This window comes from Rhincodon typus, chromosome 36 (assembly GCF_021869965.1).
Source record: "Rhincodon typus isolate 14 chromosome 36, sRhiTyp1.1, whole genome shotgun sequence".
NCBI classification, from domain to species: domain Eukaryota; kingdom Metazoa; phylum Chordata; class Chondrichthyes; order Orectolobiformes; family Rhincodontidae; genus Rhincodon; species Rhincodon typus.
Window position 1 is genome coordinate 2170368 of NC_063367.1, and position 72089 is coordinate 2242456.

Below are 72089 nucleotides of genomic sequence, written 5' to 3' on the forward strand. Positions count from 1 at the left end.
AGCATCGAAATGGTGATTCGCAAAGGTATTATCCCCAGGGTAGGGGATTTCATAGCTAGATGGCATAATTTTAAGGTGAGAGGAATAAGATTTAAAAGGGACTTGAGGGACAGCATTTTCACGCAGAGGGTGGTTCATATGGGGAAAGAACTGCCAGAGGAAATGGTGGATGCAGTTACAGTTCCAACATTTAAAAGGCATTTGGACAGGTACATGCATAGGAAAGGGTAAGAGGGACATGGGACAAATGCAGAAATTGGGGCAAGTTTAATTTGGGTAACCGGGTCAGCATAGAATATTAGGGCTGAAGGGTCTGTTTTGGTGCTGTAGAACTCTATGGCTCTATAACATGTCTTGATAAAGCTATGTGTTTTATTTTGTAATTCACATTTCAGATTGTGTTCGTAAGAATACATTTCACTGGCAGTGATGGGGTTAATAGAGGACAGTTATGGAAGGTTCATGATATTATTTAGAAACCTGGGTTTTAAGGTGAACAGAACCACAATTGATTTATTTTGTAATTTGATTGCTGTAGTGTTCCGTCACTTTTCACAACGGCAGCAGATATGTGGCAGCATCACCACTTGGAAGTTCCCCCACCAATTGACACACACCACCCTGAGTTGGAAATATGTCACCATTCCTTCAATGTCACTGGGTCAAAATCCTGGAGCTCCATCTCTAACGTCATTGTGGATCTACATACAGCACACTTACTGGAGCAGTTTGTGAAGACAGCTCACCATCACCTTCTCAAGGGCAACTAGGGATGGGCAATAATTACTGGGCCAGTCAGTGACACCACATCCTGTGAATTAACAAAATGAGCTGGCAATGCACTTTTAACAAAAGGAAAATACACATTATATTGTACAAGAATTAGTTGGTAAACTTATTATCACTATAAGAATAATTCCATCCTCATAGTCTCACCAACACCTTATGGATAATCAAATCTCAGTGAAGGGTCACCCTGTTCCACTTTAAAGTTCCTTGTTCAGGTGGCATAGCTGTGTTTGATCTCTTTCTGGCGAGTGTCTGCATTCCCTCGATCCTAACTTTAGCTAATTGCTGCAGACATCAGATCAGTCTTCCTGAGAGTCAACCCAATGAAAGCGATGGGCTTGGACTATGTCCCTGGTCGAGCACTCAGATCCTGTGCAGACCATCTGGCGGAGGTATTCACCAACATCTTCAACCTCTCCCTCCTATAAGCTGAAATCCTCACCTGCTTCAAGAAGACCACCATCATCCCAGTAACTAAGAAAGCACATGCAACGTGTCTTAATGACTACTGTTCCAAGGCTCTGACCTCAATAATCCTGAAGTGCTTCGAGAGGCTGGTCATGGCCCACATCAACTCCAGTCTCCCATCCTGCCTCGCTCCCCTACAGCTTGCCTACCGACATGACAGGTCCACAGAGGATGCCATATCCCTCGCCCTGCACTCATCTCTGGAACATCTGGACAATAAAGACACCAATGTCAGAATCCTGCTCATTGACTACAGCTCCACCTTCAACACTATTGTCCCTTCCAGACTGATGTCAAAACTTGGTGACCTTAGTCTCAGGTCTGCCTTTGCAACATGGTTCCTCACCATTCTGACCCATAGGCTGCAATCAGTGAGGATAGGGACATGCACCTCCTCCACAACAACCCTTAAAAAACTGGAAGCCCCCACCTACGTCCCCCCCAAGGATGCGTCCTCAGCCCCCTACTACCTGTACACCTATGACCGTGTTGCTGAATTCCAAACGAATGCCATCTACAAATTCGCTGATGACACCATCGTAGTAGGACAGATATCTAACAGCAACGAATCAACATACAGAAGGGAGATAGAGGGCTTGGTGACATGATGCAATGAAATCAATCTGTCTCCCAATGTCGGCAAAACTAAAGAACTGATTATAGACTTCAGAAAGAAAAGAGGAGAACACCCCCCCATCTACATCAATGGAACTGAGGTTGAGAAGGTGGAGAGCATCAAGTTCCTCTTAGAGACAATAAACAACAACCTGTCCTGGAATGCCCATGTAGATATGACAGTTAAGAAGACACAACAACACCTCTTCTTCCTCAGGCAGCTCAGTCAGGAAATTTGCCATGTCCATAAGGTCCCGCACCAACTTCTACAGATGCACCATTGAAAGCATACTGTCTGGGTACATAACGGCCTGGTATGGCAACTGCTCTACCCAGGACCGTAAGAAACTACAGAAGGTTGTGTGCACAGCCCAGACCATCACGGAAGCCAATCTTCCATCCATGGACTCCATTTACATGGTTCACTGCTGCGGTAAGGTAGCCAACATCATCAAAGACCCATCGCTCCCCGGTAATGATCTACAACGTCTTCCATCAGGCAGGAGATACAGAAGCCTGAACACTCGCACGGGCAGTTTCAGGAACAGCTTCTTCCTGGTTGTTATCAGATTGATGAATGGACTCTCTAGCTTCAAATAACGCTGATCTTGCTAACGTAGACCTCACCTAGTACACTCCCTGTGCAATGTAACTTGTGTGCCTCTGTCTAAGGCATTTTGATCTGGACATCCTTTGCTTGCTGTGATCTGCCTGTCCTGCTCATAAACAAAGCTTTTCACTGTACTTCAGTACACGTGACAATAAATCAATCAATTGATTAAATTGTCAACACAGCTCACTTATTTCTTAACTTTCTTTAAAATCCCCTTCCACAGCCTTCAGCTTTTGATGCTTTCTCTTTTCTCTTGCCCTGTCTTCTGGACAGTGCTAAACTGCACTTTTTGCTGCACTACTACACAGTTGCTCTTACAGGCTTTTCTGTCTGAACAGACTGCCACCAGAAAGAACCTGCACTCTAACTGAACTTTCAAATGGTTCCCTTCCTAAAGCGATACCTACTCTCTCGGTCTTCCGGTTTGTAATGAATTTACTGCCATACATCTAGACTGAACAGGCTGCAGGGAATGCAGAAAACTCATATCTCACCATGACCCGCACCAAGCAATCTCTACCACAAGGTGGCATCCTTGGTCTGTGTTCGGAACAGACACCAGGAGGAGGGAACGGCTGCAAAACAGAATTCAGGACTTAAGGAAGGAAAGGAAGATAAGAAGGGAGGCCAGGGTGGGGATGGTAGTGCCTTGAGGGTAATTAGCAAAGAGGCAATATCTGGAGGCAAGTTGGGGGTGGGTAGGGGGAGGGTAATATTGTCAGTCAGAGTCAGGAGACGGTGCTGGGGGAGGGGTGGTGAAGGTCTTTGTTATTTTCAGGAATAAAAGTTCTGGTCTCCAGCTCATCTAAGGTCATTCAGAGGCCCCCAACATGGAGTGACACAACAGTATGAAACTGAAAATGATCTGTTTCGAAGAAACAGTAAACGGATGAAAGTCCACAAATTTTTATCATTTGGAAACTTTGGCTCAAAGTGGACAAGACCATATCTCACCCGAAGTTTGGTTTGTGTTTCGACATTGTGTGTTAAAGGAAAGGCATAGTTTTAGTTTCACATTAGATTGGTTCTGAGACTGTTGCCCAGTTTGAAGTCTGTTGATATATATATTTTCAGTCATAATTTACAGCCTTGGAAAAGAGCTTGCCGTTAACGGTTTGGGAACATTGATCATTTGAAAACATGGGAAGAAGAGAGCAATAACTGATCTTACCTAGTGACAAGAGTCCAGTTAGCAAGGTTCACTGGACTTTATCAAATAAAAACAAATTCAATCATCTGAGTTATAAAGTGATGGAAGGTGGTGGTGTAGTGTTAACTATAAAAGTCCAGAAGTTTAGTCTAATATTCTGAGAGCAAGAGTTGAAATCCCACCTTGGCAGATGGTGAAATTCCAATTCAATCAAATCTGGAATTTAAAATGGTTGGTCTAATTGTGACCAGGTAACCACTGTTAATTGTTGTAAAAACCCATCTAGTTGACTAATGTGCTTTAGTGAACTTAAGTGGTCTGGCCTACATGTGACTCCAGGCCCAGAACAATATGGTTGACACTTAACATCTTCCTCCATCTTCACCCACGGCAGCCTCGGATACAGCTCATCCAGACCTCGGGATCTGTCCACTTTTAATACCTCCTCGCTTCTTATATCAATCTGCTCAATAACTTTGCGGCCCACTTTCTCAAATTCTGTTCTTGCATCCTCTTCCTCATGAGTAAAGATAGATAACACCTTCCCAATGTCATCCAGTGGAATTAGAGCACTCGGAACATTGAGTTTGCTCTGCATTCGATCAGAGCTGATATGTTTCTCAACTCCATTCATCTGCCCTCTCCCCTAACCCTTGATCTCCTTACAATCAGGAATCTACCTATCTCTGTCTTAAACACACCCAATGACACGGCCTCCCCTGCCCTCTACAGAAATGGGTTCCACAGATTAACCACCTTCTGGCTGAAGAAATTTCTCCTCATTTCAGTTCTAAAAGGGTCGCCCCTTCACTCTGAGGCTATGTCCTTGAGTCCTGGTCTGTCCTACTAATGGAAACATCTTCACAACCTCTAACCAATCCAGGCATCTCATTGTTCTGTAAATTTCAATCAGATCCTCCCTCATCCTTCTAAACTCTATTGAGTACAGATCCAGAGTCCTCAAATGACAATCCCTTCATCTGTGCAATCCTGCCTGGAAACCACCTCTGGACCCCCTCCAATGCCAGCGCATCCTTCCTTAGATACAGGACCCAAAATTGCTCAAAATATTCCAAGTGCAGTTCATTGGCATCCTCTCATGAGTACGTTCAGTAACCGATTAGCAAAAATAAATCTTACAGTTTATCAAGCTAGGTTTCACTCTAGGATGTGACTTGTCTGGTATTACCAACAGATGGGATCGTAACACAAGTCCTGAAAATAAAAATTTTCAGAAGTGGAACAGTCTTAAATGGTTGACTTTAAATGAGGACTGTCTTAGCTGTTAGCACTTAGTGAATGGCTGCAGCCTCTGTCTATTGTACAAAAGTGCTGTCGGGCAACAAGGAATGGCAGAGAAGGTCCACCAATACTGTTTAATGTGGATAATTGAGCTTATCGTCAATAACAAGCAGGCAGACTGTTGAAGCTGTTCTACCTCCTCCACCACTAACTTTCTCCATTTCTCTTTGCACTTCTGTGTTTAGTCTATCGAATAGGGCCCAGTTATAGTTGCCTAAGGCCAGAGCAAGATCTACTTTACAGGACCAAAGAGCAGGTGAAATGCAGCTTTGAACAAGATTGGAGGAAGCAGATGTTTGCAAGGATTCATTGGTGTTCCTTGTGGAATGTACATTTTGGATATTGTCAGGGGCCCCCATGATAGGCATGTGAGAAGTTGGCAATGCTAGCGAAATGTACCAGGTCTCAATCAGGAGAGCTTTTCTGGGAATTTATTCACTGTGAATGGTATCAGGTTGTGTAGTACATTGTGTATTTCATTTGTTTGTTCATCACTTTCAGTTACCTGACTTTACAATGACAGTTTAATTTGGCTGCGAGGTTGTCAAGAGAGAAATGACAACAAATTCTAAGAAAACAGGAACCACTTTTAATTTTTACAAGACTCAATGGGACTTGTGCTTCTTGAAAGAAAGTTCTGAGTGAGACTTTCACACAGTGTCAACATCATCATCTCTTTTCTGGCTTTGTTTGCTGACGAGGTTTTCCTCTAGTTGCAGTTACTTCATGCTTTTTGTTTGTAGTCATTTCAGGATGTCTCAAGCAGCATTGCACAATTTATTTATCACAGAACAAAATCTGTGGTTTGGCCTGTGAAACTGAGTACAAACTTTGATACCAATCTCTAAAATCGAAAGCTCAAAACTTGTTAAACTTTTCTGCTTCTGATGAGGTCATCAAACTGAAACTTTAACCCTTTTACCACAGTTGCTGCTGGATCTGTGCACATCTCCTAATAGTGTCATCACCAAACATAAATACGGAACTCAGTATCCCTTCACGCAACAGTGAACAATGGAGACGCTGATATGGGGTCCTTACAGGAGATGGTGGTACAGTGGTAACACAGTTGGACCACTAATTCAAAGAGCCAGCTGATGCTTTAGGAACAGGAGTTTACATTGCATCTCATCTCCGTTTTAAATAGGAGTGACTTGATTCTGAAGCTACACTTTATCATCACACATTACTACACAAAGCTAGGTTTCACTCTGTTAAAAAATTATTTGCAGAATGCTGAGTGTTTATTGGATGACAAGATTCATCCAGGGCCCTTAAACTGAGATTAAGTAGCAAAAGCCAATGACATGGATGTGTAACTAGGCAGGCGAATTACACTACCTGAGGGCTTGTTGTATGGTCTGAGGTAGGCGATGTTGTCATGATTATGTCGCTGGATATTCAGGGGCCCAGGGTCATGCTTTTGAGACACAGTTTAAAATCTCACACTGGCAACCAGTGGAATTTAATGAATAAACCTGGAATATGAAGCCAGTCGCAACAATGATGACCATGAAACTATCATCGTTTTAAATCCCAATCCAGTTGACTCATGTCCTTGAGGGAAGGAAATCTGCCATCCTTATTGGATTTGGCCCACACTAGTGTTGCTGACACTTAACTTCCCTCAGTAATGGTTTCACAAACCACTCAGGTCAAGGGCAGTTAGGAGTGAGCCACAAATAACAGCCTTATTGGTGACACCCTGTCCCATTAAACAAATCTGCTGAATCTCTGGGAAAATCCCACAACATGTTCTGACAGTGATGGTGTGTTCCCTCCATCCCCACTTCCTGTTTGTTACCTGTCAGCCAATCACTGTGACATGTCACCACATTCCCACCAATTCCCTGTGCTTTATTTTTACTAAAAGCATGTGTTTTGCAGAACCTCATCAAGTGCCTTCTGAAAATTCATGTCGACACAAACTCAGAGAGGGGTAGGCCATTGAGCCCATCAAGCCTGCTCGTCCATTCAATATGGCCACGGCTGATCTTCTCGTCATCAGACTTCTACGCTCTCCTTTGCTCCTTGACAACTTTGGCCTTGAAAAATCTGCTAATTTCTTATATGTTCAGTGACCTGGCCTCCAACACCTTATATGTTAGGAAATTCCAAAGGATCACCAGTCTCTAAATGAAGACATTTTTCCTCAATTCTGTCCAAACAGGCCAATGGTGCATCCTGAAATCCATAACTTATTGATCTGGACAAACCCACTCCCACTCCTGGGCAGGGGAAACAACCTCCCTACATCCAGCCTGTCCAGTCCTGTTAGAATTTAAAACATTTCAACGACACCCTCTCTAATTCTTCTAAACAGTAAGGGATACAGGGCCTAGTCAATGCAGTCTCTCTTCATCTGACAGTCCTGCCATCCCAAGAATCAACCTGGTGAAACTTTGCTGCACTCCCTCTGTGCCAAGTACATCTTTTCTTCGGTACAAAGACAAAATCTGTTGACAATACTCCAGGTGTGGTCTCACCAAGGCGCTGTGCAGCTTTAGCAGGACTTCCTTGCTCCTGTGCTCAAACCCTCTGCAGTTTGTGCATTTCTATAACCTGAAGTAGTAACTCCTATAACCTGAAATATTAATGCTGCCAGACCTTTGAGTGTTTCCAGCAATCTCTGTTTCCAGCAATCTCTCTTTCAGCAATCTCTGTTTCAATTCCAGGTCCGGTATCTTAGCAATCTCAAATATACATAACTGGATGAGTCATTCTTGATTTAGCTCCACAATAGCAACCACACTTCCCCTTTCTTTTTATTCGTTCACAGGATGTGGGCTTCGCTGGCCAGGCAGCATTTATTGCCCATCCCTAATTATCCAGAGAGCAGTTATGAGTCAACCACATTGCTGTGGGTCTGGAGTCACATGTAGGCCAGACCAGGTAAGGATGGCAGTTTACTTCCCTGCAGGACATTAATGAACCGATGGGTTTTTCCAACAATCGACCACAGATTCATGGTCATTAGACTCTTAATTCCAAATATCTATTGAATTCAAATTCCACCATCTGCCGGGCAGGATTCAAACCCAGGTCCCTAGAACATTACCTGGGCCTCTGGTTTAACAATCCATTGATAATGCCATGAGGTCATTGCCTCCCCTTTTCAGTACCTTGATTGCTCATCACCACTGGGTGTGAATTCTGTTTAATTTGTTAGTGACCTGAATTACATTGGGGTTTGATGTATCGTTGAGGGGTTTGCAAACGGCAAGTGAATGTATCTGATTCATGTGGATCATGTGGATCCTGGCCTGGCCAGTGACGAGCACACAATGTGGCAGGCAGAATATGGAGAGACTGAGAGGGATTTCTCATTCTGCCAGAGCCTGTTTTCTGCCAGGCTGGGCTGGGTCAGAATCGGGCATCATCAACTTCAGCTTCAACCAGCTGGCTGCTAAGAATTTCCCGGGTTTTCTTCATCTTCATTATTCTTGCATCATTAATCATTACCTGTATTATAACCCAGACATCTCCCTCAGACCTATTGTTTCCCTACCATACACACCTTCACACAAACTGGCCAAGGACCTACAACAGAGATTGAAACACTTGGTCGACGGATCACCCCATTCCATCCATTCAATCCAAGAATACCCTCAAGAACATAAAAATTAGCGATGACAAGATAATGGTATCCTTTGACATCACAGCTTTATTCATGTCAATTGACATCCCACCAGCCAAAGAAACAGTGGCCACATTACTAGAGGAAGCAGCAATGCAGACCAGCAGCCCCATCAGCAAGGACAATATACTCAAACTACTAGACCTGTGCTTCACCACACACAACGTCTTACAAACAGATCAATGGCACACCCATGGGGTCACCCATTTCAGGACTCAGCACAGAGGCAGTCAAGCAAAGACTAGAACACAACACCTTCTCCCGCAGTCAAGCTAAATAGTGGATCCAGTACGTAGACAACACATTTGTCATTATTAAATGCAACAAATTAGAAAAGACCCCCCACCTCATCAACAATGTATTCACAGTGATTAAATTCGTAAGAGAAGAAGAAATCAACAATCAGCTTCTGTTTCTGGATGTCGGAATTGAACGTACGAGCAACGTAGGGTTCCAAACCTCAGTATACTGGAGAGCAACCCACACTGACCAATTCCTCAACTTTCACAGCAACCACCCCAACATCCAGAAACAAAGCTGTATTAGGACACTATTTAAAAGGGCCACCACTCACTGCAACACTCCAGAACTATGCAGGAAAGAGAAAGAGCACTTATACAAAATATTTGCTATGAATGGATATCCCCGCATGTGCCTACTAAATATACAACAACAAGACGACACAGTACACCCTAACACACTGGTCACACTGCCCTACATCAAGAACATATCAGAACTGATAACAAGACTCCTAAAACCACCAGGAATCATGGTGGCCCACAAGCTCACAGCCACTCTACGACAAACACTCACAAGGATTAAAGACCCCATTCCCACAACATACAGAACAAATGTGGTTTACAAAATACCATGCAATGACTGCCACAAACATTACATTGGACAGACAGGAAAGAAACTAGCTATCAGAATACATGAACATCAGCTAGCAGCAAAACACACAACAAACTCTCCTTAATATCTGTACACTCGGATAATGAAGGCCATCAGTTTAACTGGGACAAGGTAACTATAGTAGCCCAAGCCAAACATAGATACACACGGGAATTCCTAGAGGCATGATCCTCCACCCGTAATGCAATCAACAAACACATAGAATTATATCCCATATACAAACCCATACAGAACAAAACCAGAAATGACACTACTCACCATTATGGAACAGACAGTATAAATTCCAAGCAGAGTAGAACAACGTCACTTCATCAGAGGCCTCACTGATGATGTTACGTAGCATGGTGATGAAATGTCCCAACGAAAACAAGCCAGCTTGATGAACAAGTCAACAACCTCACTTACAACCCAAGCCAGAATTCTTTGCTAAAACTTTAATTAAAGGGAGTACTGATAGTCATGTAAATGATTCACCTGTACACAGCACTACTGTCTACACACATTGCCTCCTGACAGCGATTAGAAGTGTCCTGAACACTTCTGGAGCTGGTTTATCTTAGTAACAGCTCACTCATCCACTGGCTGTTCAACACTTCTTTGGACCAGCGCCAGTCCTTCCTGTGGACCATCATCTCACACTCCCCACCCCTTTGGAAGTGGATGGCGACGTCTATGAGTGAACAGTCAAATATCAGACGAGGCTAAGCCAGGCATTCACAATGTTGACCAAGAGACTCAGAGAGAAACACTGAGAAGAAAAACATTGAAGCAACAAATGCTGCCATTCATCCAACACCTGTTACCCTGACTGACCTTGTCTCTGGTCTGGGTGATCCAGTAGAGAGCCTGGAACCTTGAAAATACCAATACAGATATGAGGCATATATATAGTCTTTATATTGTGTGTTGGTAGCCATGTCACTTCAGCACAGTCTGTGAGCCAAGGAGCTGTTGCCAGGGGTTTAACTTAATCAGCAGAGTAGTTGAGAAGATTTATTTGCAGGAAGCCATGTAGTTCAAGCATTCTCCTTCTTAAAAGCTGTGAAAGGACATTGGAGTTTGAGGATATTGGCTGTACCCTCATATTCATGGTCCCTGTGTTCTCTGCCTGGGTAGTAAGATAGGAGAACACACTTAATGGGCTCTACTTCTTCTGGATACAGTCATAAATTGGGACTGTTTTGATACATGATGTAAAGATCAAACAGCCTAGTGTTGGCTCAGGCGATTAAACTGAAAAATTCAATCTACTTACTTTTCACTTCTTGAATTTCATGAGTCTCCTTCACTGAGAATAAGGAAAAGACAAACTGGCAATCATTTCATAATGTAAGATTTGAAGAAAGTAAAACTATTATATGTGGGATATGGTAGTATTGTCAAGATTTTCCAAAATTCTCTGGATTTCAGAATAGTCAGAATTGGAAAGTGATTTCAAACGGGACTCCTAAGTGGACGAAATATTTAAAAGATCAAATGGATGACTTCATATGGTTTATCTTCTCAAACATTCTAAGATATCTCAAGATGACCTCTTTAATAGTTACATAAGACCCGCTGTTGTATTTGCGGCTGGACTTATCAAAAAGCATGTGTACAAACTGAAGCATTGAAACTGATCCTAACTTATCTGTACAGAGTTATTCTGATTCTGTGCTCCTTTGCTTTTACTGGAAAAAATCTCTCTCTGGATCTGACGGGAAAGCTCTTCAATCCCACCTCCCGTTGTCGCTGACTAGCCACAGCTGTACAATTGTAAATGCATAAGGAATTAAGGAGAAAAACACACTAGTCCATAAGGAAGAAATGAAACAAGCAGGATATTTCAAGAAGCTATTGCTTTGACTAAATCGATTGTCACCTTGAATTGAAACATTATTTAAGGAGGGTTAGAGAAACTAGAATATTATACAACTGTTTGTGTGGAAGTCTAAAGACATGCTTTGCTCCTAATGTGGAGTATTTGGAAATTGAGAAATTGAGAATCTAAGTGCCCTGTATGAACAGAGAGCTGTAAGGATTCATGTACAGAATTACTAAAGGTTGGTGGACAGGTACAAAACATAATTAAAAAGGTGAATAGAATTTTAAACTGTCATGATAGTGATGAAATGTAGACAATGAATTTTTCAGCTTTCACCATCTGTGATTTAATAGTTGGGACCTTCATGCAGAAAACTGTATTTTAAAAAGGAAGAAAAAAATGGTCAAAATGGCTTCTGCAATCAACTGATCATGAAATAATCAATGAACAAGACACAGTCTGAGCTGAAATTTACCTAATTGCCAAAAGGCATTGAAATTCAAATCTGTACCTTTGCGGACAGGGGTTTACATATTTTTATGAAAGATTTAATTGCAAATTATCCAGTTTGGAAAACAGTGAAGCCTTTATATTCGATATTTTGATTTATTTTTCTCTGTTTTAAGATGGCACCAGAGAGTAGCGACACTATACAAAATTTTCCACTGTATTTCGTAACAAAATACATGTGACAATAAATAATAAAGTAAAATATTTGGGACTGCAATGTTTCTTTGCAAAAATGCTATCTGTGAACTTTTCCTTCAACTTAAGGATTCTCACCAGGAATCAGTTTATCATAAAGGCTTTAGAGGGATACAAGTTAGCCAGGAAGGAGCTGAAGAAAGAGCTTAGGAGAGCTATAAGGGGGCATGAGAAAACCTTGGTAGATAGGATCAAGGAAAACTCCAAGGCTTTTTACACGTACGTGAGGAATAAGAGAATGACCAGAGAAAGGGTAGGGCCGACCAAGGATTGTAAAGGGAATTTGTGCACAGAGCCTAAAGAGATAGGAGAGGTCCTCAATGAATACTTTTCTTCAGTGTTCACAACTGAGAGGGACCTAGTTGTAAAGGAGGACAGTGTGAAACAGGCTGGTAGGATTTATGATCACTTGGAAAGGCACAGTTTGATTCGTGATAGTCAGCATGGATTTGTGAGGGGTAGATCATGCCTCACAAACCTTATTGAATTCTTTGAAGTGATGACCAAACACGTGGATGAAGGTAGAGCAGTGGATATGGTATACATGGATTTAAGTAAGGCGTTTGATAAGGTTCCCCATGGTAGGCTCATGCAGAAGGTAAGGAGGCATAGGATGGGGGAAATGTGGCAGATTGGATTCAGAATTGGCTGACGCTTAGAAGACAAAGGGTGGTAGTGGACAGAAAATTTTCAACATGGTGCTCAGTTACGAGTGGTGTACCACAAGGATCAGTTCTGGGTCCTCTTCTGTTTGTGATTTTTGTAAATGATTTGGATGAAGGAGTGGAAGGGTGGATTAGTAAGTTCACGGATGATACGAAGGTGGGTTGAGTTGTGGACAGTGCGGATGGCTGAGGTTACAAAGGGACATTGATAGGATGCAGAGCAGGGCTGAGAAGTGGCAGATGGAGTTTAAACCTGAAAAGTGTGAGGTGATTCATTTTGGAAGGACAAACTTGAAAGCAGAATACAGGGTTAACGGAAAGATTCTTGGCAGTCTGGAGGTGCAGTGGGATCTTGGAGTTCATGTCCACAGTTCCCTGAAAGCTGCCACCCAGGTGGATAGAGTTGTTAAGAAGGCGTATAGTGTGTTAGCTTTCATTAATAGAGGGATTGAGTTCAAGACCCGTGAAATTATGCTCCAGCTGTACAAAACCCTGGTTCAGCCACATCTGGAGTATTGTGTCCAGTTCTGGTTGCCTCATTACAAGAAAGATGTGGAAGCATTGGAAAAGGTGCAGAGGAGATTTAGCAGGATGTTGCCTGGAATGGAGGGAAGGTCTTACGAGGAAAGGTTGAGAGAGCTAGGTCTTTTCTCTTTAGAATGATGAAGGATGAGAGGTGACTTGATAGAGGTGTACGAAATGATCAGATGTATAGATAGAGTGGACAGCCAGAGATTTTTTCCTAGGGTGGAGGTAGCTATTACGAGGGGGCATAGTTTTAAAGTGAGTGGACGTAGATATAGGGGAGACATCAGAGGTAGGTTCTTTACTCAGAGAGTGGTTGGGGCGTGGAATGCATTGCCAGAGAGGGTAGTGGAGTCGGCCTCATTAGGGGCACTTAAGTGGCTATTAGATAGGCATATGGATCATAGTATAAGGTAGGGCTGGAGGTTAGATAGACCTTAGGATTAGGGTAAAAGTTCGGCACAACATCGTGGGCCGAAGAGCCTGTACTGTGCTGTACTGTTCTATGTTCTATGTTCTATAAAATTACAAACCAATTATTTCCTATTATTATGATGGAGGGAAGGTCATTGATGAAACAGCTGTGGATGGTTGGGCCTAGGACACTACTCTGAGGAATTCTTGCAGAGATGTCCTAGGAATGAGGTGATTGTCCTCCAACAGCTACAACATCCACCTTTGCATTTTAAAATCTACTCCTCTGATCAAATTTTTTCCTACCTCTCCTATCCGCACCTTTTTTTCAAACAGTTGCTAATTCTTACTTACTAAAGATGGACATGCTCAGAACAATTCAGCTTTTGTACTAGTTCCTCATTGCAAGCTTTGAACTTCAGATAACAAATGAAAAAGGGGAAGTCCGATGAATTTGTAAATACAAATTTAACTCATGGTAAATGGCTCATTTTCCTACAAAGCAAATTCCTCACTGGCCTAGAAATATCTGAGGTCTGGTACTGCTCATTGCACAGTCTGCATGGGTCACATCATTAATTATCAGGAAAATCAGAGACTGAAGATGATATGTTGGTTTGGGACCTCTGTGGCAAATGTTATATACTCATCCACCAAGGCAGCAACTGTAAGTAGCTGTTGCACTTGCTTTACTGCCAGTCACAGGAACATTTCACAATTGCCACAAAACTTCCTGCCACTCTATACAGAGGAAGCTTTAACGCTGAAGTAAAAATGATCAGCAAAGATCCAAAGTCATATTTTCTCTCACTCTCCACAAAAACTGCTCCACTGGCTGAGATTTCTCCATACTTTTTGATTTTATTTCAGAATGCAGTCTCTTCTCATTTATTATAAGAGTTAGTACAGCATTCATTTATTGCAAGAATTAGTACAGCATTCATTTGGATTCATTTCACTCCAGTCCTTGTTCTGCACTATTCACATTGCAATCGGCAGAAGTTGGTTCACAACTGAACTCCAAAGAACACGTTGGAACTAGCTAGAAAGAATGGAGTGTTCTTTAAAATGACTTTTGTGTCAGGAGTACCAGGGAAGAAGACCTAGATTTCAATTTAGATTTTATTGTCACGTGCACTTGAGTACAGGAATACAGGAGTACAGTGAAAAGTGCACAAAACTGCTATTCTCTGGCATCATCTTAGTATACAAAAGACAGGATTAAAAACAGAAGCAAAAATGAAAGAAATAGGCAAAGCAAACATTTTGATTACTCCCCACCTCCGCCACTCCTCGCCACCAGGAAAGCAAAGTTCGCAAAGTCCATCCCTCAGTCTGCAAACACTCAGGCGCCCCAGGGTCTCCACACGCCACCGCATCGAGAACACCCCCACCTCTTCCATCAGGTACTCTGGCCCAGCCATGGTCTGGGGCCGTACTGTCTCTGCTGGAACCGTGTTACCATTCCAGATTGCAGGAAGGCTTTTGACAAGGCCTCACATGGTAGACTGGTTCATTCACAAGCTAAGAGCCCATGGGATTCTGGGTAATTTGGCAAATTGGATCCAAATTTGGCTAAATGACAGGGGTTGATGGCCAAAGGCTGTTTTTGTGACTGGAAGCCTGTGTCCAGTGGTGTAACATCGGGTTTGGTCCTTTGCTGCTTTAGTGTTCACTTGTGATCTACACATGAATCAAGGGGTATGATCAGTAAATTCACAGATAGCATGAAAATTGGTGGTGTGATACATAGTGAGGAGGCTAAGCTTTAGACTACAGGATGATATAGACACTTGCCTGATGGGTGGGACAGTGGAAATTTGTATTTAATCCTGAAAAGTTTGATGTAATGCATTTTAGGAAATTAAGAAGTATGGAGGATCAGTGCGATTAAAGTGAATGAAGGAGAAGTGACAACAGGAGCAGTGTCATATCTATGGAGAGGGAAGACTTGGACAGTGGTCAGTGTTGGGAGAGCTGGTTGGACTTGACCTTCTCAAATCCCAAAGATACTAAGTCTGATTGTTATGATGTCATGGGCATTGGTTAACTTATTCAAGCAGTTTGTCATAAAATCACTGCTCGAGTAATTACTCTGATCACCATTTAGAGTTTTTTTAAGCAATTTTTATTGAATGACTTATTGCGCAAGTTATATTTGTGTGTCACACAGCAGCATGCATTGTTCCAGAGTCCCAGGTGGAAATGAAATTGGTCTTTGTCAGTTGTGTGAATCTCACAGTGTATCAGTGGCCAGTGTCATGCTGTGCCAAATTTCCATTCCAATCAAAGTCCATTTGGTAAAGACCAATATCAGCCCCAAATGTATAACTGATACATTGTCTGTCTGTGGGATCCCACAGCTCTGCCCTGTATTGGTGAGAGTTGAGATGGTTGATCTCTTCAAACAGATTCCATGTTGCGAGTGGTGAAAACACATTTGTCCCCGCAGGAGTCTGTTTTCACTTGAATTCTGTTTGTTGTCCCTTCCCTGAAAATGGATAGCTGAATAGAAAGACAGCTTGTATTCATATAGTGTCTTTCACAACCATGGGACATCTCAGTGTGTATTACAGTGAATGAAGAAACTTTGAAACATGGAAAACAGCAGCCAATTTGCACACACCAAGCTTCTACAAACAGTAATGCGATAATGATCAGTAAAATATTGACTGTTGAAATAATGCCAAAGGACCCATAGAGGCTAACTAACAGGTCAAAGGGATCCTCACTTTAAAGTTACATCCAAAGGCAGCACCTTTGACACTGCAGAACTCCCTCAGTAACTCTCTGACAACCTTATGCGTTCAAGGATGTGGATTGTGGTTCAAATTTCCTGATACACATTTTCAGCCTGTGAGGTTTCAGACCGAATCTCTAAACTGCACATTCCCCAGACATCAACAAGACACAACTTCTAAAGAGCACTCCAGCAATTGTTTTTCTCTTTATTCATTCACAGGATCCAGGCATCGCTCTTCAGGAAGCATTAATTGCCCAGAGGGCAGTTCAGAGTCAACCACATTGCTGTGGGTCTGGAGTCACATGTAGGCCAGACCAGGTAAGGGTGGCAGTTTCATTCCCTAAAGGACATTAGTGAACCAGATGGGTTTTTCCAACAATCAACAATGGTTTCATGGTCATCATTAGATTATTATTTCCAAATATTTAATTGAACTCAAATTCCACCACCTGCCATGGTGGGATTCGAACACACCTGGGGCTCTGGATGAACAGTCCAGCGATAATACCACAAAGCCATCACTTCCCCTTAATTGTTTACCTATTTCATGGACCAACCATCATTACAACCTCCCTCTCTGTCACTCCTACACTGAATGAGTGACTGTGCTGGCCTGGAAGGTCACGCAAAGCTGGGCAGAACACCTTTCATGTCATGACGTTACGAGACAAAAAAATTGTCTAGATGTCTGGACATAGTATTAAAGCTATCATCAACAAAGCATTACTGGTACAGAAAGGTTAGATGATGAAGGAAAACCATGGCTTCTGTTTTTGTTTGTTTCAGATATGTGGCATTTGCAGGTTTATTTTTATCTAACTGTTTTCATAAAATAGAATCCCTACAGTGTGGAAACAGGCCCTTTGGCCCCAACAAGTCCACACAGCATCTCACCCAGACCCATTCCCCATGTCTAACCCACCTAATCTACACATCCCTGGACACTACAGGCAATTTAGCATGGCCAATTCACCTAGCCTGCACATCTTTGGACTGTGGGAGGAAACCAGAAGAAACCCACACAGACACAGGGAGAATGTGCAAACCCCACACAGGCAGTGGAGTACCCAAGGGTGGGGTTGAACCCAGGTCCCTGGCGCTGTGAGGCAGCAGTGCTAACCACTGAGCCACCATGCCACCCTCCAAGAGACCCAACACTTACTTTAGTCACTCTCTTACTTTCTAGATTCCGACTGAAGTTCTCGCTGCTTCTTTTTCTATTCTTGCCAATTTACTTTCATAATAAATTTTCTCCCTCTTTATTAGCTTTTTAGTCAAATGCTGCTGGTTTTTAAAATAAATCCCAATCCTGTACACTATCACTTGTTTTTGCTTTTGGGGCCCACTGTGCCAAGCATTAATACACCTTGTACTGAGTGGAATTGGCTCTGTGCGAAACCCACTCTGCGCCAGTTCTGGGTCCCCTTGTTCCTGACGATGGAGCCTAAAAGTTGGATCTTATTTCACCACAAAACATATTTGTCCAATTAGGCTGAGTCAGGTAGAAAATGATTTGAACTGTAAGGTTTGACCTGCAGTCTATTTTGTTCAGAAAGTCTCCCAGATCACTAATTGATTGGCTGTCTACTGAAATTACAAGAGACAGAAAAAACCGTGGATGCTGGAATCCAAGGTAGACAGGAGGCTGGAAGAACACAGCAGGCCAGGCAGCATCTGGAAGAAAGGAGCAGTCAATGTTTTGGATATTACCCTTTGCAGGAAGTCCCAGAAGAAGCCAGTATCTCCAGAAGCTGACAATGGTTTCTGTTGGGTACCTTGGACACTCAGGTGGAGGATCAGAGTGAGGGAGACATGTTATTTGTGCAGGGAAGAGGGCTCGGTGGAGTTGGGGGTCAAGGGAAAAGATGGGTAAGCAGAAGGGGCAGTGGGAAGGCTGTCAGCAGCCCAGAGACCCCCCCAACCTGGGTCAAATCGCTTGGACTTCCACAAATCAAGGACTCGCCTTCCTCCCAACCTCCTCAACAAGCTGACCTGCCTGTACCTGGCTTAGCAAGCTCAGGATCACCTTGTCTGGAGCTGAAGTAATTGCAGTTCAGATGGAATGAGGCCCTTATGTGATCATTAATTCAGTACTACAGGGTGTTGATTTTACGGTGGGATCTCATCACCAGAATTTCACTTTGGAGTTGGTGGGAGAGAGGTGGATATCTTCATTAACTGTCTTCCTAGCACCTTGGCTACCATTTCTCAGGGAGGAAAAGGGGAAATCTTGGCCCTTGCTTCAGTTTCAGAGTGTGAGCACCAGTCACCACAACAAGGACAGATCATCAATCACAAAGGGATCGAGCAAGACTTTGAGGGAGGGGCACATGATGTAGTCATTTAGGAGCCACCTCGCAGACTATGGTAAGGTTCAGGGTAAAACCAATCTTTGATTTAGGTCTTTCAACAAGTGTTAGACCCTTTACTGGTGGAGGCTGTTTCAGGCACCTGCCAGAGAGACCTCTAAAGTCCTAATGTGGGTCAGCTCAGAGTTGCTGACAATTTGATCAGGGAGGCTTGGTCTCTATGTTGGATTTCTTTTGCACCATTATGAGCCTGGAAAAAAAATGTGCAGCAATAGCCAATTGCCTCCATCCCAATATACAGCAGCAACCTTCCCTGACCCAACCCCTTTCATGTACCTGCAGTGGAAAGTATTCACTACCTGCTCCTGAACATGATCAGTGTAAAATATTTAAATATTTGTTAAAAAAAATGATGAATTTAAACATGAAATCTTCCTGTTACTCAACTATGTGCTGGTCTCCTTTATTTAGAATAAATAGGATTTTCCTCCATTTTAAATAGGCCATGTTCTGGGTCAGATTGTGGCAATGTTTCTCTGAGACTCCCTGCCCCTGCGCTGCCAATCAAAGAGTACATTTGGTCAGTCGGTAAAGCCATAGGATCTCCTTCTTTGAGCAGCGACAGGTTATTGAGTTCAATGGGTGCAGAGGTCTTGTGGCTCCTGGCGTCTTCGCCTAGATGTGAAGAGAGATCATGTTTAATGAGGTTCACAAGCAACCAGGGGCAGCTGGGAGATGCCTCATTACATGAAACTTGAGAATGATGACAGAGTTTGATGAGATTATAAGACTGAAACTGCTTACTTTTCACTTCCTGAATTTCAGTCGTGACACCATCACTACAAAAATACAAAGCAAAACATGAATAAACACTGAGACAATATTAAACAGCAGCCCACAGTTCTTTGTTTTGTTAAACAAAAATATGTAGAGCGATGATTATACAAATTTCTCTCTGTCATTTTGTCTCTCTCTCTCACACTCTCTCTCATTGTGTCTCCGTCTCTGTCTCTCTCTCTTCGCTGGCTATCTCCAGAAATGTGAAAGATTTTGAAGGATTCATGGTGGGAGTATGTACTGGGGATGGTGTAAAGAAGGAAGAAAGGGTGCTCTGTCTTAGGGTGGAGGTTAAGAGAAGGCGACAGTGAAAGGGAGTGACTATGGGACAAGTAGCTAAAGAAAAGATTTGTCTAGTAGAATTGTGAATGGCAGGAAGGCAGCTACATGATCGCAACGTAAAGGTATTAACAGTAAAATACAAACGAACAAAAGAAAAACTCCCAAAAATAAAATGAGGCTGGAGGTTAGAGTCTAAAATGTTTAAACTTGAGTTTGAGTCTGAAGGCTGTAAAGTACCTGATGAAAGATAAAGAGTGTGCTTTGAGCTTCATTGAAACACTGTGGCAGGTCATGGACAGATAGTTCAGAGTGGGAGAAAGGTGGAGAATTAAAATGCCAGTCAAATGGGAGCTTGAGGTCATGCTTGTGAATTGAATGAAGGCCTTAGTCTCAAAATGTAGAGGAGACCATCTCATGTGCATCAAATACTTGCATTAAATTGAAAGAAAGAGTGTTTGTGCCCTTAGACCGTGAGAAAGGAGGAGACAAAAGGATTGATGCTACATCTCCTATGCTTGGGTAGAAAGGAAAACTCCATGTGGGAATGACAGATATGTGAACCAGGCATCAAGGAGGAAATAGCCCCTTCAGAATGCTGAATGGAGAGACAGGAAAAGGGACTTTGTCTCACTTATAATAAAACCAGAAAAGTTTTCTAGTCCTCATGCCATCTCACTCCTTCACCCTGCACATATTCCTTATGCCTCAACCATGGCACCTCCAATCATCTGCCATAGCCCCTCATGTCTCCCATCCCAATCTATGTCCCCCACCCAGCTCCCAAGGCCCCTCAAACTCCTCTTGCCAAGTTAAGGTACTTAAATAGTATAGGACCTAATAGCCCTCGTGATAATAGGATATGTAAAAAATAAACCTATAAAAATAGTTGGTCATTTAGTCATAACATTCCAATTTCTTTTAAAAAGACAGTTTTGACTTGAGGATAATGCAAGTGTCAATTATCCAGGCCCTTTAAAACAGCAATAGCAGAAACTGCAAGTACACCTTAAAGACTTCATACGTGGAAATAAAAAATTGTACAGCTGACAGAATACATCGGGATACAAGAGCTGTCAACCAAATAATTTTTTGTCCTGGGCACCGGAGTTCCTCATAATGCATACTGCATACTGAAAGACCTGGACACCTTTAGGCCTAGGCTAGCATGTCACACATTGGGCAACAAGGAGCATGGGAACATCATAAAAACATTAAGAACTAGAAACAGGTGTAGGCCATTCAGCCCCTCGAGTCTGCTCCACCATTCAATACATCATATCTGATCCCATCTCAGCCTCAACACCACTTTTAAAATTTTCAATGCCCCAGCATCCTCCGCACTCTGGGGATAGTGAGTTCCACAGATTCACGACCTTTTGAGAGAAGTAATTTCTCCTCATTTCTGATTTATATCTGATACCCCTTATCCAAAACTATGACCTCTCATTCTGGATTATCCTGCAAAAGGAAACATCCTTTCTACATCTACTTTTAATCTTACATCTACTTTTGATCTACTTAGCGTCTTTTTAATCTTAATTAGATCTCCTCTCATTCTTCTAAACTCCAGACAGTATAGGGCTAAACTGTTCAATCTCTCTTCATAAGAGATCTCCTCTGAACTCCCTCCAATACAACTACATTTATCCTTAAGTAAGGGGATGTATATCGTGCACAATACTCAGGTGTGGTCTCACTAATGCCTTGTACAGTTGCAGTAACACTTTCCTACTCTTATACTCTATTCCTTTAGCAGGCCCAAAAGGCCAAGTGCTTCAAAATGGGAGTAGACGAGTTAGGTGGTTAGATGCTAGAGTAGTTAGATAGTCCAATGGACCTTATTCTGTGTTGTGAACCTCTATGGCTTGAATTCAATACCCGAATGAATATCTGAGCTCATAGCCAAGAATTCATAATGCACCTATTTTCACACACAGGTCCATGAAAATCCTACTCTCTGTGTCTATATGTCTCTCTCAGTCTGTCTGAGACTTTGTTTCTTTGGCTTTCTATGCCTTTGTCAGTAACTCTAACTCTATTTCTCTATAAGATTTCTTGATGAGATACATTTTATCATCTAGATTCAGTGTGGTGAGAGTGTGGAACTCACTACCATAGAGTTGTTAAAGTGAATAGTTGAGATGCTTGAAATGAGAGGTCAGACAAGCTTGGGAGGGAGAAGGCAATGCAGGATTACACTTGTAGATTTTGATGCTGGAAAATGGGCAGAACCTTAAGTGGAGCATAAACACCCATTTGGACTGCTTGAGCTGAATGACCTGTGCCATCTATCCTGTGTGCTCCTATGCAGTTTGGAACTAATGTGAGACACAGTGAAGACCAGCAGCTAAACTGGCACTTTGACTCAAATAGGCTGCGAGGTGTGAGAAGTGAAGATGTCCTAGCTCCCCTGAGTTTGAAGCTGAGAAGTCTTGTTAATAGAATGTAGAGAGGTCACTACCCTGTAACCAACCTGCCCAGGCTGATGTACAGTGATTTAAATAATACAATATTTCAAGGGGGTTGGCGTTTATTAAAATCCCTCCAATGTGGAAGCAGGCCATTTGCCTATTAAGTCCACACTGACCCTCCAAAAAGCACCCCACACAGACCTACCCCATGTTCCCCATGGCTAATACACCTAGCCTGCACATCTTTTGACTGTGGCAGGAAACCAGAGCACCTGGAGAAAACACAGGGAGAACGTGCAAAGTCTACACAGACAGTCACTTGAGGATGGTATTGAACCTGGGTCCCTGGCACTGTGAGGCAGCAGTGCTAACCACTGAGCCACCGTGCCACCCTATAAGAGTAGGGATGTCTGACTGCAACTGTACAAGGTGCTGCTGAGACCACATCTGGGAGCAGTTTTGATCCCCTTATTTAAGAAAAGATATCATATCATTGGAGGCAGCTCAGAAGAGATTCATTGGATGATCCCAATATGGAGGGATTGTCTTATGATCAAAGGCAAAACAAGTTGGGACTCTACTCACTGGAGTTTTTAAAACAGAGAGGTGATCTTATTGAAATGTATAGGATTCTTAAAGGGCTTGACAGGGTAAATGCTGAGAGGATGTTGTCCCTCATGGAAGAGTCTAGGATCAGAGGGCACAGTCTCAGAATAAAGGGACACCAAACGAAGACTGAATTGAGGTGGAATTTTTTCTCTCAGAGGGTTTGGAACTGTTGGTCACGGACTGCTGTGGGGGTAGATTCCTTATGCATATCTGAGGCGGATATAATAGATTCTTGATCAGTTGAGGAATCAAGGGTTATTGGGGAAGAGAAGGAAAGTGGATGTGAGGAATGTCGGATCAGCCATGATCCTATTGCATGGTGCAGCAGGCTCAAGGACAAAAAGGCCTACTCCTGTTCCTATTTGTTATGGTCTTATAGGAGGGTCAAAGTGGAGAAGTTCCCATCTTCCAGCATGGGCTCCCACACAATATAAACTATTTTCTCATCCTCCATTCTCCATAAACTTCCCTGTTGTCAGTATTGATTGATGCTGAAGGATATGGCTGTCTGTTTGTTTACCCTTTAACTGCTGGTTCTTTGATCAAACAGTACACATGCTCTGTGGAGGCAGAGATTGAGTGGATTTCCTCCTGCCCTTTGTTAGGCCTTGGCTGGCTTGGTGGTGCTGGAACTTCTGTCACTGAGTAGGCAACATGCTCATTTTCATCTGCCCATTCCCTTCTGGGAACTACCGAGTATGCGACGCCTAGACAGAAGAACAGGAACGCAATGCATGATTTCAGTTTCAACTCTGTAAAAAACAGATTTGATAGGGCTGGAGAGTAATTCAAGTTACTTACATTCATTTCCCTGTGTTAGTTGAGCACTATCATTGCTACAGTTATTAAAAGAAGAAAAGAAGCTGTAAATATTTCATTAAATGAGCAGATGTATACAACAAGTTTGCCCAAGAACTGAGAAAAGTCCATTCATACCTCAATCCTGTTGCTGAGTGTTCCTCATAAGACATGTGTAAGATTGAAAAGACAAAGTTAAAAATTGCTGTGAACAATTTTCCAGATTTAAATTCAACAACTTAAACCTCATACTTACCTTTGGCCATTTGTTTTTTCTAATCATTAAGTAAACCCCAACAACGCAAATTGGTACAAACACACAGACTAGGGCTATGATCATAATGATTAGATCTGCAGAGAAGAAGCAGCATTAATATGGGAAGAAAACATACTTTTAAACCACAATTTATGGAATTATCAAGCTATGGATTAAATTCTGTAGCTATAACTCAAGTATGCATAACTTCAATTGTTTAAGACCCTAAGTGAATCTTTGTAACCCTGGCTTTTATGTTTACCTGTAGCTGCATGAAAATGTACTAGTCAAGTTAAAACCTGTACTAACCTCTAAGCTTTTGGGATGTGTGAGAACTTCGTTCTTTAGGAATGGATCTAATGCCTGATAGCAAACACCAATGACAAATCGATTATGTGTCACTGGTCAATTCGATCTAATTGTCTGTAAAGGTTGAAGCCACTTGGCTATTTCAGTACACGAAAACACTGTAGGTGTTTACCAAAACATAAGGAAGTTTGTTCTGAGAAGGAGATATATTGGCCAAGCATATGAGCCCAACTGCATTGCTATTTGAATTTCAGACAACTTAGAAATAAAGAGGAAGTCATACACAATTGAAAAGGTGAGTGAATTAAATGTGATATAAAACAAAGTACAAACACAATGGGTGGAATTTTATGAGGGCCTGAGTGACAATCATGAGGTTGTGACAGAGTCATGTAAAAAGTCCGGCAGGGTCTGTCTTGATGTCAGGAGCAAATTGTAGCATCTTTCATGCAATATGCTGAATGGTGAAGTAGCAGCAAGTTGTCAATGAAAGGGGGATTATAGCTTGTAAAGCACCTTATTAATGATACAACTCTCTTCATTAATATCCAGATTCCCATTGACCGAATGTGCCAAACAAGCTGGACATTGAGAATTCTCACATGGAAATCAGAGTGGGTACCTGGCCAATTCAGCTCGCTGCTTACTCCAAAGGACCTCTGTGTTGGACACCAGGCACCAATGTGACAGCACATGATCTATGGGCACGGCCACACAAACTGCTCATCCGCAGACATTGGTATCTGACATGTACCAGTCTCTAAGAAAATTCCTCATAGAAAATCTCTGATGCACTTACCGGACATTTCTGTACTTCAGTGCTGCACCTCACGGTGTGTCAGTAGCTCTCACTGAAATCCTGTAGCAAGGACACCTTATGCTTAGGGACACACATCCAGCTCATGGACTGGACAATGTGATAACTCCAGGCTCTTTACCCACTGTCATAGCACTCACTCATTCTGCGTCAACCTGGATGCCCTCAGCATCACTGCCTCTCATTTTCTTAGTGCACCTCAACCCCAATGATAGGCTCACAGTTTTGCCATGCTGTTTAGCACAGACACAAAGCCAAGAAGCTTCTCATGATGCCCAGCAGCTTTCAGTCAAGTGGAGGGAGATAGCCTTCACTCAGGGACTATCGGCACGAACAGCCAAGGGCAAACCCCAATACCAGTACAGGGGCTTAGACACGGTCAGGGAGATCATGGTCAGGAGGGGCATGCAGTTGATTATTGGGCAGCCCACCACTCTTCTTGACCCTTTCTGCCCTACTGTGGGCTGTTTCGCTCCAGGAATGAGAGACAGGCAGCTATTAGAGGAGATGGAAGTGAGTGGCACAGCTATTACAGTTGGTCCAGTTGGGGAGGTGTCCCCAAGCAAGAGAGTAGGCAGCACAGAGGGCATGCAGGAGTTAAAGATGTTGGGGTTAGGGTGGGTGACAGCGAGTGTGGAAAGATGTTGCAGGCAATAGTGAGAGTGTTAAAGCATGAGCCTTGATGGGAGCTGGGTGCAGTAGCAGATTGAGAGTAAGTCTGAAGTATCAGAGAGAAGGTGATGGCATTTACCTTGGTGGACTGGAGAACGTCATTAGTCTTCTTTCTGCAATAACTGGGCATTCCTCCAGATGGCTGAGACTGCTTTAACTCGGTGGCAATCTCAGACCAGGCTGGAAGGAGTGGTGATGGGGCCTAATGTGTGCTCCTGGGAAAGAGGAAGTCCTCTCCTGCGCCACCCTGCACAGCAGCACCTCAAGTTTCCTCCCCACAAAGCTGGGGGACTGATTTCCCCCTTTCTGCCATGTCTGGGGCAAATATCAGGAACGATGCAGAGCAGCTCCAGACTGACAGAGTTTGTCTTGGTGCACAACTGTCTTTTAAAGATGGCACTGGCACTAGGAATGCTGGTAATTTATGGGATATCCCAACAGTAGTGAGTTGTTCCAAGAATGATTTGTAGCAAGGTGGGGATCAAATCAGATCAGAGGAACAGGAATAGGGTAGATAGTTAATGATGAGAGTTTAGTAATATACAGCAAGAAATTTCAGTAGGCCATCTAGCAAAAATGTCTTTCAAAAAACTCAACAAGACCGGGCACTTGGACAAAAATAAAGTAAGACTCAGTCTAATGTGTTAACGCCTGGAATTAAATGTGAATAATTAATTTGTATTTAACAATATTATGGGAACACTTTACGAAATAGTAATGTCTCCCCAGGGCTCCTGAATGAAATATAATGATAAATACCGAGACAGCACACTTAGGATAAAAGATAGAATTCATTAAAAATGGCCCAACCCTAAAAGAAATTGGAATAACTAACCTCAGGTGTAGCTCAAATATTGTCACTACTGTGATAAAATATAGACTATCAATTTCCAAATTCTGTCATCTGACGTTAATACCTGGCAATTTCTAAAACTGCAATAGTTTTAGGAAGTAAAAGCACTAACTGAAAATGGTCAAGTAATCAGCTGTCCACAGGCTGGGCCATGCTACATGAGAAAATTTGTGAAATAAACAAATGATCAGTCTGAGGTTGTTGACTTGCTCATCGAGCTGGCTTGTTTCTGTTCAGGCGTTTCATCACCATGCTTGGTGACATCATCAGTGGAGCCTCCGATGAAGCGATGTTATTCTACTCTGCTTGGAATTTATACTGTCCGGTCCGTTATGGTGAGTACTGTCATTTCTGGTTTTGATCTGTATGAGTTTGTATATTGGGTCCAATTCTATATGTTTGTTGATTGAAGTATGGGTGGAGAACCATGCCTCTAGGAATTCCCGTGTGTTTCTATGTTTGGCTTGGGCTACTATGGTTACCTTGTCCCAGTTAAACTGATGGCTTTCATCGTCCGAGTGTATAGATATTAAGGAGAGTTCGTTGTGCCATTTTGCTGCTAGCTGATGTACGTGCATTCTGATGGCTAGTTTCCTTCCTGTCTGTCCGATGTAATGTTTGTGGCAGTCGTTGCATGGTATTTTGTAAACCACGTTGGTTCTGCATGTTGTGGGAATGACGCCTTTAAACCTTGTAAGTGGTTGTCGTAGAGTGGCTGTGGGCTTGTGGCCACCATGATGCCTGGTGGTCTTAGGAGTCTTGCTAACAACAAACTAGCTGTCCAGCCAACTGAGCTAACGCACCCCCAGATCAATGCCCACTCAAAAGCTCTCTATACCACTTTGCAGCTTCTTTATCATTAACAGGTTGATAGTGAGCAGGAATCATATTGGACCAGAAGAATTTTAATTCAATTACAGCAACATCATGGAGATTTTGGCGCGAATTGCATTATCTCCACCACCCTCAGTCTTGAGAATAAGTGATGAGGAAATATAACAATCGACTGAAAGAGCTGGGTACAGAATATATTACTCAATCAAATTCTTAGAACATCATCACAACTGGGTGTTTAGGAAATGCCACAAGTAACAATTAGAAAGAATGAAGGATTAGAGGATTAGAGGGTAAATTCCCTGATTTGAATGGTACAAAAAGCCTTTGTTGTTTCAAATGACAATGACTGCAATGGAAAAAGCTGAGTCAGTCCTTAGAAAGGAGATGTTACAAGAACATATGGTGTTGTTTATTTGGAACAGAGTGGGAACAGCTTAAATTGGCCAAAGATAATCAAACAACTCCAAACAATGTCAGTATGCTGTAGTAAAGGAGGAAAGGAAAAGGACATCTCATGTATGTAAAAGTAATGTTAGCAGTAAGAATGCGGATTGGGATTATTTTATAGTGGAACCCATTGGGATGTTGAAATAGAATATGTATGTATCCTTTGCAGACCCTCAACAAACTGAACTAAATGAGGTATTGCCTGACTGTTGAGTGTTGTTCGGAAAGAGAAGGGTTTACATACCTCAGTGTGATGCTAGGAAGCCAGGGAAGGTAACTTGAGGTTTTGTAGGAGCTAAGAAACCACATGTGACATGGCCATTCAGAAATAAGGGAAAGACCATGACAAGTACATGTATCTCAAGGTGGGATCTTACTGTGTTAGCACTGACCTCCATAAAATGTGGAATGAAGAAGACTTATACAAGATTCAAAGATTCACCTGTTGCTTTAAGTCAGCACAGATCACCTCAATAGGGAATCATGTTTTGTTCCGTTTACCAATCCATAACATTACTAAGCTTTTTAAAGCAACAGAAAATGGTCTTTTCTATTGCAAAAGATGCAATAGAGAAGGGAAATACAAGTAGAAGAAACTTTCTTCTGTATTTTAACCCCTTGTTGTCCCTGTCCCAGGAGTGTCTACTTAAGAACAAGAACATAAGAACCAGGAGCAGGAGTAGGCCATCTGGCCCTTTGAACCTGCTCTGCTATTCAATAAGATCATGGCTGATCTTTTCATGGCCTCAGTTTCCCTCACCTACCCTCTCACCATAACTTTAATTCCTTTACTGTTTAAAAATGATCTAAGCTATAAAAACATTCAATGAGGAAGCTGCAATTACTTCACTGGGCAGGGAATTCCACAGATTCACAACCCTTTTGGGGAAGAAGTTCCTCCTCAATTCAGTCCTAAATCTGCTCCTCCTAATTTTGAGGCTATGTCCCCTGGTTCTAGTTTCACCTGCCAGTGGAAACAACTTCCCTGCTTCTACCTTACCTATTCCCTTCATATTTTTGTGTGTTTCTATAAGATCCCCCCTCATTCTTCTAAATTCCAATGAATATAATCCCTGTCTACACAGTCTCTCCTCATTATGGGGACAGAGCTGAGGGGACTTTAAGTTTACTTTGAGTTCAAATGAGTAGAGGAAAGTTTACTCTGTATTTTAACCCCTGGTAGTCACAATCCTAAGAGAGTTTGATGGGGGTGGAGTTGTGGAAGCGCCATTTTCATTTTTAAAATGTTGAAGGAACATTATTTTGAGTTTAAAAGAGTCGAGGGACCTTTGATTTCTAAAAATTCAAGGAAACTTTACTTTTCTGTTTACAAAGATTGGAGAAGGGAAATAGGGGAAGATCATGGAGCGGAAAAAATAAACAAGGAAATACACATGCTGGAAATCAGAAACAGAAACAGAAATTGCTGGGAAAATTCAGCATGTTTGACAGCATCTGTGGGAAGAAAGCTGAGTCAAGGTTTTGTGTTTGATGACCCTTCTTCAGAACATTAGAATCTGGAATAATACATGGTGAAGGAAGGAAATGAAACCTAATTGTAGCAGGTACAAACTCTACAAACCTACAATTTCTGATGTCAAATTATTCATATTCAAGATTGTTGAACTTAATTTTCCTGTTTGTATGAGCTAGTCTGCTGGCCATGGCAAATATTCCAGATGTTGAGGAGTCTGAGAGTTCATTTCTCCAGATTTCACTCCAGGTTTCCTGGGACTAATGGTTAACAAATGAAATTGAACCAACTTACATCAGGTGCAAACCAACCAACAGATCCCTTAGTGTGAATTATTGTTGATGTTAAATGATTCATATTTCAAACTGTCAGACTTACATTTCTTCCTTGGGCGAAGTCCATTGCTTTCTATTGTGCGAGCTCCACTGCTGGTCACTACAGATGTTCCAGATGCTGAGGTGGGGCTGTGTGTAGATTCCATGCTTGACTCTGTCACAGTGAGGGAGATGTTTGCTGCAATTTTCCAGATAGGTTTCCCTGCCTCCATACCGTGTAAAACACAGAGATATCTGCCACCGTCCGTCACCTCCAGTGACCGAATAGTAAGGTTGAGAAACTGTATTTTATCAGTCAGATTGGGTGAAGTGTGGTTAAAGATTCTTTGTGCTGACTTGCCATCCACACAGCAGCGTAGGTTAGAATATACTGCATATTCTGCCGTATGAATAGAGGACAGACACTTGTTTTCTGATGTGATCCAAAGTAGAGTGAAGGGATGGGATTTAACAAGTTCAAATTGGCAGGTTAAAGTCACATTGTCTCTCTCTGACACAGTCAGCGATGAGGGGTTTTTGTCAGTAGAAAATGTTTCATCAGATTCTAGAAACAACATTGAAAATATGTCACTTTAACAATCTCCAAAGTAGAACTTAGTGAAATAATCATGTTAACTGCATGCACTGCGTTACTCCATATACCTGGGCTGTTACCTCCTCAACAGAATGTCCAGCAAAACCAGCCCCTCGGAAAGCTGTCTCTCATGACTCTATTTGTTTATACACACAGTAATCTCATCTTAATAAAGACTCTAATCTTGTCCAATGGCTGCTCCCTGTCCTAAAACATTCCAAAATCTAACCTTGTAGTTCTCAAATATTCCTCCTGTAATCACTTCCCATTTTCTCCTCTTCCCCAGTTCACATACCACTCAGATTTACCACCAAGAACAAGTGGTGGTCTTCACATCCAGGCCCTGTGAGTGTGATCCAGGATGGACAGATCGATGATGCTCCTCCAATGGAATTCTGAACTGTGCATGTAAAAACTGTTGAGTCATTTGGCTTCACTTTGAATGTCAGAGAATTAGATTCCATTTCATCTTTGGTCAATTTGCATTGTCTACATTGCTGCTCACTTTTCTTAAGTTTGTCTTTTTCACAATCACCATTTTTATCCACTTTTCTGTTACACGTCATGTTCAAAAATTCTGAACTGAGGTCATTGGTACTGCACAAGATTCCAGCCTCCCCAGCACCAATGGATAGGTTACAGAGTAGAGTGGGAATATCCTCCGATTGGGTATAAAGATAGATGGATCCTGCAGGAAAATGTGAGAATCAAGAGAAATAAAATACATTTTATTCAGAAAAAAATATTGAACGTGCAATTAAAATCACACTGTAAATTAAGGAAATGTAAATGTTTTTACATCACACATTGACTTGTTATGGATGGTTATTGTTATTCCTTTCGCAAGTCTTTGGAATGTAAAGCTATCTGATTGACATCCAATTACTGAGAGCAATAGAGAAAGCAACATTTTATTAACAGCATCCAATTATAATGCAGCCTCAATAACCTCAAACCACGAAAGACAATTACTTGATGGAAATGTTGAATGTTCCTAATCCGGTTGAGACCCGAGTGACCACAGCCATAAATAGCCAAAATGCAGCAGAGAAAATTTCACCTGAAATTGCCTGAGCCCTGAGTTCCTCACTAGCGACTGTTTGAGAACATGCTGGACTCACTGAAAACAGCCCCACTAACAGGAAATAAAACTGCCTCTCCCAGCTACACTTTCCACAACCTGGCTCAGTCAAACCTATGGACGAGTTCGGCCATTCATCTCCAGACTTGTCAAAGTTATCAGCAGTAGAAGAAAATTAAGGGGTAAAAGGGATGGAGGAACTTAAAACAATCACTATCCTAGTGAAAAAGTAATGGGAAAACTGATGGGACTAACTGCATCCTTGTGTCTTGATGGAAAGAAAGTTTAGAAAGAAAGAGGAAGGATATACTTTTAGACTTAGCAAGCAGGCTAGAATTGAGTTTTACTAGGGATAAGAGGAAAGCTAAAATTGTAAAGAAGTTATACCAGAAAAGCAGGAAAGTGTAGTGGAATTAGAAAAAATTAAATTGCAAATAAGACAATTGGATTTAGAAAGGAAAAAGGAGAGAGAAAAATGAACATTTGAGTTGGAAAAGATGAAGTTGGAACTTGAAGCAAAAAGACTTCAAATGACAGAGGTAAAAGTACAAGATAGAAGTGATGATGAGCAAATCCATCGTTGCCAACAGCCTGGTAGGGATATATACAAATATGTCCAAGCCTTACCAAAATCGGATGAAAAAGATGTTAAAGCCTTTTTTATTTCCTTTGAGAAATTGGCCAAACAGATGAACTGGCCAGAGACTACGTGGATAATTTAGACCAAGTTGGTAGGCAGGGCTAGTGAGGTATTTGCAGTGCAGTCAGAGGAGGTGTCAGGAGACTATGAAGGAGTGAAACAGGCTATTTTGAGTGTCTACAAATTTGTACCAGAAGCATTTGGGCAACGGTTCAGAAATATAAGGAAGGAATCAGGTCAGACTTATGTCAGGTTTTAAAGAATTAAACGTAGCAACTTCGATAGATGGGTGAGAGCATTAAAGAAAGAAAATGCATATGGGGATCTTAGAGAGATTATTCTGCTGGAGGAGTTTAAAAACTCACTTCCAGAGATGATAAGAACTCATGTTCAGGAACAGAAATTCCAAACAGTAAGAAGAGCAGCAGAGATGGCAGATGAATATGCATTAGTGCATAAATCGAAGTTTAGCTTCTGAGAGCAATTTCATTCCACGTGGGATAGAGATTGGGAAAAAGGGAGATCCTTCAATGAAAATCAAAAAGTAGATCACCCTGGGAGCAGTTCACCACAGGTGAAAAAAGAAACCCAAGAGGGTGAAAAAGAAGTGAAAGTCTTCAGGTGTCCCTTCTGTAATAGAGGGGGACACACAAAGTGACAGTGCTGGTGGATTAAGAGAGACAAATGGGCTGTATCAAGTGTCATGTTTAAAGTCATGCCCTTTGGAATAAAGAATGCTCCAGCCACATTTGAAAGAATTATGAACAGAGTTGTGGCAGGATTGTGCCATCTATATAGGTGGTTTAATGACCTTTAGCCATTTGTGGCCAGATCACATGGTGCATTTAGCAGAGCTCTTTGAGAGACTACAGAAGGCAAAGTTGGTCATAAATTTGACAAAGACAGAACTTGCGAAGGCAGAAGTCACATTCTTAGGACACAACATCGGACATGGAAGGATGACCCAGAGGAACGTGAAAACAATCCATTGAGGAATTTCCAAGATCATCCTCGAAGAAGGAGGTGCTACGCTTTTTGGGACTGAGTGGATTCTACCAGAAATTTGTACCAAACATTAGTCGCGTGGTGACATGCTGACGAATTTGTTAAAGGACAATACAAAATTTCAGTGGACAGAACAATGCCAGGAGGCATTTGAGAATTTAAAAGCCATGTTAACCACTACACCAGTTTTAACCACAGCAAATTTCTTGAAACACTTTAAAGTTGCTATCGATGCAAGCGATGTAGGCACTGGAGCTGTGCTGTTACAGGAGGATGATGGCAGAATTGAAAGGCCAATTGGTTATTTTTCAAAGAAACTCAATACCCACCGGAGAAAATATTCAACTGTTGAAAAGGAGTTATTGAGTTTGGTACTAGCCTTACAACATTTTAATGGTTATGTGGCAAACAATATTTCGGAGATGCTGTGTACACTGATCACAACACTTTGACATTTTTGTAAAGATTTAAAGACAAGAACACCAGGCTATTTTGTAGGAGTCTTATGTTACAAGCAATTGCACATGTTGGGAGTTGTGAAACTATTATTGTGGATGTGTTATTGCAGGTTTAAAAGAAGAATTTGTGTATAAGATAGACACGGTAGTGTTCAATATTATATATGTATAGGGAATTAGTATGAAATGTGTAACTCTAGATTATTGACTTATGTTATCTAGTAATAATGACATTAAGATTTAGAGAAAAAAATGAAGCCATCTTTTTATAATGATCATTCATTTTTTCTGAAGGGGTGTGGTGTTGCGAAGTTGGGTATACTACTTGTGAATTGGAAGGCAGGATGTTAGAATTTGTTTGTAAAATGATGGGGGAAGAGTGTGTGGTCCCTTTAAAGGATTTTTTTTAGGCTCGGAGATTAAAAAAAGTCTGCAGGCAGCAGCAGATGCGCAGAGAGTTCTTGAAATTGAAACATTGTATTAAAAGGCTATACTTAGCAGGCAAAGCAGTATTTTTACCAAAACAACAGGTATTCGAATTTAGCCAATTAATTTAAACCAGGCCCTGGATACCAAAGCCCAAGTAAATTTAAATCTAATGGTTTTGACAACCTCAGACCAGTCCTATTATAAGAAATTAAAGGTCATCAAGGGGATAAAAGAACAGGGCAAATGAAAATCGGTGTTGGAGAGGTTGTTGACTTGCTCGCCCAGCTGACTTGTTCTTGTTCAGGCATTTCGTCACCATGCTAGGTGACATCATCAATGGAGCCTCTGATGAAGCTTGGTGAAGATTTCCCATTCTTGGGCAATTTTTAGCATGTTACGCCCGTAGGTGTTTAAAGTTTTGGCAAAGATCTGTAGATCGGGTTGTGGGTGAGGTTGTTGACATGCTCGCCGAGCTGGCTTGTTCTCATTCAGACATTTCGGAGGCTCCACTGATGATGTCACCTAGCATGGTGACAAAATGTCTGAATGAGAACAAGCCAGCTCGACGAGCAAGTCAACAACCACATAGACCTTTGCTAAAACTTTAAATCAATGTGAGATCAAAACAGCATCTCTTACGAGAACAGCTCTCAACAGCCATCACCTCTAAAGAAAGAGAAAATCACTGACTTTCACAGAAATCTCTAAGATATCAGAGTAAGCACCATCTAAATAAAGGTACTATGGCACTCGTAGCTAATATTCCTGACACACAATTTCGACAGACGAAGGCGTTCCTGACTGGAGGACAGCAGAGAAGGCAAAGAATATTTTGGAAAACTTATTTTAGCTGTAATTTTGAGAGATGAAGCTTTAATTTTTTCTCATTAATTTGCTTTACATAAGTGGGATTTTGTTTTATTTGGGATTAGTTAGTAGTTAAGGGGGAATTGTTCAGTTTGTTAGTAGTTCTGTTAATTTGTTTACTGTCGGAGTTAGATAAATAAAATTGTTACTTGTTGATTATAAAGTGAGTATCAGGGATTTCTTTCATTTAACCACAACTTTAATAGATTAAGAGGCGAGGCAAGCTTCTGTGGGTGTTTCGGGTTTAGTTATCAGAAAGGTGTCGACCATTCCTTCGTGACAGTGGCTACAGAGGATACGTTGGTTGTAATGTCCCCAAAACTTGCGGGATTCTGCAAAGTTCCTGGCAGATTGGAAATTACAAATGTAACCCAACACCTCTACTCAAGAACAGTTGTAGCCACAAAGCTGGAAATAATAGGTCAGTTAGCCCAACATCTGGCATTAGGAAAGGACTGTTCCAATTCACAAGTGATCTGCTATGACCTCTTACAACAGACCCAAGGAGCTGAATGACCTACTTCAGTTACTGATTCCTTCAAGAGTTTACTGCCTGATTCCTACTTGTTCTTGTCAAAACAGAACATTTCCCAGCTCAGAAAATCATGATCTAGACTGAACTTCAAAAGGACATCCCGTCCACCACCAGATGTTGCACTATCCCCTTCCCAAGTATCGATGGCCTCCATTCCTACCTCACCCTCAGTGCTGCTCAAACCTCCATTCCTATCTCACCCTCAGTGCTGCTCAAACCTCCATTCCTACCTCACCCTCAGTGCTGCTCAAACCTCCATTCCTACGTCACCCTCAGTGGTGTTGTTACCTCCATTCCTACCTCACCCTCAGTACAGTCAGTTCCACTATAACGCGTATCTCTTCAACATGAATTAGCTTTAATGCAACTGAAGAATTTAGACCGCTATTTGTAGAATGTGAACTTTCCTTATCTCTATTGGTTATAACACAATTCCGGCCCCATTAGTTTAAATGGCGCGGCTATTGTGCGATTTTCTTATAGCGTGAGATTACATGAGAACGGAACTATCACGTCATATCAGAACTGATTGTACTGCTGGAACTTATCACAATTTAATATCCTTGACAACTCACATTTTCTGGATTTCACAGAACACAGCCTTCCAAAACCAGAACCATCTCCCACATTCTACCCTATAATGGTATCCAGCCCTGCAAACACTCCTGTCTCTTCCCCTTAAGCACTTAGTTAAATTTTTCTTGACATCCCTCAGACACCTACACAGAGTAACAGTCAGGGTCAGCTATTCTCAGCTGCTCATCAATGATCTTCCCTCCATCCTAGAGCTGGTGTTGATCAATAATTTCAGTATTTGGCTCATTTATAATCTTTCAGATACTGAACCGATCTGTGCCCAGATACAGTGAGACCCTGATAATATCCAGCATTAAGCTGATAAGTAGCAAGTGACATTTGATACCTCAACTGACAGATTTATTCTTTTAAGAGATGACATTAGACTTAACCACCTCCTTTTAGCATTCAAAGGCATTACCATGGTCAAAGCCCCAGCATCAATAGCCAGGGAGGTGATCCTTGATCTGAAACAAAACTGAATCAGTCACATAACACTGCAGTTCCTTGAGCAGGTTAGAGACTTCCACTTTTCCAAAGACATCTTCTTAGGGCACAGGTCTGGCTTATAATGGAATACTCTCCACTTGCCTGGGTGCATGCAGATGCCATAAAGAAGCTCATCACTATCCGAGATAAATCCATTGATTGATACCCTGTCCACTAACCGAAACATTCTTTGCACCATACTGTGGCTGCAGTTTGCATTATCAGACAGCAAGATAGCAACTCACCAAGCTTCCTTGCGACCTCTATTTCCAAGAAAGACACATGCAGCAAATGTAGGGTGCAACCACCAAGTTCCCCTCACCAAGTCATAAACCATTGTAAATTTGACATAAATCATTTGGTTTCTGCAAGGTCACTGAGTCTAAACCTGAAACTGCTGACCTGAATCTGGGGAAAGCTCACACTACTGAAATTGTAGCAATTCTAGAGGAAGGTCCACCTGAAGATCTTTGATATTGTAAGAGGCACTACATAAATGTAAGCATTCCTTTTTGACTTATATGTAGCAGGTTTCTGATCAGCCTATGTTTTTGAATGCTCCTCTCCAGCTGGTTAGATGTTAAAATGTGATGGTGAAGGTACCACGAGCTCTGAATGGTTGCTTTGAGTTCCCAAAAAGAGCATTCCTAAAATGACTAACATGGATTTGCTTTTGCAAAGTGAACAGCTACCTACACACCAGCCCTTGCTGCAATGATGCTGACAAATCATAACTGAAGACCCCAAACCAAGCTCAATTAGAAATCGAACATCAACCATATTGTACTTATAGTCAGAGATAATACCATTTGTCATTTGAGGATTAGGCTGTCTGCACAAAACCCCTCTGAACCCATATGTTCAATGCCTACAAACTGTTACTACAAACTGCAATGGGTTAACCAGCACTTTAGGTGGATGCTGTATAATGCAAATCATCTGCATGTGGAATACACAGCTCAGGGATGGGCCATTCAGTCTTCCTGGTCCTTGACAACAGAAATGTGCCACATGGAGTTCCTCCCAGCCCTGTTCATCAAACTCTATCTGCATATCCTTCTAACTCATCTCAATCTTTAAGAATTACATTCTTACGTAGAGGAATCATTCTTCAGTCAGAGCATTTGGGATGGGATCAGCTTGCCTCTAGAACTATAAAAATAGGAACAGGAGTGACCTCAACTGAGTGCTGCAGACTGGCACGTTCCACGGTCCAGGACTACACGCTGTGAGACACATTAAAGCTTGGGGCAGCCGTTGGCAAGGCACAATGGAGAAAGACCACCTGCTAAGGCCTTTCTGCCAAAATACAATGGGGGTCTGTTCAGGTATCAGACCCTCCCAGTGCCTCAATGTATGTAAATGTAGTCTTGTACAAGTAACAAATGCTTACTAGTTTGTTTGCTCTCCGTATGTAAAGACTGCACAGAACCAAACTGCTCGAGGGGCTATGGATGTATACAAAGATATTTTATGAATAAAGTACATTTTTGAAATAAAAAAAGAGTACGCCATTCAGCCCTTCGAGCCAGCTCTGTCAATGCCCTGTTCCCACTTTTCCTCCTTATCCTTTGAGCCCGTTAGCCCAACTCCTTGAAAAAACTGTTCTCACCTCAATTGATTTCTGTGTCAGACAATCCCACAGGCTCACCACTCTCTGGGTGCAGAAATTTCTCCTATCTCAATCCTAAATGGCCCACCCCATATGCTTAAACTGTGACCCCTAGTTCTGGACACACCGGTCATCAAGGAAATCTTTCCTCCATTTATCAAGCTTAGTCCTGTTAGAACTTTATAGGATTCTGCCCTCATTCTTCTGAATTCCAGTCAATATAGTCCTAACTGATCCAGTCTGTCTTTATAGATCAGTCCTGTTAACCCAGGAATCAGTCTGGCAAACTTTTGTTGCACTCGCTCAAAAGTCAGAATATCCCTTCTCTGATAAAGAGACCAAAAAAACAATATTCCGCGTGTGGTCTCACCAAAGCCCCGTACAAGAGCAGCAAATCCTCATATGAGAATTTAATGCAGTTGTCTTTATACTGTTTTAACAAAGCGTTCAATAAAAGACAGTCCCAGTACTAAAGGAAACCATTTGTTCTATTATGCAGTACTGGTTGCTTACAGTCAAATCCATTGCTCCCAAGTTCCTGCATCATCCTCTAAACCAAATGCTTATTTAGCTTTTAGTTAAAACACGCCAACTTATGTCTATATATAGGTTGATATATTAAGAAATGTATGCATAAAATATGCTGCTACCCAGCCTGCAAAATCCTCTCTGTAAAGAACTTCATTCTAATTTCTTTTCACTCGCCTCATGCAAATTTAAAACTGATAATCAAAGATTCATCATAATCCCATAAGTCATGGTTGGTGAATACATTTTTTAAAAGGTACAGCAAGGACTGTGACGTGCCCTCATTAAACATCCAAACAATAACAGCACCACTGGGAATTGACCATGTTTGCATTTCTGTATTGAGATACAGATAGAAACTTATATTTCCAGATAAAGTTTAATCCTTACCAGTAACTTGTTGGAGCAGAACAAAAAGGCTGAACAGCAATGCAGCGAGTGCCATTTCAGGCTCCTGGTCTATTACTAAAGAAGCTCATCAGTTGTTTCACAATTCCCTTCTGCTCTGTGTGGAAAAAAAAAGAGAAGTTTGCCTTTAAGGGGTAGAAGAAAAAAAAAACTGCTTCCTATTTCTCAATTCAGGTGGAATCTGCAAGCTAGCATTTTTTAAAAATGTATTCACGGTATGTGGGGGTTGCTGGCCTGGCTATGCCTTGCTTACCTCTAATTGTCCTAGAGGTGAAATGCCTTCTTGAACTATTTGTTGTAGGGATTGCTCACAAGGCTGATGGAGGGAAACATAAACAGGAATTGCTGGAGAAACTCAGCAGGTCTGGCAGCATCAGTGGGAAGAAATCGGGAGCTGAGCGACATTTCACAGAACCTCTGAGACCACTGTTCCCAAACCAGAACTGGTCATGGGCCTTGGACTGCCCAGGGCCTGACCTCAAAATATCCGAGCTGACCTCGCAGCAAAAGGAGGAAAGACGATGAAGCCGTTACAGCACTGAGAGATGTGTGAGAAGGTGTGCATGCAGCCAGTTCCACAGCACACAGCCATCTCCACACTGCCCAGGACTACTGAGCCCGGGCTCACAAGCTTAACACTGCTGCCTGTCTCGCCGAATTTTAAAATAGGAGAATAGTTTTTAATGCAGCAAGTTATTGAGTCTGAGAGTCTTACAGCACAGAAACAGACCAACTCATCCATGCCGACCAAGTTTCTCAAACGAAACTAATCCCATTTGCCTGCATTTGGCCCATAGGTTTCTAAACCTTTCCTATTCATGTACCTGTCCAAATGTCCTGTAAATATTGTAACTGTACCTGCCTCTACCACTTCCTCTGGCAGTTCACTCCACAGAGGTATCACCCACTGAGTGAAAAAGTTGCTCCTCAGGTCCTTTTTAAATCTTTCTCCTCTCATCTTAAAATTAAGCCATCCCAATCCTTTGCTATTCACCTTATCTAAAGCCCTCATTATTTTATAAACCTCTATAAGGTCACTCTTCAACATCCTACACTCCAGTGAACAAAGTTCCAGCCTATGCAACCTCTCCTTATAACTTAAACTCTCCAGTCCTAGTAACATCCTTGTAACCCTTTTCTGCACTGTCTCCAATTTAATAATATCCTTCCTACTGCAAGGTGACCAGAACTGTACACAGTGCTCCAAAAGTGGCCTCACCAACGTCCTGTACAACCGCAACACAACATCCCAACACCTATAATCAATGTTTTGACCAATGAAGGCAAGTGTGCTAACTGTCTTCTTTACCACTCTGTCTACCTGTAATGCAACTGTCAATGAGCTAGGCACCTGAACTCCTAGGTCTCTCTGTTCTACAACACTCCCCAGTGATCCTACCATTAAATGTATAAGTCCTGCCCTTGTTCATTTTACCAAAATGTTTACCTTGCATTATTTCCCACACCTAGACCCGTTGGCCCAATTGATCAAGATCTCTTTGTAATCTTATATAACTTTCCTCACTGTCTGCCATCAATTTTGGTCTCACCTGCAAACCTACTAGCCATGCTTCCTATATTCTTATCCTAATTGTTTATATAAATGACAAACAATGGACCCAGCACCAACCCCTGCGGAACATCGCTGCTCACAGGCCTCCAGTTGGAAAGACAATCCTCTACTACTCACATCCTGTCTCCTACCACCCAGCGAATTTTGTATCCAATTGACAAGCTCTTCCTGAATCCCATATGGTTTAACTTTACTAACCAATCAACCATGCGGAACCTTGTCAAAGGCCTTACTAAAGTCCATGTTGACAACATGTGCTGCTCTGCTGTCATCTATCTTCTTGGTCAGATCCTCAAAAACTTAAGCAAGTTCATGAGACACGATTTCCCATGCACAAAACCATGCTGATGATCCCCAATAAATCCTTGCCTCTCCAAATGCATGTAAATCCTGTTTCTCAGAATTCATTCCAACAACTAACCCACCACTAATGTCACCCCCATCTCCTACCTACTAACCTCATCCCGCCCCCTTGACCTGTCCGTCCTCCCTGGACTGACCTATCTCCTCCCTAACTCCCCACCTACACTCACCTTTACTGTCTCCATCCCCGCCTCTTCGACCTGTCTGTTTCCTCTCCACCTATCCTCTCCTCTATCCATATTCTATCCGCCTCCCCCCTCTCCCTATTTATTTCAGAACCCCTTTCCCCTCCCCCATTTCTGATGAAGGGTCTAGGCCCGAAACGTCAGCCTCTCTGCTCCTATGATGCTGCTTGGCCTGCTGTGTTCATCCAGCTCTGCACCTTGTTGTCACTAATGTCAGACTCACTGGTCTTTAGTAGCCAGGCTTCTCCTCACAGCCTTTCTTAAATACGGGCACAACATTAGCCAACTTCCAGTCTTTCAGGCACCTCACATGATCTGGAATGCAGATTCAAGTAATTCCCAGGAGAGGATTAATAAAATACTTGAAAAGGGAAAGCCCACAAGAATAAGACTGTAAGACCATAAGAAATAGGAACAGGCGTAAGCCATTTGGACCCCTGAGCCTGCTTCACCATTCAATAGGATCATGGCTGATCCTACATTCCTCACATCCACTTTCCTGCCCTTTTCTCTGTAACCCTTGATTCCCATTCTGATAAAGAATCTATCTATCTCAAACTTAGATATACACAAGGATTCTGCCCCCAAAGCTCTCTGTGGCAAGGTGTTCCAAAGACTCATAACCCTCCGAGGGAAGAAATTCCTCCCCATTTCAATCTTAAATTGGTGTCCCTTTATTCTGACTATATTTATTATGCCTTCTCGTCCTAGACTCCCCACATGAGGCGAAACATCCTCTCAGCATTTCCCCCGTGAAGCCCCTTCAGAATCCTGTATGTTTCCATGAGATCACCTTTCACTCTTCTAAATTTCAATGAATAGAGTTTCAACCAGTTCTTGTCTTTGTTCACAAGACAATCCCTTCATACCAGGCATTATCTTCGTGAACCTTCTTTTAACTGCTTTCAACAAAATTTTTCCTTAGTTAAGGGGATCAAAATTACTCACAGTACTGCAGATGTGGTATAACCTTGTATAGTTACAGCGAGACTTCCCTACTCTTATACACCAACCCCCCTTGAAATAAGGGCCATCATTCCATTAGCCTCCCTGATTCCCTGCTGCTCCTGTGTGCTAGCTTTCTGTGTTTTGTACACAAGTTCCCCCAAGGCCCTTTGCATGCTTTTTTTTATATTTATTCACAGAATATGGGCATCGCTGACTAGGTCATTGCCCATCCCTAATTACCCAGAGGGCAGTTAGGAGTCAACCACATTGCTGCGGGTCTGGAGTCACATGTATGTCGGACCTGGGAAGGACAGCAGTTTCCTTCCCTAAAGAACATGAGTTGCAGCCTTTCCCAGTTTTTCTCTATTTAAATAATGCTCTGTTATTTTGTTCTCCCTTCAACTTCACATTTTCCCACAATATACTCCATTTTGCAACATTTCCCACTTACTTAACCTATCCATATCTCTCTTTAAACTGTTTGTATCCTTCTCACAACTTGCCTTTCTGCCTACTTTTGTGTCATCTGCAAATTTGGCTGCAGTACATATGTTTCCTTCCTCCAAATCCTGAATATATATTGTAAACAGTTACAGTCTCCGTGGAACCCCACTGGTCACGGGTCACCAACCTGAAAAAGAACCCCTTTTCCCCATTTGATGTTTCCTGCCCATGAACAAACTCTCTATCCATGCCAATTTACTACCTCCAACACTGTGGATTCTTACTTTATGTCTTAACATTTTGTGAGGTACCTTGCCAAACGCCTTCAGGAAGTCCAAGCACAACACACCAACTAGTTCCCCTCTATCCACTTTGTTTGAGACTTCCTCAAAAAACTCTAATAAATTACTCAGACATGATTTCCCTTTCATGAAGCCACGCTGACTTGGTTAGATTGTGATTTTCCAAACATTCTGCTATTCATTCCTTAATAACTGACTCTAATGCTTACTTTGGAATTACAATGATAGTTACCAGTGCAGCCCAATGTGCAGCATTGAAGTGTAGAAACATCCTGGAAGTGGAATGGAGATGAACTATGAGTTCTCAGAGGCTGGCATATGTCAAAGCAGCCTTGTCCAGGTACCCCCTCTGAGTTCCTTGTTTAGATTTTTCAAATTTGAGCCCGTTTGGCTCATTTGGCAAGATGGAAATATCAATGAAATGAGTTCAGCCCTTAATAAGAAATTCAACAAGCAATTAACCCGTTTAAAATGCAGATCACCACTTCCTAGTGAGAAACTTGCTACATCATTCTTTAATTGCAAAAGACGGTACGAGATAGCTCCAATGTCGAGATAGGCCTCGCCGGACTCATCAGGCAACGCTGTCACAAATTTCACTATAGCCCATGTCATCTGGGCCTTTATAAGATTTCATCCATTGTTTCCTCTACTCCATTTTAGCAGAAAGATGGCTGTTTGGCTTCAAACATTGGTAAGAGCATTATGACAAGTGTGTGGCACAACTGGGGTAAAGAAATAAGGCAATGACACCATCATCTGGTTAAGATATGTAACTGCAACTTTAAATCCAATCAACTGATTGTGCAGTTCCATTTAACTGTGTACCCTAAATTAAAATAATTCAAAATCTACCATGATATCTCTGCTGTCCTGTTTCATGAATGGTAATAAATATTAATAATCCAGTGACCACAGTTGAACTCTGCCTTCTGTTTGATGTTTATTTTGTTATCCTTAAGACTGGAATCCCAAAATGTTTCACAGCCAATAAAGCATAAAAATGCAGTCACTGTTGTAATCTAGGAAACATAGAAGCAAATTTGTACATAGCAAGCTCCCACAAACAATAGCACAATAATGACCAGATTATGTTAATTGCTGTTGGTTGAGACACGTATATTTACCGGGGCACTGGTAAAACTCTCCTGCTGTTCTTCAGAATCTTTTTGCATCCACCTGAGAGGGCAGACAGGCTTTCAGTTTAATGTCTGTTCTGAGCATTACAGTACTTCCTTAGTGCTGCACCAAAGTGTCAGCATAGATTTTGTTCTGAAATCCCCAGAGTGTGACTTGCACCCACAACTTACTGACTCAAAGGTGAGACTACTACTGATTGAAGCATAGTTGTAACTTGCATCATATTGACCTCAGCTACCACACTGCCCGAGATCTTTATTAATAGTAAGAGAAAGCAGCACCTCTTCAACATGGAACAAACAATTCAGCCTTCCCAGCTGAATGAGCTTCGGAAGGCTTTACTTAGTGGTATCTGTGTCCCAGCAGACAATTAAGCAGCAAGGAATTGCCAGTCCCAAAGTCTGAGACTGGGATTTGTGACTGAAGAGTGCACAGAGGCCATGAATCTACTGAAAGAAGCTTTCTGTTTTCAGTGTTTCAAATAACAACCATTCGAGAATACACAATGGCAAAGAATATTCACATTTATTAATGAGATGTGAACTGACTTATTTCATTGCATTTCATTAATGAGCTGGAAACAAAACGATTTTTAGGAATTCCGCTTCCCACATCATTCCTCGAGGCCAGTCTGGAGTATAATGGAATATTCCCCACTTGCCTGGATAAGTACAGCTCCAACAACACACAAAACCCATGATACCATCCAGGAGAAAGCAGCCTGCTTGATATCCATCAGTCACCTTAAGTATCCACACTGTTCACCTTCAATGCATGGTAGCAGCAGTGTTACAGTGTACCCACCTTCTTAGTTGACAATTTGAGCTACAGAGGAGAACCTCATGAGGATCACATAGCGTTAACAAATGTCCCCAGGACACCATTTGTGGAAAAATAAAATAGGGAAAGACCTAAGGGATCCTGGGAGCAGAGGAGGGAGCCCCCATATGAAAAATCATAGACAGATCCTCTTGGTGGAGGATGCACACTGAAAGACAGGTTGTGATAATATGTGAAGAACCACAGAGGGGAACCCCTCATAGAGTTAGCATTGAAGCACCCCAACAAAATGAGCATGGAGGCTGCTAGAACAGCAGCTGCAACCTATGTGGTCAGCCTGAAAACCACCCCCTCAGCACCAGGCAGACACTCAGACAGCCAGTTTATCTGACTTCCTGCCGCTGTGGGAAGCTAGAGGACTTGTCTCAGCAAACAGGAAACCACAACCATCTGAAATCCTGCTCAAATTTGTTCTGCAAACTGCCCAAGGCTGTGAGTATAGTGGCATTATGGTTTGAGGCTAGCATCGAATGTCCCCAACTGGATCACAAGGGCAGTTGAATTGGCAAAGCAGGGCATCCACAAAGGACAACCATGGGAGCCCCTATCTGAAACAAATAGACAGCATCACTGTGAGCCAAATCACGGTCGAAGATCTGGTACAGGCTCAGAGTATTGAGGCCGAGTTAAAGCAAGTATAGGAGGGAATGATCCCCACCTTATAGAGGAAATGGAACAACAGATTAAGTACGAAGGACGGACCCATTCTGAAAGACGGACAGTTGGTGGTACAGGTCCAGGACTGAAATTCAAGTGGCTGATCAATGCCACGATGTCCAGGGCCATCAAGAGATGACAGAACTAAGGGATTGTGGTGGTGGCTAGAAATGGGAAAAGACAGAAAACATTAGGTCAAGAACTGTATCATTTGCACCCAGTACAATTCAGACAAGTATGGATGTCATTTCTGAAGAAGGGTCTAGGCCCAAAATGTCAGCCTTGCTGCTCCTCTGATGCTGCTTGGCCTGCTGTGTTCATCCAGCTCTACACCTTGTTATCTCAGATTCTCCAGCATCTGCAGTTTCTACTATCTCTGGATGTCAATAAAGGTGAGTTAAGGCAGACTAGGCCAGGAGCAGGATAACGGACTGACCTTCAAATAGACTACATCAGCCCCTTACCAGTCTGTAAAGAGGGCTTCAAGTATATCCTGGTCAGTAGGTGGGTCAAAGTGTCCAAAACACAGTCAGCACTGTGCTGCTTGCAACCTTCCCATTTCTGACTTTATCTGAGGTCTAAAGCTGGGGGTGAGAAGGGTCCAGCTAATTCTCGCCATAAAGGCAGGTTGGACATTAAATCAGATAATGAGGCTTTCAGCTGCAACATCATTCCTGTCCTAAACTTTAACTACTAACCAGCTGGGTTTCCCAAGCATACAGAAACCTAACAGCTTCATCAAGGTGAAGACTTGGTGGATTCAGGAGATAAGTACCTTCACACCTCCCTCATGGATCCAGATTCATGACTGGGAAAAGCTCCTACAGGCTTCCTATTCCATCCAACCCATGCCACTTATTTCTCACTCGGAGCCCAACCTTCTCTCATAGAGTCATTGAGCCATACAACATAGAAAAAGACTCTTCAGCCCATCTTTCATAGAATCTCTACAGTGTGGAAACAGGCCAACAAGACCACACCAACCCTCCAAAGAGCATTCCACTCAGACCCACCACCCCCCGACCCAATCCCTGCATTTCTCATGGCTAATCCACCTAACCTACGCATCCCTAGATGCTATGGGTAATTTAGCATGGCCAATCCAGCCAAATTGCACATCTTTGGACTGTGGGAGGAAACTGTGTCTATGCTGACCAATGAACACCAAACACCACTATCCCATTTACCTGCATTTGGTCCATAACCTACTATGACCAGGTATTTTAAGTACCAATCCTTTTACCAAATATCAAAGCTTTTTCCCAGAATGGGGGACTCAATTACTAGGGGGTCACGATTTCAAGATGAGAGGGGAAAAGTTTAAGGGAGATATGCGTGGAAAGTTCTTTACGCAGAGGGTGGTGGGTGCCTGGAACGCGTTGCCAGCGGAGGTGGTAAAGGCAGGCAAGATAGTGTCATTTAAGATGCATCCAGACAGATACATGAATGGGCAGGGAGCAGAGGGATACAAATCCTTGGAAAAAAGACGACAGGTTTAGATAGACGAGCTGGATCGTCGCAGGCTTGGAGGGCCGAAGGTCCTGTTCCTGTGCTGTAATTTTCTTTGTTTTTTGTTCAATCCAGATGCTTCATCAATGTTGTGAGAGTACCTGCTTCCACCACCCTCTCAGGCAGCATGTTCCATATTTCTACCACCCCTCTGGGTGAAAAATCCTTTGCTCAGATTTCCTTTAAACCACTTGCTTCTTACCTTTAACTTCTGCCTCTGGTCTGGTCATAGACACATCTGCCGGGGGAAGAGATTCTCATGATCCATTCTGTCTATGCCTCTCATAATTTTGTATGCCTCAATTGGATTCCTCCTGAGTTTCCTCTGCTCCAAGGAAAACAAACCCAGACTGCCCAGTCTCCTCATATCTGAGACTTTCCATCCCAGGCAACATCCTGGTGAATCTCCTCTGCAACCTCTCCAGTGCAATCACATCCTTCCAATGGTGTGGTGAACAGAACTGCACACAGTATTCCATCTGTGGTCTAGCCAACGCTTTATAAAGTTTTAACTTCCTTGCTCCTATATTCTTTGCGCTGGCTTATGAAGGTAAGCATCCCATATGCCTTCTTCACCACAGTGTCTACCTGTGCTGACACTTTCACTTCACCAAAGTCCCTTTGTTCCTCAGTATATCCTAGGCCTCAACAATTAATCGTGTATATCCTTCCCTTATTAGATCACCCAAAATGCATCACCTCGCATTTATAAGGATTAAATTCCATCTGCCGTTGCTCTGCCCAATTTACCAGCTGATCAATGTCAGACAGTAGCCTGAGACCATCCTCCTCACTATTAACAATATCACCAATTTCCATGTCTTCTGCAACATACTAATTAACCTACATTCGCATCAATCTGTTAATGTATATGACAAACAGTAGGGTCCCAGCACCAATCCCTATGGTACACTGCTGGTCACAGGCTTCCAATCCCAAAAACATCTCCCCATCATCACCCTTTGCTTCCTGTTTACAAGCCAATTTTGGATTCAGTTTGAAACTTGCCTTGGATCCCATGGGCTCTTACCTTTTGGACCAATCTTTCATGTAGGACCTTGTTAAAGGCCTTACTGAAAACCCTATTAATTGCACTACTCTCATTAATATATTTAGTCACCATTTCAAAAAACTGAATTAAATTAGTCATCAAGTTCACTAATGTCCTTTAGGAAGGAAATTGCCATCCTTACCTGGTCTGGCCTACAGGTCACACAGCAATGTGGTTTACTCTTAACTCGTCTCTGGGTTCTCCCTCTCACGAATCTGCGCTGACTATCTCTGATCAATCCCTGCCTTTTGAAGTGTTGATCTCAGAATTCCTTCCAATAATTTCCCTACCTCTGATGTCTTATTTACTCGTCTGTAATTATCTGGCCTGTCCTTACTGCTGCCCTTGAACAAAGGAATGACATTAATTATCCTCCAGCCATATGGCACTTCACCTGTGGCCAGCGAAGTATTAAATATCTCTGCCAGGGCTCCAGCAATTCCCTCCCTTGCCCTCCATAGCAGATTGTGATACATCTCATCAGGTCTTAGGGATTTATGTATCATTATGCTACTAACACATTGAATACCTCCTTCTTATTAATCTTAACATACTCTAGAACCTCACTATCCTGACTGAAATCCCCGGCTACAATGTTTTTCTCCTTTATGAATACAGATGAGAAATATTCATTTTAGACCTCACCGAAGTCCACTGGTTCTGCACAAAAGTTGCCCCTTTGGATCTCTGCTGGTCCCACTCTCTCCTGCTTACTCTTAGTATACTTATGAAAAACCTTGGAATCAACCCTCTCCCATCCCCGGTCATATCCCTCATAATCCTTCTCCAATTGTACCCTCACTGTTAAACCTAATTCTAGTTGAATCCCCTCCCCCACTGAATAACCCCACCTCTGTTACCATTGGCTTCCAGAAAGTTGAGCCCATCCCCTGGTGTGGATATCAACACTGATACAAAGCTCATTGACGGCTCCCTCCTCTGTTTATCAGGCTGGCCTCTGGGTCTGGAGCCAATTGGTGATGTCAGATATACTGTGATGGGTAACATAAATAATAGCTTCACAACAATCTTCAGCCTGTCAGTCAAGCAACTGAAACCGTAGCCCTTTGTTTTGGGTGATGTTATGATGGGGCAGCATATAGGTAAGAAAGAGGAGGGTGTGCCAGGTGATAACTTTGAGGGTCACCAGAAGTAAAAATGAAGGAGCATGAATCTTAGAATCCCTACAGTGTGGAAACAGACCCTTCGGCCCAACAAATCCACACCAAGACTCAGAGCATCCTACCCAGACCCATCCCCCTATAACCCACCTAATCTACACATCCCTGAACACTACAGGCAAGTTAGCATGGCCAATCCACCTAACCTGCACAACTTTGGGCTGTGGGAGGAAACTGGAGCACCCGGAGGAAACCCATGCAGACGCAGGGAGAATGTGTAAACTCCACACAGACAGTCACCCAAGGGTGGAATCGAACCTGGGTGCCTGACGCTGTGCTAACCACCGAGCCACCGAAATAGTGATTAGGGCCATAAAAATCTCAAAGTATGGAGAGGAAGGAAGGCCTTTAATGACAAGGTCTGCATATTATAGAGTGTTGTACTGCATCAAAACTTTCAAAGTCTTCACCAGAGAGTTATTCTGAAGTAGGGATTATGATGTTTGCATGGAGAATAGGAGTGCAGTCCTAGCAAACTGGATAAACAACAAGAGATATTAGAAGGTGACAGACTACTCAACCATGTCAAAAAGATGAAAAGATAGTTTATGGTTATCAGTGTTGCAAAGGAAATGGAATTCGCAATTTTGGGTTTTTGTTAATTCATTCATGGGATATGGGCATCTCTGGCTAGGTCAGCATTAATTGCCTATTCCTAATTACCCAGAGAGGAGTTAAGAGTAAACCATATTGCTGTTTGATTGGCGTCACATGTAGGTAAGGATGGCAGTTTCCTTCCTAATGGACGTTAGTGAACCAGATGGGTTTTTCCCACCAATGGAATCATGGTCACCACTCGACTCTTAATTCCAAATTTTTATTGAATTCAAATTCCACCATCTGCCAATGCAGGGTTTGAACCCTGGTTCTCCCTGAACATTACAGAATAAAATAGAATAGAATCCCTACAGCATGGAAGCAGGCCATTCAGCCCATCAAATCCATACTGACTTTCCAAAGAACATTCTACCAAGACCAAACCCTGTAACCCTGCATTTCCCATGATAATCCACCGAGTCTACACATCCCTCGATGCTATGGACAATTTAGCATGGCCAATCCACCTAACTATTACCAGAGTCTACAGCCAGCAATAATACCACTAGTCTGTCACCTCCCATTAAAGTTTCGGATGAGATGGAGAGAGAAGGATGGATGATGTATGGATAGAGTAAACATGTCGGAAGAAGTGATGAACAATAGAATGCATGATGTTTGGGGAGGTTTCAGGCTGGCGTGTGGGTGAGAAGTTTGAGGGTGGGGTCCAGGGTGGCAGGTGGTGGTGGTATTTGTGGTTGAAGTGTGGGTGGAAATTGTGCATGGGGTGCACATAGAGCAGAATCTATGCAGCTAGGGTGAAGAGCAAAAATTTGAGAGACTTTTGTTTTGAAAATTGAATTGAACATTTATTTTTTACGAAGTAAACAAGAAGTGAAATAACTTCAGGAAATAGTGATTAGGGCGATAAAAATCTAAAAGTATGGAGAGGAAGGAAGGCCTTTAATGACAAGATCTGCATGTTATAGACTGTTGTGCTGCATCAAAAGCTTTCAAAGGCTTTACCAGAGAATATTCTGAAGTAGGGATTATGACGTTTGCCGTGGAGAATGAGGAAATAAGGAATTGTACAGTTTGAGATTATGGAACGGAATAAATTAGACAGAGATGAGAATGTGGATTTAGGATTAAGACAGAATAGCACTGTATTTCAGTAACTACACTTCAATAGTTCTTCATTGGCTGTAAATTGAAATGGTGAAAAGTGCTGTATAAATGCAAATTCTTTTACCTTTTATTATCGTATCAATAATGCAATTAGGGCAAGAATTGTTACGATAGGAGAGGGGTAAAATGAGGGAAGAGAAAAGTGAGGGTGAGGCCACAATGTTGGAATTAGTGGGTGGAATCTTCCTAAACCTTGTGCAACAGGGGCTAGGGTGAGAAATGTGCGAGAATTGTGTGAGGTGTCAAGTGAAGCCTTTTTCAATGTTGAGGCTGATAAAGTCATATTTTCCAATTAAATTCCGGATGTTTAGATGAGATTCTCACTAGTCGATGGTCAGTGGCCCATTAACAGTGATTATTGCATATTATCACCCTCATTAGTACTTAATCTCAGCTCATTAATAAGCACTCTTCTATTCTACCACCAATGGGATAGAAACTAGCCACTGGGAATTCCTGAATGGAAGTCTGAGTGGGTATCTAACACAACTCCCATTTGTTATTTGTTCCTCTGGATCTCCACTTTGGGTATCCAAAACCAACTTTTCAGGGAAACAACTGCAAACAGCTCACATCCACAGACACTGGCATTGGATACGTGATAGCTTCGCCACATCTTTAATCCACTTACTGTAGTTTCTGCACGTCAACACTGCATTTTGCAGCTCATCCATGGACTCCATTTACTCAGCTCGCTGCTGCACAAAGGAGGCCAACATCATCAAAGACCCATTGCTCCCTGGTAATGATCTCCTACAACCTCTTCCATCAGGCAGAAGATACAGAAGCCTGAACACACACACCAGCAGGTTCAGGAACAGCTTCTTTCTGGGCATTAGCAGACTGTTGAATGGACTCTAGCCTCAAATAATGTAACCTGTAATGTAACCTGTGTGCCTCTAACTCTTTTTGATCTGTACATCCTTTGCTTGCTGTGATCTGCCTGTACCGCGCGCAAACAAAGCTTTTCACTGTATTTCGGTACACATGACATTAAATCAATCAAAAATCAATAGCACTGAACATTGGAATGCTGCTACAAGAGTATGGTGTACACAGGGATAGACTCCCAGGGCCGTGTTTGCTGACACCAATAACTGCAGACAACTACACATGCGCTTGCTGGTTAACACATGGTTGCATGCACTGACATCATCATGTAGACTTTACATCTGACGTCACACTAAAATGCATGACTGCACATGTGCAGGGAAGCTTGCATGGTTTTGAACTGGGCTTCAGTGGTGGGGAGAGGGTAAACAGGATGTGGGGGAAGCTGCCAGAGTGAGAAGGGAAGAGGGTCCAGAAGCCAGAGGTGGGCGTGTGACAAGGACAGTCCAGGAGTCGGGAGGCCCTCTCCCACTGTCTACCATCCACACTTCCACATGGTGCTCACCCTGACCTTCCCCTCCAGTTCTTTGTAAAATCCTGACCTCCCCATCTCTCCCACCCACCCTCCCCATCTTGATCTCCATACAGCCTATCTCAATCTCTTCGTCCGTAAGACCATAACACATAGGAGCAGAATTAGGTCATTCAGCCCATTTCCTCATTCGATCATGGCTGATATGTTTCTCAAGCCCATTTTCCTGACTTCTCACCATAATCCTTGATTTCCTTACTAATTAAGAAACTTTCAATCTCGGTTTTGATACACTCAATGACTTGACCTCCACTGCCTTCCGTGGCAATAAATTTCACACCTTTTGGATGAAAAAGTTCCTCCTCATCTCAGTTCTAAACGGTTGTCCCTTCACTCTGAAGCTGTGCCCTTGAGTCCTAGATTCTCCTACCGTTGGAAACTTCTTCTCCACATCTACTCTATCCAGGCCTAACACTATTCTCTATGTTTCAATCAGATTCCTCCCTTCAGCCTTCCATGGCCAGCACATCCTTCCTTAGATATGGGGCCTAAAACTGCTCACCAATGTTCCAAATGCAATCTGACTGGAGTCTTATACACTCTCAGCAATACATCTCTGCTCTTGTGTGCTAACATTGCATTTGCCTTCCCGTCCCAAATCTCTTCCCACCCCTTTCAATCTCTTCTCCCCACAATCTGCACACATGCAATTTAAAGTGGTACATACTGCACACATGTTGATGTCAGCAAACGCAGCCCACTCCCAGCTCATGGATTGGGCCAGGGTCCTGAAGAAGGGTAATACCCGAAACGTTGACTGCTCCTTTCCTCCACATGCTGCCTGGCCTACTGAGTTCTTCCAGCCTCCTGTTTGTCTACCAGTCTACTACCATATGCAGTTTTTGTCTCTCAGGGCTGCTCAGTTGTTCTCATACTGTTCACTCACTTAGCATCTACCTCTGAATGCTCACAGTATCCCTACCTTGCCATGTCTTTTAACGCTTTGCCCACTCTGTCACACTTTAAAAGCTGACAGTGCTTCTGTTTTATCTTGTTGTTCAGTACGGCACAAAGCCAAGCAGCTTGTCACGCTGGTCAGCAATCATCAGATTGGGGGTGAATAGAACCATGTTCTGCTAATCTCACACCGACAGTATGCATGGCAAACAAAACTGCATCTTCATCGACCAGATGGCCATGTCTGAAATCTGAAGGAGAGTAGACCTCCATCAAGTCACGGGAGGCTTCCAATGGGCATGGTATCCCAGTACAGTCAGTCAAGGACAGCATATGTTCTGCACAATGTTGAGTGTGCTATGGATGATCAGGGGATCATTCTCACTACTGCCGAGGGAACGGGCCATGGTTACTTCTTCAGGTCCAATGTAACCAGTCAAGGGATTACCAGACTGTCAGTGGCAGAAATACACAGAGATCGCTCAGGGGGTTCAGCCAATTGTCAGTCAGAACATCCGTGCATTTGGTTGTGGGGTGGTTGTGGGAGAATTTCTGAAAAAGAGTCATACTGCACCCAAAACGTTAACTCTGTTTCTTTCTCCACCGATGGTGCCTAACCTTCTGAGTTTCTTCTGCATTCTTTATGTGTGCTCTTCAGATTTCCTTCATCTATAGTATTTTGCTTTTAAAAAGATGAGCTCTTACATTCACACACACACGCATACACACACACACTCACACAGTCATAGACACATTCTCACACACGTACACATGCTGATCACAGCAAGTATACTGTGTAAATATAAATAAAGGGTGCTTTGGTGATGAGATACAGGCCTCTGTGCAGTTATTTCACACACTGTCATACGCACACACTCACTCACTGACACATTCTCACACACACACTCACTGACACACTCACTTTCACACACACTCACACACGGACACTCACTCCCACTTCAGGGTAGATTGCCCAATCAGTCTGTAATAAATAAAAAAATGTTCATAGTTCATAGCTGCAGGCAGAATCTGGCAAGCTCACTTTCAGAGCTGAGGTAGTTTAAAGCTATAGCTGAGTTTTCTGCTCTTCGAGGCACATTGCTGTGGAATCAAATTCCTTTTTTAAAAAGAATCTACCTCCTTCAGAATGGGAACAGATCAATAGACTTGGTCCAAGCTCGTTAGCTGTAGGGAGAGAAGGAGAGTAGGAGTTCCACATAGCTCAACTAGTGGACTAATTCTCCTCAGATGGTTTTTCCTCGGATGGTGATGGCTAGCACGAGGGGACATAGCTTTAAATTGAGGGGTGATAGACATAGGACAGATGTCAGAGATAGGTTCTTTACTCAGAGAGTAGTAAGGGCGTGGAATGCCCTGCCTGCAACAGTAGTAGACTCGCCAACTTTAAGGGCATTTAAATGGTCATTGGATAAACATATGGAAGATAATGGAATAGTGTAGGTTAGATGGGCTTCAGATTGGTTTCACAGGTCGGCGCAACATCGAGGGCCGAAGGGCCTGTACTGTGCTGTAATGTTCTATCTTCTATGTTTTATGTTCAGAAACCCATATGTACGAAGTACACAAATACTCAAATTTGTCATGCTATCCCTCTCCAGCTGTCAACCAGTCAACCATCATTATATATTCCAATTATAGTTCAATTAAGTCTTAACCATGAGTTCCATTGTCTAAGCAATGAGCCTGTAATAATTCATCTTCAACAGTTAAACATTTCAGAAACAGATGTCTGTTTAATAGGGTGGGATGGAAAATCATTTGCAAACCCAAGTTCGAATGGTGTAATTGTCTTTGGTGGGATTTGCAGACTTGCTGTCTCTTTCCAATAGCATTGTCTAGTGGAATGATGAGTAATTTAGAGTCAACAAGTCTCTGCGTCAACAAAGTTTGTTTCTTTTGTAGGTTTAATTCCTGTTTTAAGCTGAACATAAAAGTGAACATTCGACATAAGCATGGCTTCACGGCATATTGAACTCCTGAGTTCTGATTGAGGACACCCTGTGGAAATATAAACACAGAATGAGAAATGTTACTGGCAGTTTCAAGCTACTTTCCAGCAGATTCAATTGAGCATTCAACTTGAATTGAAATACATATTTCCTCTTTAAAAAAATGATGACTGTCACAGTGGTTAGCAGTGCTGCCTCACAGTGCAAGGGACCTGGGTTCAATTCCTGCCTTAGTTAACTACCAGTGTGGAGTTTGTACATCCTGCATGTCTGCATGGGTTTCTGCTGGGTGCTCTGGCTTCCAATGATGTGCAGGTTAGGAGGGTTAGCCATTATACATTGTCCATAGTGTCCATGGATGTGGATTAGCCATAATAAATTTGGGGATATGGTGGGGTTCTGGGTGGGATGCTCTTCTGAGGCTAGGTGCAGACTAGATGGGCTGAATGACATCCTTCTGCACCGCAGGAATTTGATGATTTGGATTTGCAAGATAACACCTTTCTTATCTCACACATCCCAGAGTCTGCTTCAGTCAAATAAGTGATTGTTAAGGGTCACCTTTGTTGTGATGTGGGATATGTGGCAGCCAATTTTTGGAAAAGTTTGTCATGGACAAGGAGAGAGAGATGATGGGATAAATATTCCTCTTCTCACTTCTTAGATCTCTGTGACAAGATGTGTTTTTGAAGAAGTGTTTTACCTCTTTGGTGTTGTGCTTTTCAGTCATAAACATAAAATAGGTTTTTGAGTAAGTTTATGTCAGAAGTAAAGGCAATATTCATTCACACAACACTGAAATGTAAAGACAACAAAATATATTCACTCCCTCATGCTCACAGAGACACAAACACCGAGGAAAGATGGATCCTAAAAACAAAACATTTGGTTTCATTATGAGCACAAATACAAAAAGTAAATCAGATGTGCAACTTTCAGTCCTTTAGGATGTACATGGTGCAGGCCCTAATAGCTTGTCTCTTTTGGTACTTTGGATAAATAGAACTTGGTAGCCTCAGGGTTTCGAGACAAAATCATGGCCATGTTTCTGCAGAGAAATTTTGCAGGTGAAGGCCAATTTTTTTTATTCACTCATAGGACAAGAGTATCACTGTGTGGGCCAGCATTGGTTGCCTGTCACTGGTTGCTTTTGAGAAGGTGGTGGTGAGCTACAGCCCATGACCTGTAAGTGGACCCACAATGCCCTTCTGGAGGGAGCTCTGGCATCAAAATTGGGCGAGCTGCCTCACAGACAAGTCAAGCGACAGTCTGACACAGTCAGTCGTGGAATCACACCTTACAGGCAATGTCCCAGACACCACCACCAAAAGTAGCTCAGCAGCAGCACTACTGACCAAGCTGTTTGATCTAAAGGACATAGCTACTGGACTGGGTCTGCGGCAGGCAGTGAAGGAGCCAACAAGAGGCAAAAACATACTTGACCTCATACTTAGCAATTTGCCAGGTACAAATGCATCTGTCCATGACAGTATTGGTAAGAGTGACCATCTCACGGTCCTTGTCAAGGCAAAGTCCAGCCTCCATGTTGACAGTACCTTCCATCATGTTATGCGGTATGACTAGCATGCTAAAAAGGACAAACTTCAAACAGATCTTGCAACTTTAGGCTAGGCATTCACAAGATGGTGTGGGCCATCAACAGCAGCAATACAACTTGCAACCTCATGGCCCAGCATATCTCCCACTTGACCATTACCATCAAGCTGGGGATCAACCCTGGCTCAATGGAGAGTGCAGAAGGGTATGCCAGGAGCAGCACCAGGCATTCCTGAAGACGAGGTGTCAACCTGGTAAAGCTGCCAAACAGGCCTACTTGCATGCCAAACAACATAAGCAGCAAGTGATAGACAGAACTAAGCAATCCCAAGAACAATGGATCAGATCTAAGCTCTGCAGTCCTACCAAAGCTCGCTGTGAATCATGGTGGATAGTTAAGAAACTCAATGGAGGTGGAAGCTCCAAAAATAAGTTGTTTGTGCAGTTTCAGTGGTGGCAATACCTTGGAATATTGAGGGGTGACAGTTAGATTGCCTCTTATTGATGATCTTCATTGTCTAGCATTTGTGTGGCACAAATATTATTCATCATTTATCAGCCCAAGACTGGATATGGTCCAGATCTTGTCGCAGGGGGGCTAAGGATGAGAAAAGAAACTGCCCCAGGGAGATTGTTTACCTCCCCTGCTTGTAGACCTTTGAAGATAATGGAATCTCAACCTCTGATTATACTCTGACAATTCCCAGGAGGTTTTTGTTTAGTTGGTGCCCTTCCACTGAGCCAGAGGTAAAATGTCAGCAAGCCCACAGAGTGATACTAATCGGGCCTTTGAGTAGGATAACATGCTGCCTGTTTGTCAGAGCAGTGACGCTCTCCATGCCTGGTCCTGTCATGCCTCGACGCTGGACTGTGTCTGTAAACCAGCCGATGTGGCTCCCCATTATTTTACCAGGCTTCACCCTCTTCCCAACCCGTCAGATATCCATGTACCTCTTCTTATTCAGTCGAACCTTTAGGAACCTCAGAAACCAAAGGATGATGATAGTCAGTGTTCCTGACACGATCACTGTATACTTCACTGCAGGTGCAAGGCTGCACGTCTCTTGGTTCACTGTCATCGGCTGGTTTGCTGAAAAAAAGATGTTGAGAGAGAAACATTCAATCAATTCATCCATGAGCGAGAGTTCCCTTGTGAAAAACAATCATTTAAACAATACTAAAATATTGTGGTGGAGGGTTGTTTTTCAGACTGGGGGCCTGTGACCAGTGGTGTGCCATAAGGATCAGTGCTGGGTCCACGGCTTTTTGTCATTTATATAAATGATTTGGATGTGAACATAGAAGGTATGGTTAGTAAGTTTGCAGATGATACTAAAATTGGAGGTGTAGTGGGCAGCGAAGAAGGTTATCTCAGAACGCAATGGGATCTTGATCAGATGGGCTGAGTAGTGGCAGATGGCGTTTAACTTAGATAAATGGGAGGTGCTACATTTTGGTACGGCAGGAATTGTACACTTAATGGTAAGGTCCTGGGGAGTGTTGCTAAACAAAGAGACCTTGGAGTGCAAGTTCATAGTTCCTTGAAAGTGGAGTCGCAGGTAGATGGGATAGTGAAGAAGGCATTTGGTACGCTTGCATTTATTGGTCAGTGCATTGAGTATAGGAGTTGGGAGGCCATACTGTGGCGGTACAGGACAATAGTTCGGCCAGTTTTGGAGTATTGCATGCGATTCTGGCCTCTCTCCTACAGGAAAGATGTTGTGAAACGAGAAAGGGTTCAGAAAATATTTGCAAGATGTTGCCTGGGTTGGAGAACTTGAGCTATAGGGAGAGATTGAATAGACTGGGGCTATTTTCCCTGGAGTGTCAGAGGCTAAGGAGTGACCTTACACAGGTTTATAAAATCATGAGGGGCATGGATAGGGTAAATAGGCAAGATCTTTTCCCTGGGTGGTGGAGTCCAAAACCAGAGGGGCATAGGTTTAAAGTGAGAGGGAAAGATATAAAAGTGACCTAAGGGGCAACTATTTTATGCAGAGGGTGGTGCATGTATGGAATGAGCTGCCAGAGGAAGTGGTGGAGGCTGGTACAATCACAACATTTAAAAGGCATCTGGATGGGTACATGGATAGGAAGGATTTAGAGGGATATGAGCCAAATGCTGGCAAATGGGACCAGATTTATATAGGATATCTGGTCGGCATGGACAAGTTAGACCAAAACGTCTGTTTCTGTGCTGTATATCTCCATGCTTCTATGACTTTAACACATAATCTACACTGACATTGACAGTGTGATATTAAAGGAGAGTTGCACCATTAAATATGTTATCTTACAATGAGATATCAAACTGAGGTCCTGTCTATCCACTTATATCAGCAGCAGCAACAAACATTTTGTGCCTTTAACATTGAAACATTCCAAACTATTTTACGGAAGCATTATGAAGTAAATTTGTTCACAACTTCAGACAGCGAAATGAAGGTAGATAGTTAAATACTTGGTTAAAACAGGATTTAAAAGAGGAAAGTGAGGTTGAGAGTGAGAGAGCTTTAGGAAGAGAGTTCCAGATGTCAGGGTCTAGGCAGCTGAAGTCACAGCTGCTGATGTGGAACAAGTAAAACTGAATTCTCAAAAAGCTAGAATTGGGTACAACTGTTGGGTACAACAAAGACTAGAATTGGAGTACATATATCATGGAGAGCTGTGTAGTTGAAGGAGGGTACAGAAGACGGAGGCAATTAGAGACCAGGAAACAAGATTAGGATTTGAAGATTGATGCATTGCTTGACCAGGAGCCTAGTCTCAATTTAAAGGTGACAAAGACAAGTGTCAGGTATGGCTTGCACTAAGAAAGCATGATCAGAAAGCCAACATTACAACAAATGCCATACCAGCCAGAAAGCTTGCAGATCCTGAACTGGCTTCAGAGCCACCTTCAGATTCACACAAGACAATTATCCAACAATGCTATTTCAGTGTACAAATTTATGGAAATATATTTGACTTTTAAAAGGTTCTTATAACACAGGTCAGGTGACATTCTCAACTTCTGTATATCTTTGGTTTCCAGGAAGTTCTTAATTGAATAACCCTGGGTGAGAGCTTCCCCTTTCAATGGACTTACCCAGATGGGAGCTACTTGTGTATTTTACATTTGCATTTCTTTGTGGTTTATCCAAATCTCAAAATTAATGAAGTTCCAGACCTCATATCTGCAAATTCAAAATGTCACAGAGAGCAGTACAACATGATATCGTAAGCGGTGGGGGACAGAACCCCATCCATTCTCAAGTGTTTGACGATTCTTCTAAATTTAACCATTCTGATTAGACAATAACAATTGATCATGCAACCAAACTATCTTCAGACTCACATTCTTTCATCCAAGAAGCAGATGGAAACTGGTCTGCCTGTGTAAGAAGATACAGGGAGGAACAGCAGCTGCAGAAAAAGGCTTTACTCAGATTTTCACTTTCAAAATCCACCACAACAAAATTCTATCACTGCCTAGTCCACCCCATGGGAGATAATTTCTTCTTCAACCAGTATGCAATGACTGTTTTGAACAATTATTTTGTTCACAACTTGTAGAAGTATCCTCTTGAACCGAATCTTTAACAAGTTTGTGTGAGTTTGTACATATATGCAAGTGATATAGCCTTTCAACTTTTGGGGTGAATGTGTGAACAGATTATCCTCTTTACTTAAACACACAAAAGCCTGCTGCTGAATTTTTTTACTAAGTACCACACATTAGGAGTTGAGAAGAACACCATCTTACTTTCGAATAGTGTCCTAGTTATAAACAGTAATGAAAGAGGGACAAGGGCATTATTTCTCTCCTCTCTCTCTCAATACACATACGCTATAAATCTGTATGACTCTACTGATGGAAAATGGGATTAGAATGGTTAAGTGTTACTTTTAATTGGGATGGTTGTGTTGGCAAAAGGGCCTTTTTCAGTGCTGTACATTTCTATGATTATATAAGGGTTTCAACAGCTGATGAGCTGAGACATTGGTGGAACCAAACAATGTTATGGAGATGACAATAGGTGGTAATTGTCTTGGCGCACATATTTGGTCTTAAGGTCACCTTGCAATCAAATGTACCACAAAATTAGTCTGTTGCTTTTTGCTTGGTAGCTATGGGACTGAAGGAGAATGTTTTCTGCCTTCCCAATGTTTAAGCTAGAGGAAATCTCTGCTCATTCAGTATTGGATGTTGATAAGCAGTCTTAAAATTTGGTTACAGTAGAGGGTTCAATAGAGGTGATGGTGAAATAGAGCTGAAAATTGTAACTTATATGTGAAAAGTAGTACTGTGCTTTTGGATGATGTCAACAAGGGGCAGTGTAGCTGAGAAATAGGAGAGTGCACCAGAAGGAATGGTGTAGGGAGAGAAGTCATTGCAAGTGGAGGAGGATGGTGCATCAGCCGTGTTAACGTTGCAGACAGGGTACGGAAGAATAGTTGCCTTGGTTGTAATCAGATAAGATGCCACTTGTAATCTTTTCATTTAAAGGTTGTAGTTGAGTGATAACTACTGGGCAGGACACCAGGAAGAAGTGCCCTGTTCGTCATTGAAGCAATGCCATGAAATCATTCACGGCCTTAAATCATCGGAGCAAGTAGGTCATTCAGCCCATTCAATGAGATAATGGCTGATCTGATAATCCTTACCTCCAGTTTCCAGCCTTTCCCCTATGACTCTTGATTCCCATCCTCATTAAAACTCTGTCACTCTCATCCCTGAATATATCTAATCACCTTACCTCTGCAGCCCTCTGTGGTAAAGAATTCCACACGTTCACTACCCTCTAAGAGAAGAAATTCTTTTTCATTTCTGTCTTAAATGTGTGATCCCTTTATCTGAGATTAAGCTCCCAAGGGGTAAAGGAGTAAATAACCTCTTTGCATCTGCTCTGTAAAGTCTCCTCAACTCATGTATGTTTTAATAAGGTCATCTCTCATTTTTCTGAATTCCAACAAGTACAAACCCAACCTACTCAACCTCTCTTCAGAGGTGGTGAGCCTCCATACCTGGTATCAGCTTGGTGTACCTTCTCTGCATTGCGTCCTGCCAAGATATCATTCCTCAGTTAAGAGGCCCAAACTGTTCACGGTATTCCAGCTATGGTCTGACCAGTACCTTGTATAGTTTTAGCAAAATCTCCCTACTTTTATACTTCATTCCCTTTGAAATAAAGGCATCTGAAAGGCCGATGAGGCCAAGGATTAATATCATAGCTGAAAGACAGCACTTTTGTGTATGCAGTACTCTCTCAGTAGTGCATTTGAGCATCATTCTCAACTTTGGGGTCAAGCATCTGAAACATAGTATGGGAAGACACCTTTAGCCCCTTGACCTTATTCCACTATTCAATAAGGTCATAGTTGATCTATGTACAAAGTCTATGTACAAACTTTCCCCAATAGCTGTTAATTCCTTTGCTTAATAAAGAAGATCCAGGATTCAAAGTTCTTCTCTTCATCTATTATGTATCTGGAAATACAACCTTTGTTAGAAATTGTAGTGTGTCGTATTAAAAGATTTATAAAGACAGACCTGCCAGGGATAGTGGTGGAGGCAAATACGATATGGGCATTTAAGGGAATTTTAGATAAGCACACAATTATGCAAGAAATGGAGGTCCATGGACCATGGACAGGCAGAAGGGATTAGTTTAATTTAGCATCATGTTCAGCACAACATCGTGGGCCAAAGAGCCTGTTCTTGTGTTGTATTGTTCTACATTCCACTTTCTATGTTCTATAATCCAAGTCCTGAAAGTGGTTTGATTGCCTGTCCCTGGTTCTTCTTCCACTAAAATCAAACATGGGTAGCTGCAAGGAGAAATTTCAGAATTTAACATTTTGACCTCTCAATTTGGTGGATGAGGATGTTAGAATTACCCCATTAACTCAATTTCTCTCTCCACAGATGCTACCTGACCTGTTGATTGTTACCAACAATTTTCTAATTCCTGATTTCCAGCATCCACAATATTTTACTTTTGTTTTTCTAAATTCAATGTATAACTCCATCATAGGAGGAAGAGGCAGTGACTGTGCTGTGTCTGCTTCTGTAACTCATTATCCGTCTGTGCTTTTCTTAATTATTTCTGTCAACGTCTGGATGGGGTACTCGATGATATCAATTACGCAGCTGGGTCCTAGCAAGGTTATTAATCAGACCGTTATATGAGAAAACTTAAATCATCTGTATTTTCAATTCCCTGCTAATGAGTCTGTCATATTGTACAAGTTTGCTGTCTGTGAACAAATTGGGCTTCAGTCAAGAAGGAGACATTACTTTTCCTCAATGTTCCAGTAACTGAGCCAGGTCTGATTGATATTCCACAATTCTGGCGTAAGTGCAATGATATGGGTTTAATCCTGCTCACTGTAACTGAACCACATCATATATGTTACTCAGTTATTGCTGATTTCTGTTTCAAGTACACAAACAGCAGGGTAGGTACAGAGGAAATAGTTCCTCTCAAGTGAAATAATCAAGAGTGAGAGACACAAACTTAAAATTAGAGCTATGCAGTTCAAGGGCAAAACGCGGAAGAAATTTTCTTGCAAAGGGTAGCAGAAAGCTGGAGCTCTGGGTAGACTTGCTATACTCATTTGGGAATGGGGCAGAAGGGCTAGGCAAGACCATTAAATGGTCAGTTAATACAAACCATCAGAGGTGTGCTGTTGGTCTGAGTCTCCTGAACACTGTTGTGTCAGAACAAGGCCTTATGGATGATGGACAGCCAGGGTCGGGGTAGAGGATATGTATCAGTCTTCCAGACTGACTTTGAGCACCAACCTTGGCCTGTGGCAACAGCTGAGGCTACACATTTCCCTGTGGAAGGGTTTTCTGTCTAAAGTGGAACTGGTGGCTATGTTCTAATCGTTTAAAAAATGTAAATGTCTGTATTGCAGGAGTTGGTGACATAGTGGCAACATCACTGGGCTAGTAACCCAAAGCCTGAGCTTAATATTCTGATTCCTTGAGTTCAAAACTGACTACGGCACATGGTGAAATTCAAATTAAATGAAATCTGGAATTTAAAAATAGCTGGCCAAATGGTGACTATGTATTCACTGTCAATTGCTGTAAAATATTATCTGGTTCACTAATGCCCTTCAGAGAGGAAAATTTGTCATCCTTTCCTGGTGGTACAGTGGCTTATTGGTGCCTCACAGAGCCAGGGACCCAGGTTTGATTCCAGCCTCGGGTGACTGTCTGTGTGGAGATTGCATGTTCTCCCCATGTCTGACTGGGTTTCTACCAGCTGCTCTGCTTTCCTCCCACCATCCAAGGATGTGCAAGTTAGGTGAATTGGCCATGCTAAATTGTCTGTGGTGTGCAGGCTAGTTGGATTAGCTACGGTAAATGCAAGGTTCTAAGGGTAGTGTGCTGGATGGGTTTGCTCCTTGGAGGGTTGGCATTAGGCTGAATGGCCTCTTACACACTGTAGGGATTGTGTGGTACCTGGTCAGACTTACATATGACTCCAGACCCACTCCAATGTTGTTGACGCTTTAAATGCTCTCTAAGAAATTAGGGATAGCAACAAGTTTTGGCCTTGCCAATGACACTCACATCTGATGCATTTTCTTTTTAAATAGCAGCTGAGAGGGCACCCCAAGATGGAGTTCTGTCAAACAGGAAGACTGTAAGTCTTTCCGGGCTGAGGGGTCTCTTAGTGGACACCAGGTGTGGGATCTTACCTAATAAAAGTGTTAGTGATACTAAAAAGTAGCCTCAGAAAAACAAACAGTAGTCCTTGATAAAATCTCAAGAAGAACCTTAAAAAAAATCATTTTGACATCCTGTGGCAATATGTTTTATCTTGTTTTCTTTTTATCAGCCATGATCTAACTGAATGCTGGAACAGACACAAGAAACTTTTGTTCTTAAACTGTCTGTAATTGTTCAGCTGGATGAACATAGCAGGCCAAGCAGCATCATAGGAGCAGGAAGGCTGACGTTTCGGGCCTAGACCCTTCATCAGAAATGGGAGAGGGGAAGAGGGTTCTGAAATAAATAGGGAGAGAGGGGGAGGCGGATAGAAGATGGATAGAGGAGAAGATAGGTGGAGAGGAAACAGACAGGTCAAAGAGGCAGGGATGGAGCCAGTAAAGGTGAGTGTAGGTGGGGAGATGGGAGGAGATAGGTCAGTCCTGAGAGGACGGACAGGTCAAGGGGGTGGGATGAGGTTAGTAGGTAGGAGATGGGGGTGGGGCTTGGGGTGGGAGGAGGGGATAGGTGGGAGGAAGAACAGGTTAGGGGACGAGCTGGGCTGGTTTTGGGATGCAATAGGGGGAGGGGAGATTTTGAAGCTTGTGAAATCCACATTGATACCATTGGGCTGCAGGGTTCCCAAGTGGAATATGAGTTGCTGTTCCTGCAACCTTCGGGTGGCATCGTTGTGGCACTGCAGGAGGATCAGGATGGACATGTCGTCTGAGGAATGGGAGGGGGAGTTGAAATGGTTCATGACTGGGAGGTACAGTTGTTTATTGCGAACCGAGGGTAGGTGTTCTGCAAAGCGGTCCCCAAGCCTCCGCTTGGTTTCCCCGATGCAGAGGAGGCCACAACGGGTACAGCGGATGCAGTTTACCACATTAGCAGATGTGCAGGTGAACATCTGCTTGATGTGGAAAGTCTTCTTTGTGCCTGGGATGGGGGTGAGGGAGGAGGTGTGGGAGCAGGTGTAGCACTTCCTGCGGTTGCAGGGAAAAGTGCCAGATGTGGTGGGGCTGGAGGGGAATGTGGAGCGGACAAGGGAGTCACGGAGAGAGTGGTCCCTCCGGAAAGCAGATAAGGGTGGGGAGGGAAAAATGTCTTTGGTGGTGGGGTTGGATTGCAGATGGCGGAAGTGTCGGAGGATGATGTGTTGGATCCGGAGGTTGGTGGGGTAGTACTTGAGGACGAGGGGGATTCTTTTTTGGTTGTTATTGCGGGGACGGGGTGTGAGGGATGAGTTGCGGGTTGTTATTGCGGGGACGATGCCACCCGAAGGTTGCAGGAACAGCAACTCATATTTCGCTTGGGAAACCTGCAGCCCAATGGTATCAATGTGGATTTCATAAGCTTCAAAATCTCCCCTCCCCCTATTGCATCCCAAAACCAGCCCAACTCGTCCCCGCCTCCCTAACCTATTCTTCCTCCCATCTATCCCCTCCTCCCACCTCAATCCCCAACCCCATCTCCTACCTACTAACCTCATCCCGCCCCCTTGACCTGTCCGTCCTCCCTGGACTGACCTATCTCCTCCCTACCTCCCCACCTACGCTCACCTTTACTAGCTCCATCCCCGCCTCTTTGACCTGTCTGTTTCCTCTCCACCTATCTTCTCCTCTATCCATCTTCTATCCACCTCCCCCTCTCTCTCTATTTATTTCAGAACCCCCTTCCCCTCCCCCATTTCTGATGAAGGGTCTAGGCCCGAAACGTCAGCCTTCCTGCTCCTATGATGCTGCTTGGCCTGCTGATTTCATCCAGCTGTACACCTTGTTATCTCAGATTTTCCAGCATCTGCAGTTCCTACTATCTCTGTAATTGTTCAGGGCAGTTTTATTCCATAAATTAACCCTAACTCTTCCTGAGTTAATTCATTTCTGTTCACTTTAAGCCTATAGCCTCCACTTCATTTCCATTTACTCCTTTAATGGTTATCTCTAAAATAATTCACTTTTGAAAGGTCTCCAATGGTTAGGGCTTTCAGACATTAGAGAAGCAGGTGTGATCTCTGCTCGGAGATCCTCCAAAACTGCCAAAAGAAAGAATTCATCATAGAATCTGTGATGGGAAATTGTAACAGCTTTTATCCTCTCCTTTTTCACAGAATCATAGAATCCCTGCAGCATGGAAGCAGGCCATTCAGCCCACTGAGTCGTGACCAACCCTCTGAAGAGTATACCACCTGGACCCACCCCCCTACACTATCCCTGTAATCCTACATCTCCAATGGCTAATCCACCCAACCTGCACATCTCTGGACACAATGGGCAATTTAGCACAGCCAATCCACCTACTCTGCACAACTTTGGACTATGGGAGGAAACCCATGCAGACATGGGGAGAATGTGCAAACTCCACACAGACAGTTGCCCAAGACTGGAATCGAAATCAGGTCCCTGGCATTTGAGGCAGCAGTGTTAACCACTGAACTACTGTGCCACCCCCATTTTTTATATGTGTTTGTGCCCTCATTCTCTGTGTTCTAGGGAAATCCCAATTTGGTGAAAAAATTCACCCAACCTCACACCAGCTGGTATCAAGTTCTAGTGTATTCAATGCTTGAATCATGCTGATGGATTTAACATTCTTTTGCTTATTTTCCTACCAACACAAACCTTTGAAGATAACAGGGCAGGTTGTGAAGACTGTTCTAAAAGCAGACAGGCTTAGCTTTAACACTGGAGACAGAAAGTATAAAAACAAAGAAGTAATACTAAACTTTTATAAATCATGTGTTAGATCTCAGCTGGAGTGTTGTGTCCAATTCAACACACTTGAGTTGGTTGCCAATTTGGATTGGATGTATTCCTGGAGGTTTCATCACATGATCTCTGCTTTCAACTGACAATCCAGCTAAACAGCCTCTCTCCAATCGCCAATATTTTTATAACTAACAAACAACATTGTTCAGAAAATGAGTTGGTCTCAGCACAGTCCAGCGGATTTGGTTTCCTATATCCTGGACACCTCAGAAAAATCCTGAAGAGTTGGCAACATCACATTTTAGAAATGAAATCAAGGTCTTGGAGAGGGTGTAGAAGAGATTTACTCAAAATGGTACCTGGGGTGCGAAACTTGAGTTACTGAGTGTGGAAAGACCAGAGAAACGGGACTTGTTCTCCTTGGAGCATAGAGCATTATGGGGAGATTTAATACTGGTAAAAATTGCCTCTATTGGCAGGAGGACCATATATTGGAGAACACAGAGCGAAATAAATTGGCAAAACAAATCAGAGCAGAATATTTTTTTACATATCCGGTTTTTAATGCCCTGAAACACATTTCTTTGAAGGCTGGGCCTTTGGTGGGTGTATTTCCAGCAGCTGAGACCATTACTCCAGTGGTTCTGCTGAAGCAGACTCAATTTTGAAAAAAGTTGGACAAATACTTGGAAAAGAGAAGTTTGCAGTGAGGAAAGAGGAGGTAAAACTATTTGGACTGTTTTTTCAAAGAGTCAGCACAGGAACAATGGGCTGAATGGCCTCAGTCTGTGCTGTATAATCCTGTCCACGAGTGGGTGCATTTAACATGACTTGGAAATGGGAGAGTAGAAAAAGCACAAGAAAGCCAGGGATGTGGCAGAGCTGGTCTGGGCAGGATGCTCTCCAGAGGGTCGGTGAAGCCTCGATGGGCCAAATGGCCTCTTTCTCCACTTTAGGGATTATATGTCTGGTACCAACTGAGCCCAGATGGGAACAAGTTCAGAATGGGCAAGGCCATGCTTCCCATCACAGGCACGAGTCCACGAACTAAAACAACTTGTATTCATATTGTACCTCATATGTGTAGAAAAATGTTCCAATGCATTTCACAGAGATGTGATCCAAAAGCATGGATGTGCAACTTGAAAAGGATTGGATAGTAACAAATGGTTCAGTGATAAGAGTTCAGTGAGTTACAAGAAGGGTCTCGGAGGAACAGGTGGAGTTGGAAAAACAGAGGGGTTTAAGGTGAGATGGGATTTCTAAGATTCTAAGATGAGAATCTTAAATTGGAGGAAAAATATTCAGTTATGACAATTACTTCTAAAACCACCCCTCCTGAATTAAAATTTAACACATCAAAAGAGACCTATACTCCAATGAGTTTCAACAAGTTCTCAAAAACATGTTAAATTGGCTGCTTTTGGAAAGAACTGATCAGCCGAAAAATAAAAATATTGCTGGAATCATAGCCTACTGGACCTTATGGTGATCTATGGTTGTCAATTCTATTTGTAGACTTCATCACAAATTAATGCAGATTATCCTGTGCCACTGATAAACTGGATGGAAGTTAATTCCCTCTGGCATAAAAATGTGGCAGGCATCGTTTAATCAGGGAGGAAGGTGTCAGGCAAATCCTGCAGTCCTCCTGCCTTGGCTCAGGAACAACCTTCTTGTCTTCTTCAAATTCATAGAATCCAAATCGTATTAATTCACTGTAGAATCATACAATCCCAACAGTGCAGAAAGTCACTAATTTGGCCCACACTGAACCCTGACAACCTTTTCAAATGGATGTAAAATATTCCATAGAACAAATGCAAAGAAGAGCAAAGGCATTTTCCCCAATGCCTTGATCACTACATCCAAAATCAATAACCCACATCTGGCTCACTTAAGATCTGTCATTAATCCATGTGATTGTTGCCTGAGTTCAGAAAGTCAGACAGATTGTTTTCTGTAGGAACACAAATGCAGGTACAGTTGATTAAAGGCTGTATTTTGTGGCAGCATTTCTTTTCGTTGAAAGTGTAGCAGCATGAGATTGGTCCACTTTGCAGGCCAATGTAAAATTTCTTCCAGAAACATAGATTTCATGAGATTGACACTTGAGGCAGGCTTAGCTACATGTGGAATCTGGCTGTGATGTCAGCAAACCTTGATACTTAGCAGACTGATGTTAAAAGTAACTAGATCCTTACTAGATTGAAACAGGGCAGTCCAGAAATTACAATTAATCTCTCCATGTTCCAGAATGTGGGAGGGAAGTGGAGAGATTGCGGGTGTGGATGTTCACAAGACCACAAGATCAAAGATAAGTGCAGAATTAGGCTACTCAACCCATTGATGCTGCTCAGCCATTTGATTATGGATGATATGTTTCACAACCCTCATTCTCCTGCCTTCTCCCCGTAATCCTTGATCCCCTTACTAATCAAGAACCTGTCTGTCTCTGTCTTAAATACACTCAATGACTTTGCCTCCACAGCCTTCTGCAATAATGAGTTTCATAGATTCACCACTCTCTGCCTGAAAAAATTCCTCCTCAGCTTAGTTCTAAAGGGTTGTCCCTTCACTCTGAGGCTATGCCCCTGAGTCCTAGTCTCTCCAACTAGTGGAATCTTCTTCTCCATATCCACTCTTTCAAGGCCTTAGCATATTCTGTAAGTTTTCAATGAGATCTCCCTTAACCCTTCTAAACACCATTGAGTACAGACCCAGAATCCACAACCACTCCTCATATGACAAGCCCTTCATTCCCGGGATCATTCTTGTAAACTCCTCTGGACTTCCTCCAAGGCCAGCATATTCTGCCTTAGATATACAGCTCACAACAGCTCACAACAGCTCACAATATTCCCAATGCAGTCTGACCAGAGCTTTATACAGTCTCAGTGATACATCTCTGCTCTTGTGCTCTAACCTTCTTGAAATGAATGCTAACATTGCATTTGCCTCCCTAACTGCTAAGTGTTCCTGGGTGAGTCAAATTTTGACTGAATGAGGAAATTCTATGCCTCTGATCAGGCCCATTTTTCATTTACATGAATGCAAACGTGAGCAATTAGCCCAATTCAAGCTTAGTGGGCTTCAATAGCTGCTCTCTCAATATTCTTTGATTTTCTTTCTCTTCAACGGTTTTTATTGCAAATAATTTCACTTTCTCTTTATTTGCGGAATACCTACTCCAAAATGTTTGGTTTATAGATGTGCATGTGTGTCTTCATGTTCTTTCATTTATTCTTGTGTTTGTTCATGGAGTTTAGCAGGAAAGACGATTGAGGAAAAATGGTAAACATCTAACAAAATAGTCCAGGGCTCGCAGGCAAATATATATTCCTGTGAGAAAGAAGGAATCTAGGAAGTGGACAAGCCAACCATGCATAACCAGGGAAGTTAAGGATAGCATCAAATTGAAAGAAAAATATACAATGTAGCAAAAGATTAGCAAGCCTGGGAATTGGGAAAGGTCTAAAAACTAACAGACAACAATCTCACAGATAATAAGGAGGAAGAAAATAAACTTTGAGGGTAAACTTGCAAGTAAAATGGACAGCAAGAGCTTCTCTAAATATATAAAAAAGGAAAGGCCAAAATTAACATTAGCCCCTTAGAGAACAATGTTGGCGAAATAATTATGGGGAAGCAGGAAGAGGCAGATGTGAATAGATTCTTTGCCCCTGTCTTTACTGTAGAAGATATTAATGGCATTGCTATAATACTATATAATCAAGGGACAAAAGGAGGAGGGCAAATAAGTACAATAGCTATCATTAAAGAGAAAGTGCCTGAGAAGGTTTTGGACTAAATATTGACAAGTCACCTTGACTTATTGCGATGTATTAGGATACTAAAACAAATAGCTAACAGAGGTAGTAGATGCAATGCTAGTAATCTTTCAAGAATCCTTAGATCCTGGAAAAGTCCCAATTTGGAAAATTGCCAATATAACACCTTTATTTAGAAAGGGAAAGAGACAAAAACGTAAATATAAACCAGCTTCTGTTAATTGAAAAGTTGCATTTAGAAATACATAATATAATCCAGCAGAGTCAGCATGGCTTCATGCAAGGGAAAGCATGCCTGACAAATTTACTAGAATTCTTTGAGGAGGTAATAAGCAAGATAATAAAAGGGTAGCAGTGAATGTAATATATTGAGATTTTTAAAAGGCTTTTGATAAGATACTACGCGTCAAGCTACTTAATAAGATAAGACCCCAAATATTAGCATGGATAGAGGATTGGCTAACTAGTAGAAGACAGAGAGTTGGAATAAGGAAAGCATTTTCAAGATGGCAACCTGTACCTAGCAGATCGCCACAGAGATCAGTGCTGGGGCCACAAATATTTACAATATATATTAGTGGCTTGGATAAGGAACATTAATGTTCTATTGCCAAGTTTGCAGATGATACAAAATTAGGTGGAAAGGCAAGTGGTGAGGATGACACAAAGAGTCCGCAGAGGCATAAAGGTAAGCGAGTGGACAAAAATTTGGCATATGCAATATAATGTGGGAAAATGTGAGGTCATGCTCTTTGGTAGGAAGAATAGAGCAGCTGCTTTACTTAAATGGAGAAAGACAGCGGAAAGCTACAGAACAGAGGAAATTGGGAGTTCTTGCGCATGAATCACAAAAAGCCAGCATCCAAGTTCAGCAGGGAAGAGGGAAAGCAAATGGAATGCTGGCCTTTATTTCAAAGGGAACAGGGAATAAAATAGGGAGGTTTTGCTAAAACTGTTTAAGGCACTAGTCAGATCACAGCTGGAAAACTGTGAACAGTTTTGTGCCCCTTATCTAAAGAAAGATAAGAACATAAGAACTAGGAGCAGGAGTAGGCCGTCTGGCCCTTCGAGCCTGCTTCGCCATTCAATAAGATCATGGCTGATCTTTTCGTGGACTCAGATCCACTTACCCGCATACCGTATCCCTTAATTCCTTTATTGTTCAAAAAAAATCTACCTTATCTTTAAAAATGTTTACTGAAGTAGCGTCAACGACTTCACTGGGCAAGGAATTCCATAGATTAACAACCCTCAGGGTGAAGAAGTTCCTTCTCAATTCAGTCCTAAATCTGCTCCCTCTAATCTTGGGCCTATGCCCTCTTGTCCTAAC

At 42.5% G+C, this 72089-nt stretch overlaps 1 protein-coding gene across 1 annotated transcript; it reads right to left on the bottom strand.

The window, feature by feature from the left end:
* Positions 1–19083: 19083 nt before the first annotated feature.
* On the bottom strand, positions 19084–38887 carry LOC125487102. The gene is made up of 9 exons (XM_048617168.1): positions 38773–38887; positions 30458–30850; positions 29632–30132; positions 23845–23939; positions 23727–23749; positions 23592–23626; positions 23311–23497; positions 19456–19490; positions 19084–19326 (listed from the first exon to the last, which is right to left on the bottom strand). Exons 1-9 carry the CDS (start codon positions 38825–38827, stop codon positions 19115–19117), a joined length of 1536 nt encoding a protein of 511 aa, XP_048473125.1. The 5' UTR covers positions 38828–38887; the 3' UTR covers positions 19084–19114.
* Positions 38888–72089: the final 33202 nt, after the last annotated feature.

Coding starts and splice junctions, on each gene's coding strand:
- LOC125487102 (XM_048617168.1), bottom strand. CDS start 38,827: ATGGCACTCGCTGCATTGCTGTTCAGCCTTTTTGTTCTGCTCCAACAA. Junction 19,491..23,310: donor AAAGAACCAGCAGTTAAAGG/GTAAACAAACAG, acceptor GTATTTTTGTAG/TGATGGTGTCACGACTGAAA. Junction 19,327..19,455: donor TGAAATTCAGGAAGTGAAAA/GTAAGCAGTTTC, acceptor CTTCACATCTAG/GCGAAGACGCCAGGAGCCAC.